This window comes from Dendrobates tinctorius, unplaced genomic scaffold, assembly GCF_039654945.1.
Source record: "Dendrobates tinctorius isolate UK_male_01 unplaced genomic scaffold, ASM3965494v1 ptg000067l, whole genome shotgun sequence".
Lineage (NCBI taxonomy): Eukaryota > Metazoa > Chordata > Amphibia > Anura > Dendrobatidae > Dendrobates > Dendrobates tinctorius.
The window spans coordinates 6,785,241-6,847,500 of record NW_027361735.1 but is presented as its reverse complement, the minus strand read 5'-3'; the positions used below and the strand labels follow the sequence as shown (position 1 = coordinate 6,847,500).

Here is a 62,260-nt window from a genome sequence, read left to right as displayed (position 1 = left end):
AGGAGACCGACCCGGAGGGCAAGCCGCAAACTACGCAGAACGTATGACGACCAGATCTCAGGTAAGCCCACCAACTCGGTCTTCAACATCTCATCCTACACCCTTAGCCCGTTAGAGCTGTCTGTTCTTCAAAAAGGCTTATCATTCTGTCCCACCCCTCCTTGGGATAAATTCCAGCTATCACAAGATCTACAGAACTTTTTTCGGAAGATTCGCCTTAAAACGCATTTTGGACTGGAACCAGTCACCCCAGGGAACAGGGCCCCTCCAATTGGGGGGAACCCCATTCCCGATTTATCCATCTCTTCCCTTGGTCTACGCAACCCCAGTAACGTCTCTCCACCACACACCTTTCATGCTGTTGAGGCTTTTATTGATGTAGTCCAGAAAGACATAGAATACATTTTAGCTGAACACGAAAAAGGTTTATTACCTACACATAGTAACATTACTCCTATAGAGAGACAAGCCATTGATTCCCTAAAGAATAATAAATCAATAATCATCAAACCGGCTGACAAGGGAGGAGCCATTGTCATCCAAAATTTCTCCGACTATATGGATGAAATTTCACGTCAACTTTCTGATTCCTCCACATACCAGAAAATTTCCCGTGATCCTACACCACGCATTAAGCTCCTAATTGACGAAGTCCTTGACAGGTATCTGACCCTACAAACCATTGATTCCAAAACCGTCACATTTCTCAAAAATTCTAACCCAGTCATCCCTGTATTCTACACATTACCCAAAATTCACAAGTCTCTACTTAAACCTCCTGGCCGCCCTATCGTTGCCTCTACTGATTCAATCTTCTCCCCAATCTCCACCTTTTTAGAAAAAATCTTGACCCCTCTTACCAAAACTACCAAGTCCTTTGTCCTAGATACAGGTCACTTTCTCTCCTTTATTCGACAAATTGACAATATCCCTCCGGAATATCTCCTAGTCACCCTGGATGTCAAAAGCTTATATACTTCTATAGATCACGACCTAGAGATTAGTGCTACCAAAACCCTCCTTGAGTCCTCTGACCTTTCCCACAACTCCATTCAGCTTTGTATTGATCTCCTGTTCATCATCTTGAAAGAAAATTTCTTTCTCTTTGGGGACCAATTTTATCTACAGTGCCGCGGGACCGCAATGGGCGCTAACGTAGCACCTGCTTACGCTAATGCCTACATGAATGATTTCGAATGTTCCTATGTCTACAATAATACCCTTTTCAAAACATACAGCCAATGTTGGCTACGATATATCGATGATATTTTTTGTCTATGGCTGGGTACCCTCGAGGACTTACTTTCCTTCACGGAACATCTTAATTCTATCAGACCTGAATTACAGTTCACCCTTAATTGCAATTCTTCACAGATCTCTTTCCTGGATACACTAGTAATCAAGTCCTGCACTGGTACACTCTCTACTGATCTATATGTTAAACCCACCGACTCCAACTTCCTTCTTCATTACACAAGCTGTCACCCTGCCTCTACCAAGGATAGTCTCCCCCGTTCTCAGTTCACACGCGTTACTAGAATTGTCATAGACCCTACTCTGGCTCCCATTCGCCTCAATGAAATGTCAGACAAATTCAAAGCAAGGCATTATCCCACCAAACTTCTTGAAAGTGAAACACGCCGTGCCCTGGAACCTTGCCCTCTGCAACTATCTCAACCCAAAGGCGAACGTGTCACCTTCGTACACACCCACCATCCTGTTATGCCCAAAATTTATCACATTATCCACAAACATTGGTCAATTCTACCTAGATCCTATCCCCACATTGAGGCATTTAAAACACCAGCACTTATGTGCAAACGCCGTCCTAGAAACATCCGAGATGAGCTGGTCAGAGCCGATATTGGTAGTCTAACTAGAACTCCTAGACAGACCTTTCTTGGAACTGAACGAAAGGGCACATTTCCCTGTCTTGGGTGCGCTTGTTGCTCCAATGTGATCAAGGGGAGCGACATAACACATCCACGTACTGGCAAACGCTATGGCATCAGGGGCTTTTTTACATGTGACACGAACTATGTGGTTTACCTAATTAAGTGCCCATGTGGCCTTTTATACGTTGGCGAAACTACTCAGCACGTACGCGACAGAATTTCGAGCCATAAATCAACTATCCGGTGCAAGAAGACTTGGCTTCCAATCCCTTATCACTTCATCAACGCCAACCACTCAGTATCTCAACTCAGGTTCCAGGTTATAGAAAAAGTTGAAAGACCGCGCAGGGGAGGTGACCACATCAAGCTCCTAAAATCAAGGGAATCCTTCTGGATATATAGGTTACAGACTTTGGCCCCTAAAGGCCTTAACCGTGAGTTGGACCTTAGCCCACATTAGTTCCTTGGATTTCTACCTATTTTATGCATCTTTGGTTTAAGCATGTATTCACATATATTATTAACCTAATATTATGTTGTCTTTTTATCCCTTAGGGTGGTGGAATGGCGGCTTTCCATCTCATTGTATCTCAATCCTTTTTATTTCTTTATCTTACAGATCCACTAATTTTTTTTCCCCCCTCCCCCGCATGGGTGAGTATTCCCGTATATAAATATATTTTTTCTATTTTCATTTTTTATTTTTCATCCGTTTTTCGTTTTTCTTTTTCTTTTTCTTCTTTCCCCTTTTTTATTATTATTATTATTATTATATTCCCTTTTTCCCCCTTTTTTTCACATTTTCTCTCAAATTCTATCATTAATTCATTTTTTTATTTTTTCATTTTTTTATTTTTTGTTCTTTATTTTCATCTTACTATTTATTTTTTATTTTTTTAATTTTTAAATTTTTCTACTTTTTATTTTTTCAATTTATTTTTCCCATTTCATTTATTTTTTTCCATGTTTTATTTTTTTCCCCTTTTTCCTCCTATATCCCTTCTTCTTATTTATTAACCCGCTTTTCTTATCTTTATTTTTCTTCCCCTCTACTTCTTTTTTATTTATTTACACATTTCCAACTTCATTCCTTCCTCTCTCTCATTTATCATAAACTGTTCTCTCCCCTTCTCGCCCCTCCCTCTACTACTGAGTCTCTCCTTCAACAGTGCAGGTACTGCTCTGAGCTACCGCATGCCTTCTTCCAAACACACACTGCCCTCAGCCTGACCTCCCTCTGCTCTCTCTCCCTCCCTATGCTGCAAACCCCATACAGACGCCAGGACGCTCTAGCCACGTTGGCTTTATGACGTCATCATCCTGCACCTTCTTAATACACATATATATACCGCGCTTTCTTCAGCACACACTTACAACACCGCAGGTCCAGGCTGCTCCCATGCCATCAGGTCAGCTCTGCAGCACCACCTGGTGCATAACATCTCCTTCTGATCCATTTTTTTCTTCTCCACATTCATTTCTCATGTTTTCTCCTACAGCCCCTGTTTGGGACTTCTGAAAATGCTCTAATTAATCTTTTCCTTGATACTACTTGAGGTTAGTACTCAGTATATCTGCCTTATTTGCCTGCCTTGTGTTTCCACCACCCCTGTTATTTCATCATGTACAGAGACAATACTATAATATGTCTCATCTAGGTCTGCTGCTTATCCCCATTGTTACTCCTGATGCCTAGAATGTTAAAATTGACTTGTGGCCAATAGTCTCTCTAGCACTTGCTTAATTTAATTTTTTTACTCTCTATATGACATTTTCCTAATTGCCTTAGGGACCTTTATGTTGTTGTGCTTAAATTTGTATAGATATATGTTTCGCCTTTAGGGGTTTTTTTGCACTACTTTTCTGTTGTGTTTTTTTTGTTAGTATTTTTTTTAAAAAAATATTTTTTTTTTTTATAATTTTTTTTCACATTTTTCTCATGTTTATTTTTTCTTTTCCAGCTTTCCGCGAGTTTGTCGTCCATATTCATGGTTGTAATTGCTTTTTATTTTATTTTGCAGTATGGTTTGAGAAAGGTCTCTTAGTAGGTCGAAACGTAACCATAGTATACTCATATCCTGGATTATGATATTATACCCACATTTTGGATACTTCTTTTGTCTGCGGTGTTACACTATTTGATGCATTTGAAATAAAATAAAAATCCAAAAATTTCACAAAATCTTCAAGATTTTTTGCAAGATTAATCCACACTTGAGTGCGACTGTTTATCTACTGACTACTGTTTGTGGACCCTCCACGTACAGTCAGCACCTATCTCCTCCACAGCAAGAGTGCGCGTCTTTCTTCTTTTGCTCAACTCACAGCACTACACATTGCCCGATATTCTCCGTATTGCAGCCGGGAACCATATTCTCCAGTTTGCAGTCAGTAAACATGCCAGTCCTCCTCCTTGAAATTGCCGTGGGCAACTACACCACTTTGTATGCTGTGGATGCCAAACCTCTCAGCTCCCTTGGCTGTTTGGCTCTCTTGCTTGTGTTGCCTTACACAGATGGAGCTCTGCAAAGTTGACTGCTCTGCACTCTAACAAGCACCAACTGACTCTGGCCCTGACCCACCCAAACCTTATACTGCAGGGTTTTTAACTAGAATCTGTGGCCTTCAGCCACATGGAAAACCCAGGCTGGGAATGAATCGGACTGCACGACTATCACCCTGTAGTCTGCTTCAAAACCCAAAAACCCAGAGCAGGTTTTCCCAACTCTGCCCTGGACACTAGCATGCCCAAGGCTAACACATATTTTTTTATTCTACATTGCAATCACAGCTATGCCTGTGATTGCAATGCACTCTCATGGCCTCAATATGCCTCCATGAGCATCCTGGGGGGAATACACGGCGAACCCTACATGTCACACGGGTCAATGCCTCACAATTGCAATCACAGCTGCACCTGTGACTGCAATGTACCCCCATGACATCAATATGCCTCTGTGCGTGTGCGCTTCCTGGGGGACCACACAGCGACCCACATATGTAACACCTGCCACTGCCTCACTATATATATATATATACTCTGTATCTATCTATCTCTATCTATCTATCTATATTAAACAGTATTATATTTTTTTCTAATCATTGCCTGATTTCTTTATAGCAAATACACCTGGTTTTATAGGTCTCACTTCACTTCCTCTGGCTGTGAAAAGAATCATTTGTGATTATAACAGCACATTTAGCACTAAGAGATTGATAGGGCCATAATTTCATCATAACCTTTGTGCCATGGTATTAAATATCAGACAGGCTTAGGTGAAGGCATTTCATTCTGCTGATATGCACTATTCTGACAGCTTAAATCTTCTGTCTGAAAACTACAGAGGGAATGACACAAGTTCTGAGACATTTGAGGCATTGAATGCTAATATTTGAGCTTGTGTTTGGTACAATTCCTATGTTTGGGAATTATAGCCATACCTTCATTTCTTTTCCAGATTGGAGGAAATGTATCACAAAACTAACAGACTAAGACTAAATTTCCTGCAGTAATGTGTGCTGGAGTTTTCTGTATGTTCTGTTTCAATAAGTTTTTCCATTACAGTAATCAGGGGATTTGATATTAGGACCCTCCCCTATCCACACAATGACAGTGGCATCAATTATGCTTCATGGCTACTTTACAGTTTGAGACCTAACTAGCCATATGCTGGGAATATAAACTGGTAAATACCATAGAGTAAATTAATATTCCTTACCTTTAGGTATTTTGTTGTCAACTCGATCTGCTGCCGTAATGATTGTTATTTTTAGGGCTCATACTCACATGCGAGAAACGCGGATGAGTCTTACACGTCAATACCCGACACTGCCGCCGGCACTCCGATCAGGGCTTTCGGCTCCATGTATTTCTATGCAGCGGAACGCTCCGATCCGAGTGCTGGCGGCAGTGCCGAGTATTGACGTGCAAGACTCGTCCGAGTTTCTCGCATGGGAGTATGAGCCCTTAGGCTGCATTCACACCTCCGTGTGACATGTCCGAGTGCTGTTGTTCTTTTTCTCAGACAGAACACAGACTCATAGAGTTTGATTGATACACGCACACATCCATTTTAAATGTTAAAAAAAAGTGATCAATGTGTCCTGTCCATGAGACAGAGCATGTCCTATTCTTATCTGTTTGCAGATCATTAAAGTCCATAAGGATTCATATAATACGGATAAACATACCGGTAATACATCTATTTTTCACTAGTCCATTTTTAAGAGCCAATAAATAAATAAAAGTTCCAACAGTCTACCTTTATCAGGTTTGACAAAAGGATGAAAAGCAAATGGATGCAACAAAGATGCAAAGTAGAGTCAAAAGGGATGACACAACAAATAAAACAATCTGTTTTACACAGATGTAATAATAGCACGGAATGTGTAAATGTAGCCTTATCAGAGGCATAGCTAAGAGTTCAGCTAAGGTGGAGTGGGGACGAAACCTCTGGGTGGGCCCCTAACCTGTAACCCTGAATATGTTGAGCAGCCTATCTATGGGTAGAGGGGAACCTCATCAGATGACCGGGCTGTTACTGAAAATAACTCACAATACAAAGACCAACAATGATATTACTGTCATATTGTGGCCATATAGCGGTAGATCAAATAAGAGATCACAGTACAGTTATAGATGGTGACTTACGACTGATGTTCTTTCTGATGGTCGTTCACTTTTCCCATCTTTTCCATTTGGCCCAGAACAACATGACAACTTCATCCAGTAAGAACTTGTCTGCAAAGATGACAACAAAGACACATTTGACTGCTCACATTTCCAGTTACCTCCCCTTCTATTTCCAACTTGCACAAACAACTCAACCCAATGCTGAGCTGCTGCTGCCATCTGTGTCCCTGTTACGGCATCTGCTATTTGGCACAATAGCAGTGCACTCCTGTGCCCCCACCATATAATTCCCACCCCTGTTCCCCACCTAATAATGCCGACCCCTGTGCCCCACCTAATAATGCCCACCCCTGTGCCTCCACCAAATAATGTTCATCATCTTACAATGTGCACCTTACAAAGCAAAATGCCTCTTTTGTGCCCTCTACATGGTAAAATTGACCATTAGAAAATATTAATGCCCTGTGTTAATGCCCTAGAAAACAGTGTCGACATTTTGCCCCTAGATATTAATTATGCCCATTGCGCACCTTTTCAGTTACAATCACCTTTGTTCCCCTATAGAACACATGGCAAACTCTGGCCAATTAACCAAATCTGGCTCTAGTGTGGTTATATCTTGCCCAGGACACCAGCACCACCCCTTCACTATACTATAAGGAGGACTAGGTGGGGCCCATTATACTGTATGGAGAACTATATCGGGTCCAGCATTCTGTATGGAGGACTATGTGGGGTCCATTATTCTGTGTAGAGGACTATGTGACACCCATTATACTATAAGGAGGACAATGTATAACACATTATACTGTATTAAGGACTATTTGCGGCCCATTTCATTGTATGGAGGGCTATGTGGAGCCCATTATACTGTATAGAAGACTATGTTGGGCCATTATACTGTATGGAGGACTCTGTGGGATCCATTATACTGTGTAGAGGGTTTTGTGGGGTTCACAGTTGGGGCATCTTACTGTGTTGATGATTATCATACTTTACTGGGTGAGTACAGTAGGGTCATCATACCGTGCATGTGGAAGAAATGGCCAGAGTAAGCCTCCCGGTCCCCATAGGAGGCGTAGGCGGAGGCCATCATGATGGGGGGCTTGAAGGGTTTAGTTGGGGGAGGGGTTAACAGGGAGTGGGAGCCAGGGGGTATTTAGGTGAGGGTCGAGGGTGTTCCCGCCCTCTGTTCCCGCTCTCCCAGCTCAAAAGCAGTACTACACACTCACCGGGATGGCTGGAGTGGAAGAGGCCCTGGATAGGCTGCGGGCTGCAGCGCTGGGGCAGCCTCTGGGATGGTTGGAGGCTCAAGTCACAGGCCTGCTGCCAGGCCGTTGGGAGGGAGCGGAGATCAAGGCGGGTGAGGCCTCCGGAACGGCTCTCACCCGACACCGCTCCCCGGTGTCTGGGCCTCCGCCTCGGTACAGAAGGGGGGAGGAGTCAGCACGCGCCCGGCTTCACGCTTTCCCTGCTCCTTCGGGGGATGCCGGCAGTGACGGGCACGCCGCGCGGCCTGCCTCCCCAGCTATGAGGACGTCGGCCGCCACCAGAGTGGCGGCCTGCCGGGTAGCAGGGCCAGGTTCATCATCCCCCAGCAGTGAGAGGGCATTGGTTTCGACAGGGGGGCACCGCTGCACAGGCCCCGCAGCTGCAACTGCCTTAGACACGGCGATTAGATCTTCAAGCTCTGGGGCTGCGGCAGGAGTGGCAGGCAGCATGGTGGGGTCGGCGCCTGCTGCAAGAAGAGTCAGAGGCCAGAGAATGATTTTGGGCTCCCAGCTATCGTGGGGGGCCCTGGATGCCCAGGTGCAACAGGACGGCACGCCGCCAGGAGCTCCCAGCGAGTGGAGCCAGGAGGCATCAGCTTTGGGGGTACCGCTGCCTGGTTCAATCCAGGAGTTCAGGCCTCCCACCCCGGTCCTCGCTGCGGGGATGTTCGGGGACCAACAACGCGGCAGCGAGTCCGCCAACGGGAGTCGCGAGGTCCGCGAGGCTTCGGGGGATCCAGGCTTTCCGGCTGGAAGGCACACAGCCCCCTCGCAGCCCGGTGAGTATGTGTCTATATCCCCTGTTTGTCACCCGCTTTTGTCTTCCTTAGTAGTGAAAAGGGGGCCCTTGGCTGAACCTGGTAGTGTTGGGGTGGGTGCTGGGTTGAGCGGTACGGAGGCGGCCAGGGGAGTGTGTGATATGCTTGCGGATGTGCGTAGTTTGCTGTCACGCTTGGAGCGTGGCTTTGTGGGGTCGTCGCCGGTAGCAGCGTGGGTTGGGTCGCAAGTTGGGGGGTCGTCTGGTCAGAGCGGTTTAGAGCCGAGCCCCTGCTCCGGCGAGTCAGTGTCCGTGTCTGTACAAACCGAAAAAGAGAGAGAGTGTCGTGTGCATTTAGATGATCGGGTGCATGGCGAGGTGTACGTTTGCTTTGAAGGTTCGTTGGGGGCTCACTTAAAAAAAGAGGTGAAAGAGCAGATTTGGAAGTATGAGTATGTGGAAATATTTTCGTTGCTGCCTCTTGAGAAGTTTAATTTAGAGAAAAGCAAGAAAGAGGATAGCAAAAAGGAGGAGGAGGAAAAGCTCAGGTGGCGTTTGATCCCTCAGACATTTGTAAATTGGCAGCAAGCTTTTGCCATTTTGGCTAGCGTTATTGGGGAAAAGGCCCCTGACAATTGCTCAGCTCTTTTTTGTTATCTGGACGCTATAGGGGAGGCTTACAGAGTGTATGGCGGTCAGGCGTGGCTGAGGTACAATGAGCAATTCCGTCTGAGGAAAGCTGTGCGTCCGGCTATTCGCTGGGACCAAAAAGATATTGGATTGTGGATGCGTGTGATAGCGCAAAATAAGTATGGGGGTCTGGAAGCACCAGCCAGAGTAGTGGCAACTCCAGCTCCACGGGTGGCGGAAGTCAAGGGCAGACAGGAACTCACAAGGCGGGGGTGTGCTGGCAGTTTAATGATGGCCAGTGTAAGTTCGGGGCCAATTGTAAATTCAAACACCTCTGCTCTAATTGTAATGGCGCCTCGCATGGAGCGTCAAAGTGTTTCAAAAAAGGGAAGTCGAGAGCTGGGGGTGGAAATTCACAAAGGGGAGACTCCAGTGAATCTGGAAAGGATGGTTCTCTATCTAAATAGGAACCAGGATAGGGAAAGAGCGTGGTTGTTGTATTCAGGTTTTAAAGAGGGTTTTTGCATTCCGGGTCCTCCGTTTGAAATCCCGTTAGTTTTGAAAAATTTGCGCTCAGCCTTGGAGCATTCCGCAGTTGTTTCTTAGAAACTCAGAAAGGAAGTTTCGTTAGGCCGCATGGCGGGCCCTTTCGTTTCCCCTCCTTTTCCAGATTTGGTGGTTTCCCCTTTGCGGTGGTTCCGAAGAAGGAGCCGAATAAGTTTCGTCTCATTCAACATTTGTCCTACCCACGTGGGAGGTCGGTTAATGATGGCATTGATCCGGAGCTTTGTTCGGTGGTATACTCTTCGTTTGACGAGGCGGCTCGGTGGGTGCGAAAATGTGGGCGCGGTGCCCTTATGGCAAAAACTGATGTCAAATCCGCTTTTCGTCTATTACCACTTCACCCCGAAAGCGTGAAGCTGCTGGGCTGTTTTTGGGAGGGCAGGTTTTTTGTGGATAGGTGCTTACCTGTGGGTTGTTCGTTGTCTTGTGCGTATTTCGAGGCGTTTAATTCCTTTCTTGAGTGGGTCGTGTGCGACGTCTCCGGTTTCAACTCGGTTATTCATTATTTGGACGACTTTTTGTGTGTTGTTCCGACGGATTCGTCGCGTTGTTTCAGGATTTTGAAAGCCATTGAGTGGGTGGCTGATCGTTTCAGTGTCCCGTTAGCACCCGGGAAAACAGAGTGCCCTAGCACGAGTTTGCGTTTATTGGGGATTGTCATTGATACAGTTGAATGGGAATTCAGGTTGCCTGAGGACAAGCTAGTGGATTTGAGGTCTGAAGTGGTCCAAGCACGTCGTTTGAGGAAAATATCGCTGCGCGATCTTCAGTCGCTGTTGGGGAAGCTCAACTTTGCTTGTCGGGTTATGCCGATGGGTCGAGTTTTTTCGCATAGGCTGGCTAGCGCTACTTCGGGGATTCGGGCTCCCCACCATTTTGTTAGGTTGTCGTCGGAGCTAAGGGCCGATTTGGCGGTCTGGGAGTCCTTTTTGGAGGAGTACAACGGTCGCTCTTTGGTAATGGCAGATGTGGCAGGTAACGATGCATTGGATTTGTTTACTGACGCGGCTGGCAGGATCGGTTTTGGTGCCTATTTCAGAGGGCAATGGTGCGCAGCTCAATGGCCTGACACGTGGGTTTCGGCCAGTCTGGTGCACAACATCATGTTGTTGGAGATTTTTCCAATACTGGTGGCGGTGCATTTGGGGGGCGGGATTTAAGGAACCGGCGTGTTCGTTTTAATTGCGACAATATGGGCGCTGTGAGCACGATTAATGGTCTTACCGCGTCGTCCCCTCCAGTTGTTCAAGTTTTACCGCAATTGGTGCTTTTGTGTTTGTCTTTGAATGCCCATGTGACAGCGACGCACGTGCCCGGCGTGAGGAATGAGATAGCTGACGCTCTCTCGTTCGCAGTGGGATCGTTTTCGTTCTTTGGCTCCGGAAGCAGAGTTCGAGGGTCTAACTTGTCCGGAGGAGCTGTGGAGGGTGGCTTACAGGCCGCAGAGTCACTGATTGAATCGTCATTGGCACCAAAAACTTGGGAGGCTTACCGGGCAGTGTGGCGGATGTGGGAAGAGGTTCTTACAGCCGGCCAAACCAGTTGAGCCGGGCTTGAGCAGGAGGGAATGTTGTTGTCCTAGTTGGGGCGAGGTGCGAACAAGGGTTGGTCCCGTGCAAAGGTAACGCGCTTGTTAGCGAGTTTGTCTTTTGGTTTTCGGTTGCGTGGGAGCAGGGATTTTACGAAAACATTTTTGGTCAAACAGGCGGCAAAAGGTTTCCGCCGTGTCAGAGGTGGGGGTGATTTAAGATGGCCTGTATCTTTTAATCTTCTGGAGCAATTGGGTCGGGTTCTGGAGTCGGTCTGTTCAGATCGATATGAGGTTTTGTTGTTTCGCCTGGCCTTCTTGTTTGCATTTTTTTGGGCTTTGCGGGTGGGGGAGCTTGTGTCTCCCAATAAAGAGTCGATGGGTGGCTTGTTAGCCAGGGATGTGGTGTTGACCTCACGGGGGGTTGAATTTTGGCTGCGAAGGTCCAAAACGGACCAGTCCGGAAAAGGACGCCGGGTGGTGTTGAGGGCATGTGTGGTTCGTTAATGTGCCCTGTTCAGTGCTTGCGGAGTTTTTGGGAGCTTTGTCCCAGTTTGAGTGGTTCCTTGTTGTGCCACGCAGACTGGGGTAGTTTGTCTCGGTATCAGTTTGGCGCGGTTTTTAAAAAATCCATTTGGGGTTTGGGGATAGATGACTCCTGCATTGCCTCTCATTCATTTATAATAGGAGCGGCGACTGAGGCGGCGGCATTTGGTTTAGGTCCCTCTTTAATACAGCGCATTGGCGAGTGGAGGTTTAATCGGTACCGCAGTTATGTTCGGCCTTAATTTGGAAACATAGGGGGGGTTTGGTTGGTTCCTGAACATGGGTATGCACAGGAGTTTGAGTGGGTTGGCATTAAATTTAAGCTGTAAGTATGTTTTTCTGTTAGTGTCATTTTGTGTTTCAGGTGCTGAGCCACTGCTGGTCTAGATTTTTGGGCACTCCTTCCTTTATTGGGGAGCATTGCGAGCCAATGTCAGGAACGAAGGCAGACAGCTGGGGGTTCCCAGGGCCGTGGCGGTGGTGCGGTGGCTCGGTTTCAGGGGCCTGGCGTGGCGAAGGGTGTTGCCGAAGATCCATGAATGCGCCTGGTTGGACCGTGCACCGGATATTCTCGTTATTCACGCTGGGGGTACCGATCTGGCGGTTCGGCCTTTTCGGGAGTTGGTCAAGGACATTAAGCAGGATTGCTTAAGGTTGTGGTTGATGTACCGGGGGGTCACTATTGTGTGGTCTGAAATTGTGCCACGCAGGCGTTGGCGGTCTATGAGATCATTGGAGAAGGTTAATCAGGCCAGGATAAAAGTTAATAGAGCGGTGTCTGCTTTTATTGTTCGAAATGGGGGAGTTGTCGTGCAGCATTTCGATTTGGAGAAGGGCGAGGGTGATTTTTTGGTTGGCGGACGGGATCCATTTAAATGCAGTGAGTTCCGATATTTGGGTCCTCGCCCTTCAGGACGGTATAGAAAAGGCCGTTGCATGGCAGGTTGAGGGGGTCTCGGGTCATTGAGGTTTTCAAGGCCCCCTCGTTGTGGCAGTTTTGGAGGAGGGGGGAGTCCTTGAAGTCGGTGGAAATTGGTTTTGGAGACTCGGTGTGTAGGGTCTCCTTCGTTAAAAGGTATGCTGGTTGTGATCTGGTGAAAGGTGGATGGGGAGTTTTCCGTCGGAAGAGGGCGGATCTCCAAGTAGTTCGTGGACAATATCTATTGGTGTGCTAGTGCTCCCGAGCCTGTGGGGTAACGGCTGGGAGCAAATGTACGGGGTTTGTTCACAGTATTTTTGGACTACTTCACCATGATCTTGTGGCTTCAAGGACTTCTCCTTCCAGTGTTCAAGTCATTGTACTTATGTTATTTATGATACAGTGTTTACTGTTTGTTTCGTTGGTATAATAAAAGGCTGCTGTGGCCATAAAAATTCCAAAGAAAATACTTGTGTCCGTGTATTAGTTGGCGCCGGTCAGGGGGTGGGGGGTTTTCATGGTCACGCAGGGGTAACGGGGGAAAGTCAAGATGCTTGGTCTCCCCCTGAGGTAAACCACTTGGCAATACCTACGTCATGTACTGTGGAGGAATTCACTGTAGGGATATCATACTGTGTTTGGTCGCATTTTTGTTGGCAACATACTTTAGCTGTATTAATTATTAATTGAAGGTTTTTTCCTTTGTTATTACATATTTAAATTAGGTCATTGGGCCATATGCTATTTACTGCTCTTTAATAACATATTATATTATTTCAATATGCCCCATTTGTGATTATATGTTTATTTTATTCTAAGAGCTTTTAATTAAAGTGTTCTTTGATTGTGGGGCAAACAAATTAAGTTTGGTGTTATATATGAAGAGTTTTACTGTTATATTTGATAATAAGTAAAAATGTCTTCAATTGTAGACATTTTTTTAAAACGTTATCAAGGTTGGACCTTTGTCTTTGTCCAAGTTTTTTATTTTGGCCCTCTATGTATTTGAGTTTGATATTAAGTGCCCACATAACATTTAAAAATGTCTCCAGAGTTCCCCATGTACAACTCCCCTATACACAGTATAATTGGCACACAGCTTCCCATACAAAGTATAATGAACCCACAGCTCCCCTATGCACAGTATGATAGGCCCACAGCTCCCCTATGCACATGTCCTTACTGACTTCATTAAAACACATACTGTAAAATGGCCCCAACATTAGCTCCCACACTGTATTATAGTCTTATATTATCTCTCACGCTGTATAAGGGCGCTGATTTTAGCTCCCGCACTTTATAATGGCCCCCATATTATCTCCCACTCTGTATAATGGCCCCAATGTTAGCTCCCTCGCTGTATTATGACCCCGCAGTAGCTCCCACTATATTTAAAGGATCAAACATTAGCTATTACACTGTATAGTGGCCCCAACATTAAACATTAGCTCCCATGCTGTACTGTTTTAATTTGGGATATTAGTGTATATGTATGCCATCTGTGGTCCTCTTAGCCCTGTGAATAATAGGGGTGTATTTCATCTATTGGTTCTATGAGCTTCGGTTTATCGTTTTTTTTTTAACCCTAATAATTACGGTAAAGTAACACGGGCGCTACCTATCCAAAAAACTCAGATGCAGCTGGTGAAGAGACAGGACTGTGTCGGCTCCTGTTATAAAGTCTGAGCGAACCGTATATTTGTGTGATTCACCGCGCTATGCTGAGCAGATGTATACAAAAAAAAAAGGGGGAAATAAATACTTAACAGCAGTTATACGTACTTACTTAAAAATGAAGTTGATGTAGAATATTCTGTGTAAGTTGAGATGTCTACGTGGTAAGTAGTTTGCAGGTTATCTGATGGTAGAGATCTCGTTTTTGATAGCTGCTGATGCTATTGGAACAATGATATATTAAGGTACCAATAAAACATACAAAAGGTCACACCACTCCTTGCATGTCCACCATACTCACTGGTTGTATCTTAACGTTTATATTCTCTTCGGGGTGTTCCCTTTATGGTGGATCAATTGATACAATACTAAATATGAAGAGAATTTCAATTACTAACAGTGACCACAACCTTGATATTCAGTCCCAGTTCCTGGGGTACATATGCACTTACTTGTGCTAGATTTGTAATGCTACCCAGGTGTAAATCCTGATAGACTCTCTATAATGGTCTTTGTTGGCTTTATTTAGAGCCAGTGCAGGGACGATATCCACTGTGGAAAAAAATGACAAAGTGCTGGGTAAGGAGGGATCCACTAAACCCACAAATCGTGCTAGCGTTCCAGTAGCCAGTTAGTCCTGGTAGGACTTCTATGCACTTCTGGTAATTGCTCTGTCACAGTCTGGCTGAGGCAGCGGCTGCTGATAGAGTGATAAGCGATGCAGTGTAAGGAGGGATCCACTAGACACCCTAATTATGCTAGCGTTCCAGTAATCAGTTAGTCCTAATAGGACTTCTATGCACTTACTTCTGGTGCTTGCTCTGGCGCAATCTGGCTGAGGCAGCGGCTCTGGCTGAGGCAGCGGCTGCTGATGGAGCGATAAGCTATGCAGAGTGTAGTAGGGGAGCGGGTAGACGCCAGCAGCTCGTGTACTCCGGCCGGAAGTATTGACGAGGACGCGGCGAGAGTGAGGGGGCGGAGCTACTGTGACGTCACAGGCAGGGAGGAGGACAGGTGCACGAGAGGCACAAACCAACCAACGCGTTTCGAGGGGGCTTCCCTCTTCGTCAGGGCTATGCTGAATGCCTGTTAGCCCGTCCTTATATAATAGCTCACCCAGCTGCAACCCATACCAATCATTAGTCTTGGGCAGAAATGTATGTTTTTTTTTTTTTTTTTTCTGTGTGTATTGTTGCCTCAAGATACGCCTTGCTGCTATAATTACAATATTAGATTTTTGATTTATTAAAATGGATAGTCCGCTTTGTCTCCTGAATAATAAAAGTATACCTAACTTGTGTGCATAATATACTAAACTAAAACATAACTTTTATTTATACCAATTTTAAGATAATTTCAAATAATTTTACTGGAACTAAATAAATAAAACATGAGTATGGAGGGTTACACAAGCAGATTGACCTTCCGCACGTTAATAAAATAGATACCTATATTTTCTAAAAAGTATATGTGTGCTACCAGCACTTTAGCAAAAAAAGAAAAAAAAAAAAAAATCTATCCTTTTCTCCGGTTTTTAGAAAATATAGGTATCTATTTTATTAACGTGCGGAAGGTCAATCTGCTTGTGTAACCCTCCATACTCATGTTTTATTTATTTAGTTCCAGTAAAATTATTTGAAATTATCTTAAAATTGGTATAAATAAAAGTTATGTTTTAGTTTAGTATATTATGCACACAAGTTAGGTATACTTTTATTATTCAGGAGACAAAGCGGACTATCCATTTTAATAAATCAACAATCTAATATTGTAATTATAGCAGCAAGGCGTATCTTGAGGCAACAATACACACAGAAAAAAAAACAAAAAAAAAAAACATACATTTCTGCCCAAGACTAATGATTGGTATGGGTTGCAGCTGGGTGAGCTATTATATAAGGACGGGCTAACAGGCATTCAGCATAGCCCTGACGAAGAGGGAAGCCCCCTCGAAACGCGTTGGTTGGTTTGTGCCTCTCGTGCACCCGTCCTCCTCCCTGCCTGTGACGTCACAGTAGCTCCGCCCCCTCACTCTCGCCGCGTCCTCGTCAATACTTCCGGCCGGAGTACACGAGCTGCTGGCGTCTACCCGCTCCCCTACTACACGCTGCATAGCTTATCGCTCCATCAGCAGCCGCTGCCTCAGCCAGAGCTGCTGCCAGATTGCGCCAGAGCAAGCACCAGAAGTAAGTGCATAGAAGTCCTATTAGGACTAACTGATTACTGGAACGCTAGCATAATTAGGGTGTCTAGTGGATCCCTCCTTACACTGCATCGCTTATCACTCTAACAGCAGCTGCTGCCTCAGCCAGACTGCGACAGAGCAATTACCAGAAGTAAGTGCATAGAAGTCCTACCAGGACTAACTGGCTACTGGAACGCTAGCACTATGTGGGTTTAGTGGATCCCTGCTTACCCAGCACTTTGTCATTTTTTTCAACAGTGGATATCGTCCCTGCACTGGCTCTAAATAAAGCCAACAAAGACCATTATAGAGAGTCAATCAGGATTTACACCTGGGTAGCATAACAAATCTAGCACAAGTAAGTGCATATGTACCCCAGGAACTGGGACTGAATATCAAGGTTGTGGTCACTGTTAGTAATTGAAATTCTCTTCATATTTAGTATTGTATCAATTGATCCACCATAAAGGGAACACCCCGAAGAGAATATAAACGTCAAGATACAACCAGTGAGTATGGTGGACATGCGAGGAGTGGTGTGACCTTTTGTATGTTTTATTGGTACCTTAATATATCATTGTTCCAATAGCATCAGCAGCTATCAAAAACGAGATCACTACCTTCAGATAACCTGCAAACTACTTACCATGTAGACATCTCAACTTACACAGAATATTCTGCATCAACTTTATTTTTAAGTAAGTACGTATAACTGCTGTTAAGTATTTATTTCCCCCTTTTTTCTTTTTTTTGAACCCTGATTGAATATATTATATGATTTGATAAGTTTGTCATTTTTTGTTAGTGGTGTTTGGTACTTACCTGCAGTAGTCCGGCATGTATTGTTTTCACAAGCATGTCAGCAATCACACATTTTTGTTGATTCGGACACTCCTTGGAACATACACTTAGATGTGTGCTTCATATCTTGGCTATATTTGTAGCCGATTGCTGCTGCTGTCCTCTAGTTTAGGGATATGGTATTGTGGATGCATGTGTTTGTGTCAGCATAATTCGCCTTAACATTATCTTTTTTTTTTTTTCTTTTTCCTTGGGATTATAACAACGCTGTGTGATGTTCGGCATCATTATTATTATTATTTCTGCCTTTTGGCGAAAATATATTATATACATGATCCTGAATGGGGACGGGGTTTTAAACTCTGTAAAATATTTTTCATTTTTGTATTTTATTAGCAGGTTTGGTACCCTTAGTTGGATATCACACAAGAGCGGGAGCCTGCGTGCGACCCCTACCACTTATTGCCTCAGCTATTTATTTAGCTATACTATATAGGTACGGCATCGATGAAGTTTGGGAGATCTTGCCTCTGTATTGAATGCCGGCCTCCTTCTTAATACAGCGGTCTCTGTGATAGTGTTTGTATACCAAGTATGTGTCCCAACACAAACTGTGGGAATCTGTGTGTGATGTTTTTCTATCGCCATGACTACCCGCTTATTTGGTCTGTGCATGTACGGGATTCGCAAGTCTCACGAGACTTTGCTCTGTCCTAAGCGCTCTTCCATTACCTTATTCTCTTAACACAGCATCGGCCGCGACAGCGCCTGCGTACTAAACCTATGCGCTGATACAGCCAGTGTTTCCGGGGCTCTGACCCCTCTGCGTCATCATTGTGCCTCTATGACTCTGCACGCCACAAACTGCCACCTGGTAATGATTTATTCATGATTTATTTGGTTTAAATAGCTGCACGGTTAAGCACCAGCAATACTCACCTTGAGAAAGACACTTTAGGTGTCGGAACGCGTGGGTCTCTGTATCCCGCTTTGGCTGCAGGCACTGCTCTCAGACGATGGGGCGACTTTGACTGGACCTCTGACTGATTGCTCCATGGTGAAGTATTGCACTCCCTATTGAGGTGCGCATTATTTTTGCACACTATTGGTTACCTTTCTGGAGCGTTAGCTGACCTTTGGGTCAGGATTTGAGTTGTGAGGGTTTATTACTGTTACCCTTGTCAGTGTATTCCTTTTACCAGGTATTTACCAAACACTGCAGGGCTTCTTCTTTACAGGGACTATTCATGTTTATTCCCTGTCTCTTTCTACTCACACATTGTATTTAATCATTGGAGGTTCCAGCAATATAGTTCAGTTATTTTATACTATCTTAACTGTATCTTAACAGCGGTTTACATTCTGTCTAGATTGTTTTAATTGTTTTTAATTTGTGGTGTCTTGTGGTGCTTTTGTGCAATTAATAAAGTTTATATAATTTTCCAATTAGATGTTTCAGGCGTGGTGATCCCACATATATGCATAGTCTTTTCTCTTTTGTCCACATGCTGTATTATGGCCCCACATTAGCTCCCACACTATTTAATGGCTCAAACATAAGCTACCATAATGCATCATGGCCCCAATATTAGCTCCCATGTTGTGTAATGGCCACACATTAGCTATCTCGATGTATAATGGCCCACATACAGTTGTGGCCAAAAGTATTGACACCCCTGCAATTCTGTCAGATAATACTCAGTTTCTTCCTGAAAATGATTGCAAACACAAATTCTTTGGTATTATTATCTTCATTAAATTTGTCTTAAATGAAAAAACACAAAAGAGAATGAAGCAAAAAGCAAAACATTGATCATTTCACACAAAACTCCAAAAATGGGCCAGACAAAAGTATTGGCACCCTCAGCCTAATACTTGGTTGCACAACCTTTAGCCAAAATAACTGCAACCAACCGCTTCCGGTAACCATCAATGAGTTTCGTACAATGCTCTGCTGGAATTTTAGACCATTCTTCTTTGGCAAACTGCTCCAGGTCCCTGATATTTGAAGGGTGCCTTCTCCAAACTGCCATTTTTAGATCTCTCCAAAGGTGTTCTATGGGATTCAGGTCTGGACTCATTGCTGGCCACCTTAGAAGTCTCCAGTGCTTTCTCTCAAACCATTTTCTAGTTCTTTTTGAAGTGTGTTTTGGGTCATTGTCCTGCTGGAAGACCCATGACCTCTGAGGGAGACCCATCTTTCTCACACTGGGCCCTACATTATGCTGAAAATTTGTTGGTAGTCTTCTGACTTCATATGCCATGCACACGGTCAAGCATTCCAGTGCCAGTGCACTGGACCACAGACCGCCGCAAACGACACGCGTTTCGCTCACTCTTTATCAAGGTGCGGACCTTGAAAAAGAGTGAGTGAAACGCGCGTCGGTTGCGGCGGTCTGTGGTCCTGTGCAGCTCTACTATGGGTAAGCACTTTGCTTGAGCACTTTTTCACACCTCTGATTATTTTCTATATATCTATATAATGACCTCTATTGTGAGGAGGTGTGAGCCTGTTATTCCCCATATGTTGTCTGCATTTTATGCAAATTTGCTCTAATCTTATTATTATCTGACCTCAGCCAGGATTGCCTGATCTTTGTACTGTATTGTAATTTGTGTACTCATTGCTATTGTCATTTTAAACTATTATAATAAATTTCAATAATTTTATAATCATGGACCTTTTACTCCTGTGTTATTCTCTTGGTTTTTAATCATATTTGGAAGTGTCCTGTAGGGAGCATTACTGATTTCCCACTATGATTGTATTTGTGGGTGGCTTCCCTCCTTATTCGCTTTTGCTTTTTTCTGTTTGCTTTCAAATGTATGAGGGTACCCATACTTTATGATGCACCCACAGTTACACTAAAAATTTTGATGAAAAGAAAAAAAAATCACATACCCTCCTAGTCCACAATCCTGACGGCAAAGCATGGGTCGACCAGTTTGTCAGTGTCAGCTCACACATGGGACATGATAAACAAATAAAGCTGCACTCTGTAATGCTATAGCATGCAAACATGAAATATATGAAATTCAAATTGCATTACTGCACTAGAAAGTAGGTTAAAATGAAGATATTAAGTGTGATGCTGAGTCATTTCTCATGGACAAACCGTGAGTCTGGATAGTCAAGGAGTCCATGGTCAAAAGGCAGGAGGGTACATCATAAAAAGAAGAAAAAGACAAACGCGTAGTCAGCTCACAGTCCGAGGTCATAATACCAGGAAGATAGTGGATCAGAGCAAAATTATTAAATCGACAAATGGTTGGAACGAGGTTCAAGGTAAGGCAACGATAGATCAATGAGCAAAATACAAGGCACAGAGTAACAAACCATACTTAGCTGAAGCTACAGCTGACAACTCTCTGGGACTGCCAGCTCAGTTAAATAGCTGAGAAATTATGGAAATTCAGACCACCTGACAAGAGCTCAGCAATTTCTAGTCTCAGATTGGACGGCCGAGCTGTCATGCCCCTGTACCAGACTGGACAACTGAGGTGTCAATCACTGCATAGGCAGCTCAGCACTGAGGGGTGGAATCAATACAGTACCCCCTCTTCTATGGGGGCCACGGGACCCCTAGGTATCCCAGGAAACTTCTGAAGGAAGTGTAAGGGGGTGAAGCACAAGAAGAATCAGAAGGGGGTTACCTCCTCTGCTCCGTGTCCTGAACCACATAGCTGGGCAGCAAGGTTGCAGGGGGGGAAGACTTTTAGACCTGGACTGAACAAATCAGGTGACTGTTAGAAGCAGTGGGGAAGGTGAAGGGGCGCTGTATAGGAAGCATTGCAGGCTAAGAGCACGAAAGCTGAGCACGTGTGGGTCAGAGCAGTGTGTGCAGCAGACAGAGCAGGTTGCAGCCTCGCGCACCAGAAGAGAGAGAACTCCCGGTCAGAGGGTTAAGACAGGAGGACGTGACTTAGATACTGCCATCTGTGAGTACGTGAACGCAGATTCCCCATTGACTAGAGGAGCACATCATCCAGACCGTGCAAAGACAGTGACCCGTGTACGCAGCCCCGTGGCCCATTGTGGCAGGACAGTGCCCCTGATCCTGGCTGAGAAACTTAACAAAGTGCGGAACATCACCAGCTTTGACCACTGAAGCCCCGGTTACTTGCTGACAGAGACTACAGAGTTAACAGAGACCACAGAGACTACAAGTGCCACTGTGGCAGGTGCCTACGTTGGAGAAGATGACCCAGACTGATAAGTTGCAAGAACACTTGTTAATTACTGCTGTTCTGCTTGACTGTTTGATAACTCTGTCTAGTTTTTGTTTAGCGTTAAATCATTAATACCTTGTCAGTTTAACCCCCACTATTTTCTCCCTGCGAGGAGAATCTGACCCCTGTAAATAAACCCTTTAACTTTTGGTCTGTCTCTGTTCCGTGGTGAAATACTCAGCACCTGCACGTTATTACAGAAGGCTCTGACTAACCACTCGGGTCTTCACATCTTGAGTTAGGATTCAGGATCTTTCCTCAGGTCCATATCCCCTCCAGTCAATTCGGTACTGGTGGGAATTTCTGATCCTACGAGAGTCAACAGTTCTCTGCACCTCATATTCTCAATTGCCAATAACAGCAACTCGAGGAGGCAGGGATAAGGGTGACACCACCGTGGGGACAAATTCCTTCAACAGGGATTTATGGTAGACATTAGGGATGCAGAGATGGATGAAGCTTCAACCTAATGGCCAACGGGTTGATCAGTTCCAGAATTTCATAGGGACCAATGAACTTTGGACCCAACTTCGCAGATGGTACCTTAAGTTTGTTGCTTTTGGATGACAGCCAAACCATATCCCCAAACTTAAAAACGGGACTCACTGAAAGTTTTCTATCAGCCTTCCATTTTTGGCAAATCTGAGCGGTCCCAACATTCTCTCTACCCCAGGAAATTCAGAATTAATCCTAGAAAACTCCCCAAAATGGGAATGAAAGCCATAATTACAGAAAAATGGCGAGGTTCCTGTAGACTGATTTACCCTATTGTTAAAGGCAAACTCAGTGAGCAGTAAAAATGAAGACTAGTCCTCCTGCCAAGCTGCCACAAAGCACCTTAAAATTTGTTGCAAAGACTGATTTGTCCTCTCAATCTGATTGTTGGTTTTAGGGTGGTAAACAGATGAAAATGACAAGTCAATTCCAAGTTTACTACAAAAAGCTCTCCAGAATTTAGAGACAAATTACACTCCCCAATCAGACATAATGTTAAGAGTAGGGATGAGCAAATCTTTCAGGGTGTGTGCACACACTGCGGATTTTTCCGTGTGGATTTTGCAAAATCCGCAGGTAAATCCGAAGGTCAAAAGACCTGCGGTTTATCAGTGGATTAACCTGCGGTTTTCCCCTGTGGTTTGACAATTCTACAATGGAGCAGGTGTGAAACCACTGCGGATTCCGCACAAAGAGGTGACATGCTGCGGTTCTGAAACCGTAGCAAATCCACGCGTAAAAATCTGCACCGTGTGCACTGCGGTTTTTGTTTTCCATAGAATATAAAGGTACTGTACACCGCAGCAAAAACTGCTGCAGATCCGCAAGGCCAAAACCACTGCAGATCCGCAGCAGAATCCGCAGCGTGTACACACACCCTCAAGGTTCGTCTGGATTGGCGAATGTCCCGATGTTTGCCAAATAGTTTGCCACATTTTAGAGTCTAAATAGTTTGTGCTAATGATGTGGTCCACTCAGCAGTATACATTTCAGCATCTAAATCCTTTGTGATAATTGTGTTGTTCATCCAGGAGTCGACATTTTAGGATCTATGTCTTTTGTGCTATTTCTGTAGTCCAGCCACACAATCTCAGCAAATAAATACAGATTGTTAATTTACTGACAAGTGACTGACAGATGTTGGCATAGGATTGTGAAACAGATGATTAAAACAGAGGAAAGGTACATCCCACATGATTGGGAAAAAGTGACGTCGTGGTGGAAGGAGGAATAGGTTTGGTGTTCGATGTGTACATAGGGTGAGTAGTAGAGTTGAGCGACTTTGGTCGGATCGGGTTTCTTGAAACAAAATTTGTTTCAGATGAAACTGGTCCGACTAGGGCAAAAAAAGTGTGAAGTCCGAAATCCGACCCCAATGCAAGTCAATGGGGAATAAAAGTCGGCATTGAGTGGATGAATGTCATCTGCTCAATGCCGACTTTTATTTCTCATTGACTTGCATTGGGGTCACGAAACTCCGACTTTTTTTGCCCTAGTCGGACCAGTTTCATCTGAAACAAATTTTGTTTCATGAAACCCGATCCGACCAAAGTCGCTCAACTCTAGTGAGTAGTAATGTTACTGAAAGCTCTACTGAGCAAACAATGGCTCATCCAAAGACAACTGACAAGATCTGCTACTGGACAGGCTACTTGACTTCCTTTCTTTGGCAGCAGCACAGCAGTACGCCAGTGAATGGAAAGCATAGTACCCCATGTAACCTTACAATGTGAGAAATAAACAACCTGGAGAGTGTCTTTAGGTTAGGTAATCCTGAGAAAGGAAGAAAATGAGCTTGTTTGCTGAATCGATCAACAACCACCCAAATAGTAGTTTTCCCACCAGACAGAGGCAAATCCATGATGAAATCCATGGACAGGTGAGTCCATGGTCATTTTGGAATTGACGATAGAGCCAATTCCCCGGCCGTGTGGCTACAACTGATTTTAGCACATGCATAGACTTCACAAGTAGATTCAAGATCTTAAGTATCATTATACATGGATGGCCACCAAAAAAGTCAAACAATAGCTTTCAGTGTAGCAGTAACCCCAAGATGACCACTCAAGACAGAATCATGAAATTTCTGTAACAGACACAATCTTGGGTATACAGGCACAAAAAATTTGGATCCTGGAGTAGCAGAAGGAGTCTGGACTGGACTGGATTTTATGGATCTCCTCTTCCAACTCTGAGGTTGCCATAGAAACCACAATACCCTGAGGAATAATGCAGGATGGAGGTTCAGGAGGAGAAAGTGAATCGAGACTGCATGATATCGCATCGGCTTTCACATTCTTAGAACCTAGTATAAATGTGATAGAGAACTTAAACCTAGAGAAAAATGATATGGCCTGTGTGGGGGCTAATCATTTAGCTGATTCTATGTAACCTAAATTTTTTTATCAGTGACCACAGAAACTTGATGAACCACCCTTCAAAAAATGTTTCCATTCCTCAAAGGCCAATTTAATACCAAGTAACTCATGATTTCCAATATCATTGTAACACTGCTGCTCATGCATGGTGTTCCCTTCCCCTCCATGCAGGGATGCTAGCCTACTCACCACCCCAATCCCTCAGAGTGGTTATTGACATTCTCCTGCTTCCTGGTCTGTGTGTGCGCCACAGTCAGGCGGTGCATCTAGTGTTCTCATGCCCATGCTTCCCTGTTCATAAAAGGGCTGCGCACGCATTATGCTAAATGCTCTCAGCTTGTTGCTGAGAGGCATTTAGCATAAATAGTACACCTGCAAGATGGCTCCCAGTCAATAGCTGCCAATGCCTGAACATCATCCCCTTGTCCTGGAGCTGCCAGGGACTGAACCTTGTCCCCTGGTCCTGGAGCGGCCAGTGCCTGAACCTTGTCCTTTGGTTCTGAAGCAGCCAGTGCCTGAACATTATTTTTGAGGAAGGTGCAGGCCATAATTGATTGGGTTCAACCTTGTGACCTTAATGCTTTGCAACAGTTCCTGAGCAGAAAAAACACATTTCTCTAATTTCGCTAACAAGGAGTTCTCGCTCACAACCTTTGTAATACCACACAGACATGTTCCTAGTGATAGTCAAAATCAAGAAAATTAGAATATCATCCAGGTAAATCACAACAAATCTTCCAATGCAATCAGAGAAAATATCATTTAAAAAATTTAAATTTAAATTTAAAAACAGCAGATGCATTGGATAAGTCAAATGGCATAATAAGATTTTTAAATAGCTCCTCAGACCTTAAGAACACTGTTTTCCAATCATCACCCTTCTGGATGTGTATCAAATTTTATGCCCCTCTAAGGCTGGTTTCACACATGCGTTTTTTTTCCTATTCTTAACATGGGTGCGCATACACATGCGTTTGTACGCGTATGCGTTTTTTTGTAGTGTGCGCTCAGGCGCACAAAATGCACTTTGCTTTTTGAGCGTCCGACTTGCCCACAAAAAACGCATACGCACGCAATGCGTTTTTTTTTCACCCAACCACCCATTATAGTCTATGGGTGCGCTGACATGCGCATGGTTTTTTGACAGCGCCGGATCGGTTTTTGGAACCGCGCATGCCCAGACACTGCGAGTTTAACCCTAGAAGTGGCGAATGAAGGGGAAAAAAAATCTCTCTCTCACTCTCTCTCTCTCGTCCCCCGGATCAGATCATACCTTTGTGCGAGTGTGTTGCTCCTTTAAATCTGAGGTACACCGTATCCAGCCACACAGAAGCATCCAGTGTCAGCGCTACATGACTGATCCGCTGCTACGGCTTTTCACCACACGACGCCGGAGTACAAAAGCCGGATGTGGGAAAGTAGCCTAAGACCCTTGGAGCAGAGCAATGTGCTCGCGCTGCTTCGAGGGTCTCCTCCGTGCAGGCCCCCGGATCCAATGTGGACGCGGGGGCCTTCGGGGTCGAGCAGGGAGGCGGCTTCCTCAGTGCCTGCTGAGAGCAGGAACTGAGAAAGCCTGTGCAGCGCCTGTCAGATTGCTGATCTGACACAGTGCTATGCAAAGTGTCAGATCAGCGATCTGACATTTTATAGTAATGTCAACCCCTGGGAGAATATAATAAAGTGATAAAAAAAATCATGTGTAAAAATAATAAAAAAACCCTAAATTAAAAAAATCCCTAAATCTTTTTTCTGTAATAAAAAATATATACTGTATATACATATTTAGTATCGCTGCGTCCATAACAACCCACCCTATAAGACTGTCCCACTAGTTAACCCCTTTAGTGAACCCCTAAAAAAAAAAATAAGGCAAAAAATAATGCTTTATCTTCATACCGCCAAGCAAAAAGTGCAATAACGAGGGATCAAAAAGACAGATATAAATAAACATGGTACCGCTGAAAATGTCATTTTGTTCCGCAAAAAATGAGCTGCCATACAGTGCTATCATCAAAAAACAAAAAAGTTATAGCTCGCAGAATAAAGTGATTCAAAAATAATTATTTTTTATATAAAATTGTTTTTATTGTATAAAAGTGCCAAAACATAAAAAAAGATATAAATGGGGTATCGATGTAATCGTACGGACCCGAATAATAAAACTGCTTTATCAATTTTACCACACGCGGAACGGTGTAAACATCCACCCCAAAAGAAATTCATGACTTGCTGTTTTTTGTTCATTCTGCCTCCCAAAAATCGGAATAAAAAGCAATCAAAAAATTTCACATGCTAGAAAATGGTACCAATAAAAACGTCAACTCGTCCCGCAAAAAATAAGTCATCACTTGACTCTGTGGGTCAAAATATGGAAAAATTATAGCTCTCAAAATGTGGTGATGCAAAAAACTATTTTTACAATAAAAAGCTTCTTTTAGCGTGTGACAGGTGACAAACATAAAAACCCGCTATACGTAAATAGTAAATCAAACCCCACTTTATCACCCCCTAAGTTAGGGAAAAATAACAAAATTTAAAAAAATGTATTTATTTTCATTTTCCCATTAGGGTTAGGGTTAGGGCTAGGGTTAGGGGTGTGTTAGGGTTAGGGCTAGGGTTAGGGTTGGGATTAGGGTTAGGGCTTGTGTTAGGGCTTGGGTTAGGGTTAAGGGTGTGTTGGGGTTTGGGTTAAGGCTAGGGTTAGCGCTAGGGTTAGGGTTGGGATTAGAGTTAGGGGTGTGTTAGGGTTAGGGCTAGGGTTAGGATTGGGATAAGGGTTAGGGGTGTGTTAGTGTTGGGGCTAGGGTTAGGGCTAGGGTTAAGGGTGTGTTCGGCTTAGGGTTGGAGTTAGAATTGTGGGGTTTCCACTGTTTAGGCACCTCAGGGGCTCTCCAAACGCGACATGGCATCTGATCTCATTTCCAGCCAATTCTGCATTGAAAAAGTCAAACAGTGCTCCTTCCTTTCCAAGCTCAGCCATGCACCCAAACAGTGGTTTACCCCCACATATAGGGTACCAGCCTACTCAGGACAAATTGCACAACAACTTTTCGACTTCAATTTCTCCTGTTACCCTTTGGAAAATAAAAAATTGAGGGCAAAAATAACATTTTTGTGTGAAAAAATATGATTTTTTTATTTTTTGGCTCTACGTTATGAACTTATGTGAAGCACTTGGTGATTCAAAATGCTAACCACACATCTAGATAAGTTCGTTGGGTGGTCTAGTTTCCAAAATGGAGTCACTTGTGAGGGTTTTCCTCTGTTTAGGCACATCAGGGGCTCTCCAAACACGACATGACACCTGCAGACCATTCCATCAAAGTCTGCATTCCAAAACATCACTACTTCCCTTCTCAGTGACAATGTGTGCCCAAACAGTAGTTTTCTCCCACATATGGGGTATAGCATACTCAGGACAAATGGGACAACAAGTATTAGGGTCCAATTTTTCTTGTTACCTTTGGGAAAATAAAAAAATTTGGGACTAAAAGATCATGTTTGTGTAAAAAATATGATTTTTTTATTTTCATGCCCAGGCGTTATAAACTTCTGTGAACCACTTGGGGGTTCAGAGTGCTCACCACACATCTAGATAAGTTCCATGTGGGGTCTAGTTTCCAAAATGGGTTTACATGTGGGGGATTTCTACTGTTCAGGCATATAAGGGGCTCTCCAAATGCGACATGGCGCGCAATCTCAATTCCAGCTAATTTTGCATTGAAAAAGTCAAACGTCGTTCCTTCTCTTCCGAGCTTTGCCATGCGCCCAAACAGTGGTTTATCCCCACATATGGGTTATCAGCGTACTCAGGTCAAATTGCACAATAACTTTTGGGGTCCTGTTTATCTTGGGAAAATGAAATTGGGGTGAGAAGATAATTTTTGTGGAAAAACTATGATTTTTTAATTGTATGGCTGAACGTTGTAAACTTCTGTGAAGCCCTTGAGGGTTCAAAGTTCTCATCACACATCTAGATAAATTCCTTGGGGATATAGTTTCCAAAATGGGGTCACTTGTGGGGAGTTTCCACTGTTTAGGCACATCAGGGGCTCTCCAAATGCGATATGGCGCTCCTTCCCTTCTGAGCTCTGCCATGTGCAGAAACAGTGGTTCCCCCCACATATCAGGTATCAGTGTACTCAGGACAAATTGCACAATAACTTTTGCAGTCCAATTTCTCCTGTTACCCTTGGTAAAATAAAAAAAAGTTGGACCTGAAGTAATTTTTTTGTGAAAAAAAGTTAAATGTTCATTTTTTTAAGCATTCAAAAAATTCCTGTGAAGCACCTGAAGGGTTAATAAACTTCTTCAATGTGGTTTTGAGCACCTTGAGGGGTGCAGTTGTTAGAATGGTGTCACTTTTGGGTATTTTCTATCATATAGACTCCTCCTAAGTGATTTCAATTGTGATGTGGTAAAAATGAGAAATCGCTGGTCAACTTTTAACCCTTATGAACTTCCTAACTAAAAAAAATTTGGGTTCCAAAATTGTACTGACGTAAAATAAACATGTGGGAAATGTTACTTATCAAGTTTTTTGTGCGACATATCTCTGTGATTTAAGGGCAAGAAATTCAAAGTTGGAAAATCGCAAAATTTTCAAAATTTTCACCAAATTTCCATTTTCTTTCACAAATAAACATAAGTTATATGAATGAAATTTTTCCACTAACATGAAGTACAATATGTCACGAGAAAACATTGTTAGAATCACCGGGATCCAGAGTTATTACCTCATAAAGGGACAGTAGTCAGAATTGTAAAATTTGGCCGGGTCATTAACATGCAAATCACCCTTGGGGGCTAAGGCCTCTTTCACACTTCCGTTTTTGACAATCATTCAAGATCCGCCAATTTTGAAAAAAAACGGATCAGCCATTTTTCTTTGCGGATCCGTTTTTTTCCCCATTGACTTTCATTATTGGCGGATCCTGACTGATTGCCGTCCGTTGCATCCGTTTTTTTGAGGATCCAAATGTTAGTGTCCGTCAACATCCTCAAAGATTTCCAAACGGAGCTTGCAACGTTTTTTTGGCCGGCGGATCCTCCAGACACTGAATTAACCCCAAAATCTCTCTCTCTCTCTCTCTCCCCCCCCTCCTTCCCGGTGTGAAAGAGGCCTAAGGGGGCAGCGTGGAATCAGATTTGGTGAAGTTCGCAAAATATGCACCTCTTAAAGAATCAGGAACATTTGACAAGTGACGTGCGCCTCCGTGTACCTCACCAAAAATCTTTCTCCAGTTGGTGATTGGAGTAGTTTTTCTGGTAAAAAGAATGTCAGCACTCGAGAAGAATTAGACAAGTTGTGGCATTGCACCCCATGACATGCACCAGTCCTGGTCCAGCTGCAGTTATTTTGATTCAGCTGGGTAAAACTGGAGAGAAAACATCAAAAGTCACTATATTTTTGCTCAACTGGGTGATGCACAAAACGTGATTTTTTTCAAGTTTTTTACGCCAATTTTCTGGCATGAAAACTTTTATGAATCAGGACCACCTTCTATAATTAATGCATTTCAAAAAAACATATAACACGGGCCCTAGCGGCTTCTATGTTTCTGCATGTAGGTTTCATAGCTCACAGTCATGAGTAAAATTATAAAGAAATATGTTTTAAGCGAATGAAGGTTTTTTTTTTCACTCTGTTACAAAATTTCAATCATTAGTATCGTCAGTGGAAGCCAACCAATACTTGACACATCCAAAATAGAATGAGATGTGGCTATTTTTGACTTATAACATTACCAGGTATAATAAATCATGAAAATTAATGTTTGTCAAAAAAGCATGACAGAACCATGTTCTTGTTCAAACCCTTGGGACACCAGGAGAAGTAGGATGATAAATCCATTTTGCATCCCTGTATGAAAGTGGGAACATATGATCGATGGTTCCAAAACCTAAAATAGATCATCTTAACACAAAAGACCACCACTGCCTTCTTCCTTTATCTATTATGATAAGCACTTATTATAGAGAAACAATTTACCACCCCAAGTATGAAAATTAACTTTTTCCAACTAATTACCAAACCACATTACATTTTTCAAAAATAATAAAAATGTGTTAAAATTAAAACTATAATGAAATTATGTTACCCTATAAGAGATAGGCTAACCAAATGTAGCTGTTTTCGCAAATACTAGTGAAGACCTATATATTTTCATTCATCCATCAACATAATTTTATCCTACTTGATTACACCACAGTCCAAATTATTATGCAAATGCTATTTTTCTCTAATTTTCCTAAATGGTCAATGCAAATGAGTCAGTATAATGCTCAAATCATCAACTGTTAGAGGATAAATCAATGTTTTTTGGACAAACCTCCCAACAATATCAGTATTTCTTTTTTCAAATCTAAAAAAAAAAATCTAAATGCAGTGTTCCAAATTATTGTATTCAACAGAGTTTCCAAACATTTTATAGGTTGTAAAGAACTCAAAATGGTCTTTTGCTGAATTTGCAGCATTAAGAGGTTACAGTCACTGAAATCAAAAGCTTTTTTCAATCAAAAACATCTTAATAGGGCAAGTTACACGTTAAGGAGAACCTGTCACCAGGTTTGGCCTATATGAGATGCGGCCACCGCCTTTCAGGGCTGATATACACCGCAGCTTCTGCCGCCGCTGCCACAGCTCCCCCGGGTTGGGCTCCTGCCACCGCCGATCCATCCGCCTCTGCCACGGCTCCTCTTCTTGCAGCACCTTCGGCCTCCACGCCGCCTGGGGCTCTCCGGCACATCCGGTCCTCTCAGCCCGCCCCCACTGCTGGCGCCTGTCCATCAACTGTCCTGCGGCCGACCTCTGCTCCCTCACAGGTACGCAGGCGCACATCTGGGTATTCCCCCTAGGCTAGGCTCCCTATCCTGACCCCATGACACCGCTGCACTCTGACCCGGAAGTTTTGCAGCGTGCCCTATATCAGGCAGCCTCACCCTATGCTCTCTGCCTGACTATCATTTGTGGTTCACGTTTGATATCGGGTTCGTGCACTCCTGCATTCCTCCTGTCTCTGTGCTGTGTACCTTTCCTGCTCCTCCGCTAGTTTCCCTACTTGTGACCTTCCTGTGTTCCCTTCCAGGTCCAGTCCGTTCCTGTCCTCTCCTACCTGTTCCTGTGTCACTCCTAGTACCTGTTCCTGCCGTCCTCCGTTGCTGTCCACCTCCATCCCCATGGCTCCAGCAGTCGTCCCTGCGGTTGGCGCCATCTTCCATCTAGTCGCCAGTACGTTCCCTGCCTGCACCTCCTCCCTGCTGTTCCCAGGTATCAGTTTCCATGGCGTTAGTCTCCCCTTGGTCTTCCCCTAACGCTCCCAGTATAGGGGTGGTACACCTGGCCAGCTCGCCCAAGGGAGGTTCGTCATCGCAGTCCTGAGGGTTCAACTTCCGGAGGTCTCCAATCTCACACAGGCGCTGGGAAAGGTCACAGAGGCTCAGTGCCTGTGCACTGTAGGACTTTGCTCTGCCCTCAACAGGGCAGATAAGTACGCCTGTGCAGGAGCATAATGCTGAGCAGACTGTGTGGATGATGCATGGATGAGTCATCCACATGAACCAAGAAGGAGGATGGTGATTGTATGAAGATGGGAGGCGCAGGGTCAATAAGAGCGACACCCTTCAGACCGGACCACTCCGCAGGTGAGAATAATAAAAGTTATTTCTCAGTTCTTCTAGGTTCAGTTGGGGGCAGGTTCCCTTTAACATATGACCCCTTCTTTGATATCCCCTTCACAATTTATGCATCCATTGAACCTGTGAGCTTTTTTGTTGGATAGTTTTTGCTTGAATTTATTAGCAAGATGTCAGAATAGCCTCTCAGACCTGCTGGTTTGAGGTGAACTGCCTCCCTCCCTCATAAATAGTTTGATTGAGGATACCTCAAAGGTTCTCGATAGGGTTGAAGTCAAGGGAGGTTGGTGACTACACCATAAATTTCTCACCTGCTGTATCAGCAGCAGCCAATGGCTCAGAGGTATTCTTTGCATCATGAGATGGTGCATTATCATGCATGAAGATGATGTTTCTACAGATAGTATGTTTCTACTTTTTGTACAATGGAAGAAAGAGATGAGAGTCCAAAACTCTAAATTCTTCCATTTCACTCCTTCAGGGATCTCTTTGCTGATGTTGCAGCATGGTTGAGATAGGACATGGTGGACGTTTGCCAAACATCCACAACTCCATCCATCTGAATCATCCAGGGTTGCACAGTTCTCATCTGTAAACAGGACTGTATTAAAATTAGTTTCCATGCATGTTTGGATCTATTGCAACCATTTCTGATTGTAATCACTGTATATGGGTCGCAGAATAGTAGGTGTATGCACAACTGCAAGACTCTGGAGGATTATACACTTTGAGGTTTTCAGGACTTCAGAGGCAGCTGCTCTCCTAATCTAATGAATTTGTCTGGCAGAAACCATCCTCATTATGCTTCTATCTACACAAACCCATCCATTCTTTCTCTGCCACAAATCTCTTCACAGTGAGAGGCGGTGGTAGGTTAGCTGAAGACGATGAGTCAACAAGGGAATTGCATGATATTGTTTGTTATTTTATATATATTTATGTGTAATAAAAGTTGATGTTTTATTCCTATTTTTGTTTCAGTTCTCCCTTAGGCTTTGCCTGAAGGCCGTCCCTGGGAATGCAGTAGGTCTGTCCACTTTGGGAACCATACTAGGAATATGAATATATCTTTCACTACACAGATTATTAGATCGTTAACAGTGTAGGTGTCACGGGGTCCTTCTCCGATACCACACAATCAACAGAGCGAGGGAAGTGTGAACAATCGCAAGACCTTTATTATAGGCAAAACTAAAAGGTCCATAAACAATTCACCACACTGAGGATACAATAGTCCAGAACACGAATGCAGTTCAGTAACAGGATGAATGTCCAAGGAGATGAGAGTCCAATAATCCAGCAGACAGAGGATAAAATGGGTCCCTATGCTTCCCCTTCTCTCTGACGTGCTGTCTTCACACGATCATCACCTCACATGGTCTGACTTGTACAGCTCCTGTCCTCCCCAGCCCCCTCCTTATGTTCAGGGGTAGTCAGACAGGTTGGGGTGGTTTTCAGGCCTCCCCGACCTGACAAAGGTGCCTTGGAGATTAAGGCACTACAGGAGGTTCATCAAGATGCATAGATACAGTCAGGCTGCAGACAGTAAGTAAGCTAATTCAATTATCAGACTTTTGGAAGGCGATTGAGTCTCTAGACAATAAGGGGAATACACGGAATGATACAGGGCAACAAGAAAACACTATGGAAACCCGTAAAATATAAATATACACAAAATGATACCCACATAACATATCACATCATCACAGTTTGGATTAAACCCATTTTGTGAGGGGTTAGAGCAGTTTTCTTTTATAAGAAAAAGTTTTGAGGCTAAGAGAAAGTTTAAGTTTGAAGTCTACTCAAGTTCAGAGTCAGGTGTGTGAGTGGAGTTCAAAGGAAGGCTACATACTACTGTGTTAGCAAGTTCTAAGTCAGTGGATGCAGCAAAGGCGAAAAGGTCCTGCCAGTGCCAAGTCACTCAACAGTGTGAGGACACATCAGAAGGTTTGTGAGCAGCCATGGCCCTAGAGCCTGGAAGAAGTATTTAGTGCCTTATCTCTGCCTCCCTTGAGATAAATAATGCAGCTGGGTCTCAGTGAAAGGGAAATATGGTGGCCCTTAGGAAAGCTGTACTGCTGGATAGGAAATCCCTGGTACCAACAATAAAGGTTGTGGCAGGAGCAGATATGGCAGAATGGAGTCAAGGACTGATAGCACACACAACCAATGGAACATCCCCAAGAAGGGACTCCGTCTCAATATGTATGCCAAAACTACTTGTATCCAAGAAGTATCATTTCTCCTTGCGGAGAATGACATGCTAGGCATGTCGAGGTGAGGACACTTAAAGCCGCAATGCTCCTCTGGGAAATATGCTAATTATGCAAATTGTCTCTTCAGAGAGGAAGAGAACTAGAACTCTTGTGCCACCTATTGGAGGTAGCAATCCTAAAAGTCAATGTTGACCCTTTAACGAGCCTAGTTACATGACTTAGGATAAAAGCCAAGCCAGAATCTCCATTTGCAGACACTGTGTTTCGGGGTACTGCCCCTCATCAGTGCAAAGTGGGAGATCTGGTTTGGCTGTGAGAGAGTCATCTGACCGATATCCAAGAAGTATCATTTCTCCTTGCGGAGAATGACATGCTAAGCATATCGAGGTGAGGAGACTTAAAGCCGCAATGCTCCTCTGGGAAATATGCTAATTATGCAAATTGTCTCTTCAGAGAGGAAGAGGACTAGAACTCTAGTGCCACCTATCGGAGGTAGCAATCCTAAAAGTCAATGTTGACCCTTTAACGAGCCTAGTTACATGACTTAGGATAAAAGCCTACTTGTATTCGTATTACTCAGTAAAGTCAAACCTGTTGAAAATTACCTATGAACTCCTGTCATAACTGTAGCTGCAGCCGAATCTGGGCCCATGGATTGGGAGGTAACAAGAACTGTTCATGACCTACAAATGAATAAAGACTGAACTCACAATCACCACACACACATGTCTGATTCCTGTTGAGAACATGGGTTTCAGGGCATAGTGAACTCTGTTTCGGCCCACAGTAAGCCGACCCTGTAAACCCCTGTAACAGTACGATAATCAGTGTGATGGCACAGCGTCTCCCTGGTCACTGGGGTGGGGGTGAATTATTCTTAAGTAAGCCAGACATATTGTTTCTGGTAGGAACGGCGGAACGCACTAAATAAAAATAAATAATAAAGTGCGTTCGCCGCTCGGGGTCCACCGTGCAGTAGGTGTTACACCGCTGCTAGGTAATGACAGAGGAGCAATATGGCGGTATAATGCGCACTGGTTCAACTTCACCCGAAATGCGCAGAGTGGGCTCTGTTCACACACAGAGGTGCCGCAACACAAACATACAAAAACGCTGAGCCTGTTAGTGTCACAGGCTGCAGGAAAATGCACACACAGTATCTGGTCACAGGAGCAGGACCTAAGACAGAGGAGCTGCATCCATCTAGACCTACCGTGTGTGCGGCATCGCTGCTGCGAGCATCAAGAAGGGCTGCAACTGCAGCGTGGCGTAGGACACTGCCACTCAACGGCAAAGCTAGAAAGCACGCGCAATGTCGGACGCTAGCGTAGAGGTGCGGTGTCCACAGTGGCCTAAGGCTTGCCACTGACTGGCGCTGACTGCTAAACTAGTTCCCTATCCACATACGTAATATCAGAGGGAAGGGGTTTTATAATGAGTCAATCACCAGAATCATTCATCCGTCACCTTTCACACATAGCAAGTATAGTCTATACTAGCGCATGGCGGAACGGCCATGCGCACTTTTTATAGCCGTGCGGGACCTTCCAGATCTCCGAGATGGATCAATGAGATCTGGAACAGGACCTGGGAACATGACTCCCGATCTCCAATGGCAGATCGTCTCGTGAGCATGCCCAGTAGGAGCACAGAAGGACTTCGTCTCTGGAGCGGTCTGCTGCAAAGTAATCTCCTCTGCAGTAGAAAGACAGCAGGAGACCACATAATGTGAGGCTCTGGATTCCTGCAGAGCAGACACAGAAACCTGATGCCTAACATTACACCCCCTCCTAGGGCCCCCTCCTCTCTGAGCCTTCCAATCCACCACCCTGTGCCCATTAGAGGCGTAGGCCTCAGACTCATCCGAAGGCAAGTCTGGTGTCCCGGTAGGTGACACGGAAAACCGGAATACGTGGAAGGTATCAGAGGCAGCAAGATTGTCAGGTTTAAGAAGGGACACGTGGGAGACCACGGGAGTGGAAAAACCGCCCAGAGCATAAGTTGAAGTGGGACGCCGCGGTGTGTCGGCGGACGTCTCCACTCTCTGTTTAAGGAAGCTTACCCGAGCACACGAGGCACATGCCTGAATATATTTTTTAATGTCACGAGCCCTGTGCGGCCACCAATACGACCCTGCCAGGAGTTTTGTGGTCTGCATGTAGCCACAGTGACCACCCGCCCTGGACGCGTGTGCCCATGCGAGAACCTTCGGCCGAAGGCGAGGGGGGACAAAGGTCTTGCCCGACGGCACTGAGTTTGGCCATTGCGGGGCCCTGTTATCCTGGTAAACAGAGTGTTGACAGTGGCAGCCGCAAGTGGAGCTTAGTGCCGGACGCGCCTCGAGACTGGCACGAGACACCCCCATAGGCTCTGGGAGTGAACACTCTTGCTCGGGTGATTCCAGAGGTTCAAAGAGGTTGGGAGCCAGAGTAACCTTATGTCTAGATTGACCATGCTCCAGCCTGCGCTCCGAAAAGCGGAGATCAATACGGGTGGCAATGGCAATCAGCTCCTCCAGACTTGCAGGAACCTCTCTGGTAGAAAGAGCACCTTAACATGCTCAGCTAAACCACTCCAAAACACAGGGATGAGGGCTTTGTCAGACCACTTCAGCTCGGAAGCCAGTGTCCAAAAACAAACGGCATACTGACTAACCGAGAGGGATCTCTGAGTCAAAGCAAGTAGCTGTAGAGAGGTGTCGTGCGTGACCCGTGGTCCCAGGAAGACCTGCTTAATAGCTGTTAAAAACTGAGCAGTGGTCCGAACCTCTGGGTCACCACGCTCCCATAGTGGCGTAGCCCACTCCAGCACCTTGCCCGACATAAGGGAAACAATAAACCCCACCTTGGCCCATTCCGTAGGGAATCACGCAGCCAGTAACTCCAGGTGGATAGAACACTGGCTGACGAAACCCCTACAGGAGGCGCCATCGCCAGAAAATTTATCGGGCAACGGGAGGCGGGTAACTGTCGGGGCGTGGGAGGACGAGGACATACGTGTAACCGCCTCTGCGATCGCCTGTACAGCAGCCTCCGAAGACTTCGCTGCTGAGATAACACTCTCAAGAGTAGCCAACCGGCCCTCTAGATGGCGAATGCACTGTAGGAGTTGCTGCTGATCTGCCATCACTAGCCTGACGCTGGCGCTAGTATAATGTTAGGAAAGGCGGAACGCACTAAATAAAAATAAATAATAAAGTGCGTTCGCAGCTCGGGATCCACCGTGCAGTAAGTGTTACACCGCTGCTAGGTAATGACAGAGGAGCAATATGGCGGTATAATGCACACGGGTTCAACTTCACCCGAAATGCGCAGAGCGGGCTCTGTTCACACACAGAGGTGCCGCTACATAAACATACAAAAACGCTGAGCCTGTTAGTGTCACAGGCCTCAGGAAAATGCCCAGTAGGAGCACAGAAGGACTTAGTCTCTGGAGCGGTCTGCTGCAAAGTAATCTCCTCTGCAGTAGAAAGACAGCAGGATACCGCAGAATGTGAGGCTCTGGATTCCTGCAGAGCAGACGCAGAAACCTGACGCCTAACAGTTTCTTTGCTTGTTAAATCCAAGGACATGAACCATTGTTACATATGAGCCTTTACGTTTGTGCCTGTTGTATGTTAATCTACTTACATATTTTATCATCCTTCTGTGGTTTGTTAGTCTTGGAGGACAAATATGCAGGTTAATTCAACAATGAGGGATTATATCCCCAACCTTCCTAAAATTCTGTGGGAGATTGTCCTTAATGACAGCTGTGGAATATAAAAGGGGGCTGTCTCTGTTCCCAGAGATACTTTACAGGACATAAGCCCAAGAGACCATGGCTCCAGCTGGGGGAATACAGATCTTCTCCACTGCCCATCACTTAACCCACAAAGACGTTTGAAGAACCCAGGTTGGGACTATCAGATCACTTGGTTACATACCTTACTGTCCTCGGTCAGCTTCCTAAGCTTGCTATACCTTCTCTCTGTAGATGCCCGCCAAATGCAGGGTGCTGCTGGTTGGGGTAGTTGACTCCAGATACAACAAATTTGTAGAGTTTCTAAACCCTGGCAAGCCAGTGGAAGGGTGAGACTCTGTCATTCCCACCATCTTGTGTACCTGCTGGGAATGTACTATATGTTGTTGACTGTTAGTGATCCAATAAAATATTATCGGAGTGTGTTACTCTCATCCTTTATTGTCTGAGTAGCATTCTGCCCATGAGGAAGGTGAACAGGCATTCAATGGGATGAGCCCTGCCCATGCAATCTTTCTAAAGACAGCCAGGCCAGCATACAAGATCACCCACTGAATCTCATGTCTCCACAATCAGGCTTAAGTTTTTGTGAAATATCTAAAGTTTTTATACCTTAGTCAAGGTATTGCACTATTTGACACTTTTCAGCAGCACTTTCCCATATTTCTTGAAACCTGTTGCTTGCGTAATAATATGGAACATTCTTCTTAAAGTAGTTCTTTCATTGGGCTCACCTGGCAAACTAATTATCGTAGGTGTTTGAGATTGATTTCATGGATCCAAAAGGCACTGAGAAAACAATGTCATCCAAGGGTTGATTTGAAAATAAAAAAAGTCTTTATTAAGCCCCCGTTACACACTGCGATATCGCTAGCAATATCGCTGTAAAGTCACCGATTTTGTGACGTTGCAGCGATATTGCTAGCGATATCGCTGCATGTGATACTTACCTCTGACCGGCTCCCCCGCTGATTATCGTTGGTCGCGCGAGAACGTCCTGGATCATTTCTCGTCGGCCACTTCCTGCTGGGCTTCCTGTGGCGCCGACGAGCGACACGTGGACGGGGGAGGGAGGACGCCAGGATCGCCGCGTGTGACAAGTAAGTAACGATCCCCGACCCCCGCTATGTCGCTGGTGAGATCTGCCTGTGTGGCAGCTCACTAGCGACCACTTAGCGATGTACCAGAGATCCTGACCGCGTCATATCATTGTGGGGATCGCTGGTGCATCGCTAAGTGTAACGGTACCCTTACACTTAAATCCAATTTGCATAATTATGTGGAACGAGGTGTAGTTATCCACCGTGAACAAACATTGACACCTTTTGTTTTAAGGATCAGTGGGAGTCCCAGCACTCAGATCCACAGCAACAATCCAAGAGATCATCTTAAAACCTCTGTAGAGGAGTTGCTCATTTATTAGATGTTAGACCAATACATTGCTATTAGAGCTGAGCTAATTGAATTCCCTGTATGTTTGACAAAAAATATGGATTTACCAAAATCAGATTGATTGCGATGTAACTCCTTCAAATCCAGCAAAATGCCAAGTGGACGCTTATTACGGTCGTAAAAAATATAATGTCATGTGATATTCACTTTGACCATCATCTCTTCTTCTGCTTAGTTAAACTCAACGATCCTCTGTTGCTCCCTCCAGTCTCCTAAGACTCATGCAAGACTAAGGGATGTTCCTGAGGCCAAGGAGTCAGCACCAGAAGATTGGAGCGACTGAGTGAAACCATAGGTGGAGAACTGCGGTGTCAGAAGATGCGTAAATCAAGTTGAATATAATATTTTATTGTTTAAAACCCATTATCTGGCCTCTGTTTATTATGCTTTGAAGTCTGAGAGACCTTAAAATATAATAGACATATTTGAATAGCAATAGGAGAATTTGGATTTGCATTGAATTTCCTGGCAAAATTTGAGTGAATCTCCCAAATTCTAACTTTTGGAGAAAAATATTTAAAATTGAGCATCCTCAGTGGTTGATACCTTTTAATGGCTACCTGAAAAGATGGTAACAAATTGCAAGCTTTCGAGACTACTCAGGTCTCTTCATCAGGCAAAGACTAATACAGCATCTGAAGAATCACATATTTATGCACGAAACAGCACAAAAATAATGCAATAGATAAGACAAGTGACATGAAGCAGAATTTTTATTAGGGGAGAGGGATAAACATAAATATTGGAACAGTTAATAGTTAAGGAATATTTATGTCTATCACTCTCCCATAATGACAATTCTGCTTCAAGTCACTTGTCTTATCTATTGCGTTATTTCTGTGCTGTCTTGTGTATAAATATGTGATTCTTCAGATGTTGTATTAGTCTTTGCCTGATGAAGTGACCTGAGCAGTCTTAAAAGCTTGCAATGTGTTACAATCTTTCCAGTTAGCCATTAAAAGGTATCAACCACTGAGGACTCTCAGTTCTGAATATTTTTCTATCTACTGGCTAACCCGGTACAAAGATATATATCTTTCCTGTAACTTCTGGAGAATCACTCATGTCCAGTTGTTTGTCGCTCACTTTCACTTAGTTTTAATATAGTTGATGAGATTTGGCTTTCCTACCCACGCATAAAACATGTTAGTATTATTAATTTTTATTAAATTGACCACTATGTGAGTGAAACAGTAAAGAATTTAGGCCCCCAGTAAGAAAGGACAGAAACTAGTCTATATTCAAATAAAATACAGGGTGGGTCATTTATATGGATACACCTAAATAAAATGGGAATGGTTGGTGACCCAGATCGGCACGCTGAATTTGCAGAATGGGAAAAGCAAAAATTGGAACAGGACCCTCAGTTTACACAGAGCATAATGTTCAGTGATGAGGCAGACTTTTTTGGGTGGGCCATTTATATGGATACATCTAAATAAAATTAGAATGGTGACAGTTTTCTTGCGTAGGGGGTCTTGCATTGAAATTTGCTGCAATGACATGGGTATTGCATTCACCAGACATCAACACAATTTTTATCTGCTCCTCATGTGTTAACCTCTGCGACATGTCAACGGCTGTAAACAAAGAGAAACTAAAAAAATAAAGTTGGATCCAAAATGGCCGACTTCAAAATGGCCACCATGGTCGCCACCTATCTTGAAAAGTTTTTCCCCTCCCATATACTAATGTGCCACAAACAGGAAGTTGATATCACCAACCATTCCCATTTTATTTAGGTGTATTCATATAAATGGCCCACCCTGTAGAAATATATGACAGCTTTAAGATGATCGGGACACAATGATGTCCATGGTAAAGAAATATTAGAATACGGGTTGCAACTGAAATTATTGAATATTTTTTTCCCATTCCAGTTCATAAAAAGTGACTGCACATGTAACCCTAAATCATAGCATAGTGTTGTGAAGAATAGAAGGTAGTATAATATTTCTGATTTATCTTGTTGTTTTCATGATTAGATAATGATATATATTGCACCACTTTACAAAAAAATATCAATTCATGTTAATTTCAGCCAAGTGGAATTTATACTGATTTCTATACCAAAAACATAAAACATGCCCATGGCAGTTTCATGTGAAGCCAATTAACCTGCCAGTAGGTTTTTGGAACAAGAAGGGAAACCAAAGTGCCTGGAGGAAATTAAAGAAAGGACCAACACATAATCTCAGCTGCAGATGGTAACTTAGCAGGAATCGAACCTATAACCAACATGCTGCAAGACAATATGGAAATTTTTTGTTGTTGTCATCTTGTCAGGTAAATGCTTTCCTGGACATTATTTTGTGCATCGTAAATAGAACTATGAATTAAATTAGTCTACATTGGGGTCAGAATTATGCATACCGCTTTCTATTTCCTTGTAGAAGACAACCTCTGTGTTATGATTGTATAACAACTCACATGAGAAAATAGGTAAAACACTTAAAAAACTGCAACTGACCAAGCCAGTTCCTGTACAGACAAGAGATTCTGACCCCGTGTTCCCTAGCGGTTCCTGCGTTGTCTGGAATAGCCCTAACAACAGACTAAAAGATGCCAGTTCAGACCTATGCTGCCTGAAATGCCATCAAGCGCGTCACATTTCTCCTAAGGAACCGGATAGCATAGCAGAGTGCCATTTTCCTACAGAAGGGAAAGAGTGCTGAGAAAAAACGAGATCCCATAGTGAGTTAAAACCATAAAATACAAAATTAAAAGATAAGGTACATACTGCAAGAGATTAGGGATGGGTGAATTAAATGGTAAATTTCAGGGTCCCCCCATTTTGGATAACAAGCCAAGCTTAAGCAAACAGCCTTGATGCAATGGCAAGTGGGATAATAGTTTTGGGATTGATGTAAGCTGTTTTATGTCAGATGATACCAAGCCCAGTTGGTAGTAATTTAGGTTTGTCTATCAGACACCCTCATTACTAACACTGTTGTCAAGTTTAATAAAGACACACACAGAAAAGTCCTTTAATTGAAATAAACACCCCTAAACCCTCTTTTATCAATTTATTAATGTAAAAACAAAAAATCAAAGTTATACTAACCTGTTCATCAATAATCTATATGCCCCACGATGAGCTCCAGCTCAACTACATCTGGATGCATTGCTGAATGGTGACATAACTAATTTGACTGCTTAGCCCAGCATACAGGACACACTGAGCTGTGCGTGAGAACATGGCAGAGTGTAATCGAAAGTAACCTTAATGACGCCACAGCCAGTCATACACAGGAGATTCTCACGCTCAACTAAGTGTGAGCTGGTTGTCGGGCTGAGCAGTAACATGTAGTAGTTGAGAATCATCGTGAGACATCAGCATTATCAATTATCGCCGGACAGGTGAACATAACTTTGACTTGATTAAGCAAACACAAGACTTCCAAGGGGATAAGGTCATCTCCAAAGACCTTGGTATCCCAGTTTCAACAGTGTGCTATGCTATCAAGAAGTTTGCCAAGAATGGAACCTTCCTGGACATGGGGAAAGAAGAAAATTCACAAGAGGTGTCTTCAAAGGTTGGTGAGAATGGTGGTAAAAACACCATGTCAAGCATTTAAATACCTGAAGACACGTACCATATGCCGCATGCTAAACCAAGCAAAGTTTTCTAGGCAAAGGCCGAGGAAGAAACCATTGCAGAAGAAAAGACATAAAAAGGAAAGACTAATCTTTGCCAAAGAGTATCTTGACAAGCCACAGTCCTTCTTGGAAAATATTCTGTGGATAGATGAAGCAAAATTAAAGCTTTTTGGCAATGCAAAACAACAGTTTGTTTACAGATAGCGCATTGAAGCTTATAAGTAAAAGAACACCAACAGTTAAGCATGATGGAGGATCCATCATGCTGTGGGGTTGCTTTGCTGCATCTGGTACTGGAGGCCTTGACTATAGCACAGGAATGATAAAATCAGAGAATTATCAATATATTTTAGAGCTAAATGTCCTACTTAGTGGTTTGAGTCAAAGATCATGGGTCCTCTTGCAAGACAATGACCCAAAGCAAACATCCAAATGTACACAGAGAATGTTGAAAAAGAAAAAATGGACTGTTTTAAAATAGCCAGCAATGAATCCTGACCTTAATCCAATTGAAAATCTTTGTGGTGAGCTGAAATCTGCCTTTGGGAAGAAGAACCCTGCAAACATTCAAGAGCTTAAACAAACTGCTAAGGAAGAGTGGGAGAAAATGCCAGCTGAGAAGTGCAAGAAGCTTAGAGATCGCTACAAGAAATGCTTGGAGGGTGTCATCAATGCCAAAGCATGTGCAACCAAGCCGTAATTAGGGGTGCCTTTATTGTTGCACATGCTGTTTATTCTGTTTCTTCTTTGAAATTCCAACATGTAAGTTGAAAAACAATGTTTTATTGTTGTATTACTTTAGACCACTAATTAAGAAATCCTGAGGATATAACTTTGGTACATTTCCATTTATTTCTGAAAATACTGTACAGTTTATGAAAAAAATGAAGAGGTACCAATAATAGTGACCAGCACTTTTCCATTTTACAAATTAAGATGATTATACAAAACCTTTATTTAAACACCTCTGGCACCTATTAAACATAGGAAGAAAGATTAAGATGGGAAAAACGATCAGTAAACGATCACTGTAAATTTAGGTTCCAAAACACAGTGTAACACAACATCTGTAAAGGAGTGTGCACATAATATTCTAGTGTAAGGGTTTTAAAAAATATTATGGCGCACCTATTATACTGTAGCTGCTAAACATAGGTTGTGCCTGTCAGTCATCAGAGAAAGGTTCCTAGTCTATCCTAGACAGGAGACTAATATCCTTTCTGTTACTGTACACTGGAAGCTCCATTCACATTCTGCAATGTCTCTACCGTTCTTAGTGCCAAATAGGATTGTCCAAATAGGTATAGTAATAGCCCCCTTTTTAAGTCTTGCTTAGTGTTAGAGCAGCCTTAATTCCAATACACAATATCACCCACTTTATGCCCTTCATAATGCAATAGTAATATTATAATGTCCTCCTCAGACCCCTATTGTAATCCCTTAGTGTTACATTTATTGATGTATGTACCTTAGGATCCTTACACATTAAAAGCTTCCTTTAGAAAAATAGCAAAATAAAAACTCAGCTAACCCTTTTCCCAGAAATTCTGGAAATTAATTTAGGTTTCTAGGAGAGCACTGCCATTGTCGGATAAATGATAAATTCAAAAGTAGTGGTAAGTCCACGTACAGTTCTTTATCAAAGAAGAAGACGTCATGGATAACATTTATTGATGTGTGCGCCTTAAGATCCTTACACATTAAAAGATTCCACTAGAAAAATAACAAAATAAAAACGCAGCTATCTCTTTTCCCAGAATTGCTGGAATTTAATTTAGTTTTCTAGGAGAACACTGTCATTTTTGGAGAAAGGATAAAGGCTAAAGTAGTGGTAAATCCAGATACAGTTCTTTATCAAAGAAAAAGACAGTATGAGTAATATAAACTGTTTTTTAACCTCCAGACAAAAGCCTTCCTCAAGTAACGAAGACACACCTAGTGAAGGTTCTTGTCTGGAGAAAAAAAACAATGTGTGCTGTCTAGTTATGGGTGAGAGTGCTTGCCACTGCTCAGTAGTCAATTGAGCATTGGGGTTCCCGATACACTCGTTACTCAATCAAGTATCGCGGGTGATCGAGCGCCGTGTTTCACGGTAGTAAGACAGCCATTAAACATAAAGTGGAAGAAAAGGGGGGCAAAGCCAGCTCACCGACAACCACCGCAGGTGCATGGAACTCCGGCTTGATGAGACGCAAGGTATATGCCAAAGAAAGGATTGTGTTCCAGTTCCTTAAAAAATTCTTCAATCCTTATTCATCCATAATTAAAAAGGTAAAAGTGGTGGATACTTCTCAAACAGTGTGAACAAAAGGGAAATAAGCGACAGGTTTCGATCTGAATAACGATCTTTGTCAAAGCTACAGACATTTTATAGCACGTATTTACCAATCTTTCTTTGGTGTCACCTGACATTTTGACAGGTCCTGAGCGATCAATCATGCATACTATGGTGAAACATAAGATTGCAAAACTTTACAAACAATAAATAAAATATTAATATACACACAATATGCATTGACTCTAAAAGTGGAACATTATTTTGTTATGCTTATTGAGGCCATTAGGAAGTGTCTAAATTGTAGATCCAAAATGGCTCACGTGTGAGGAGACGCCACCTGACATCCCCTCCACGTAGGGGTCTGCTGACAAGCTCTATACCCCATACTTGAAAAGACACAGTACTGCGTGCATGGTGAGTTATAAAAAAATGCTTAGATGCAGTTGATATGTCGTGATTAGAGTTATTGGTATTTGCTGTGTCACACCCCTACAACACTAAACCAAAATTCACATACAGATCATGACAGTTTCACCATAGTATGTACGATTGATTTTTCAGGATCGGTCAAAATGTCAGGTGATACCGAAGAATTGGGTGACTGGTTAATACATGCTATAAAATGTCTCTGTTGCCATGAGGGATCTAGCTTTAACAAAGATCGTTATTCAGATCGAAACTCGTCGCTTATTTCCCTTTTGTTCACACTGTTTGAGAAGTATCCACCACTGTTACCTTCTTTATTATGGATGAATAAAGATTGAAGAATTTTTTAAGGAGCTGGAACACAATCCTTTCTTTAGCCAATAAACATGCTGGGATTGCCTGCCGCATGTGGTAATGCCGTAGCCTTGTTGGCTACAGGCATTACTGTGATTGGCCTGCCACATCGCGTCATTGGGTCTTATATAAAACCAGGTGATGCGATGCTCCGCACACTCTTCTCTGGAAGCAGTTTAGAGATAGTTGATCTAGCAGGGAGAGCATAGATTAGAGTAGGCATATAGGTTTATTTACTACTGCAGTACTTGTATACCGCTGCTGCACCATTCAAACAAAAGTCATTTTCAGAGCTATGTACTGTCCTTTCTCTAGTAAAACCGCTGTTACCTGTATGAAGTGTAGGATTAGCTGATGAAGAAGGGATAGATTTTTATAAGAGGCATATAGGCAGGATTTATTGCCTTACAGTCCTTCTTTAGGTATACTGCTGCTGCATCGAATAAACAAAAGTCTTGTGTAGGGCTACATATTTTTTTCCCTATTAGTACTGGAAAGTTTGCAGGCATATAGTATATGTCTAATTTAAAATGCGCAAAGCATGTAGCTGTAATGGGTGTACCGGGCCCACCCCTTTACCACATGTATATATGTTGTCTTTTATATATATATATACTACTGTGTAGTGTTGTATTTATTACTGTACTTTATATAGTGCTTTTAATTGTAGAGTTTTCATAGGGAAAGCGTAGTATCTTGGTTAGGACACTAGATGGGAGTACATTGTATAGTAGGAATAGGAAATTAGTATAGCAGATAGTTAATATAGGAGGGGTCACTGTGGATAAGTCAGGAACAGTTTCCTGGTTAGTTAAGTGGGGGAGAGAACGCCCAGGCAGCTCGTGTGGGATTAGAGCTCAGGCTTTACAGGTACCATACAATGTTAAGTGTGAATCCCAGCCATCCGGAGTCTGGATGGACAGAAGTACAATGCTAGCAGAAGTGCAACCGGATTGTGGAGCAGAAGCTTGAGAAGTGGTCCTAAGCAGTACAGGGACGTAGGTCGTTCATCATGTGGTTGATCATCGCATGGGTTAATGACCTTAGATCAGGGGCGAAACGGCTGAGGGAACCCCAAACCGCAGAGAGTCTGAACAGGGAGGACACTGCATTACCAAAAGAGGCGGTACGACCCTGTAATGTACTGAAGGATGTAGAAAGGAGCGCAGGGAAAGTAGAGAATGTGGACTGTATGGAACTCTATGCTGATGTTGTTACTGACATGGATGCGCTGCGAAACGAAGAAAGTAAAGTGTTACATTTTGAGTTTGAACTGGACTCTGTCTCTTTACATGCAACAGCGATCACAGCAGAACTTCAGCGACCCCGATGGGTCTATATCGGTGCAGAGGGTGAAGCAGAAGGTATGCTATAAAGGGGACAGTATTTTCATGTGACAGGAGGCCAGGGCACGCTAAAGCAAACACTCTCGTAGCGTAGAGTGCCGGATAAATATAATCCAAAAAGTTATGTAAAATGTTCCCAATAAAAGCTTCAATTCAAACCACAAAAAAAAACAAGTCCACACTCAGGTCCGTAATCTGTCAATGGATATATAGGGGGCTTCCACATTACTTGTAGTATAAAGACTCTGGAAAAGACACATGGCTCATCGCCCCCCCCCAAACCAAATTCAGAAAATTCTGTGCTCCCAAATCTAAATGCCCTCCTCCATTCTGAGCACCACAGTGCACCAACATCGCAGTTAGCATCCACATGTTTGGCATTTCTGTAGCAATGAGAGCCCTCCTAATTCACAGGTATATGAGCTGGGCACAATGTACAGGCACTACAACGTACTGGGCACTACAACATACTTGTCATGACTCTGTACAGGATGGTTTCACCTCCATCCTGGTCAGGGTTAATTCTAGTTTGCCTCTCTTTGGTTCTGGGGCAGCTATTTAATGTTGGTAGTACCTGGGTTTGGTGTCGGCGATACTTCCGCATACTCGGTTTGTGGTTGTCGACCCAGGTTACTCGTCCATAATCATTGTGCCTCTGTGCATGTGAAATTTGCTGTGCATGACCCAGTTTGTCACCTGACCTTTTATCTCTGCATCCTGCATTGTACTGCCCTGTCCTTTCTGGTTATCTGACCCCTTGTTTCTCCTTGGTTTACTCTCTGTCTCATCCTTAGGTACCACGCTCTCGTCTGGCTTTTGACCCTTGGCTACACTTTGACTACTTTAACATTCTGTGTCCTGTACTCTGTGCTCTCAGCTGCCTTCCCTGCCCTCACTCGCAGTGATTCCACCCCCCCCCGTTATCTTGTGACTGCTTAGTTCCAGGTCCTGTGCTCACTGCTTAGTCTCAGGTCCTTGCACACTGCGTGCCTTGTCCCTCCACTCCCTGCGCTCGTTCCCGTGCCCACTGATAGCACCCTCTAGGCTGCCTCAGTGACACCATCGGTGTCATTACATTATCACCGACCCTTACATTTTTTCAGGGGGTTTTGTGTGTTTGTGTGTTATGGACCCGCTGCGTTCTCTATCAGATTAGGTATCTATCCTGACCAAAATGATGCAGAACAAAGCAGAGCAAAGAGCGTTGGTTGCTTCTCACCAACAGGTACAGAGGGAGTTGGCAGATACAGATAATACTGCTTGGGGTGCCTCTTCTTTGTCTGGCAATGTGGAGGGTACTGTGTCTAATGTTTCCTTATCCTCTCCTGAACCCTCTGTCAAACTTCTGGATACCTTTTCTGGAGATAAGAGAAAATTCCGGGTGTTTAGGGAGAGTTGTAAATTACTTTTTTCCTGCGTCCTCGGGTTATGAGAGTCAAAGAGTGGGGAGAGTTATTTCCCTGTTACGCGAAGGGCCGCAATCCTGGGCTTTCTCCCTATCCCCTACCTCCCCTGAGAGAATGTCTGTTGATCGGTTCTTCAAGGCCTTGGGTCTAATTTACGATAAACCTGATTGAGTGAGATTGGCAGAGGACACGATTATGAGTCTTACCCAAGGGAAGCTCTCTGCTGAGTGGTACTGTTCCGAGTACAGGCAATGGGCACCAGAAGTATCCTGTAATGAATCAGCACTCAAGGGGCTATTCTGATGGGGTCTCACCGAGCATTTAAAGGATGCTGTGGCCTTGTGCCCACCGCCCAATTCTCTGGAGGAGGCCATGACCCAGGCCCTCTGTATGAACCACAGGCTAAGAGAGAGAGGAGTCGTGCAATGTGAAGCTCCTCTGTTGCCAATGAAACCAGAGCCTTCGCCGTCGGTTGAGCCCATGGAGGTGGGAGCTGTCTCCATGAAGGAAAAGGAGAGGAGACGTCACAGAGAGAAAAAACTCTGCTTCTATTGTGAAGCGCCGGGTCATTGGACAAAGGACTGTCCCTCCTGTTCTCCGGATTACAAGGTCTCGTGAAATGACTAGGTCTGGGTAACTGCCGAGGAGGTTACCCAGACCCACAGGTACTTTTTTCCTCAGTCTTCAAACTATTGTTAAAAGTGGAAGTTGGTGTGAACAATTGTTTTTTTTCCTCTTCTGCTTTTGTGGATTGTGGGTCTTCAGTAAACTTGATTGACTCGAGGTTGGTGGCCCATTGTGAGATAGGGACAGTCAGGCTGGACAAACCCATGAGAGTGGTTACTATTGACTCAACCCCTTTCACCAAGGCTGGGATCCGTTCCGTTACTAAAGAATTCTTCCTTAAGGTGGGGTCTGTTTGTTTGCCCGGGGGAAGATTTAGCTGTACAGAAGTTGGGGAATTTATGGCGGGAGGTCCAAAAGAATATTGGGGAGGCTCAGAAGAAGTTTAAGATTTTTGTGAACAGGAGACGGACGGTGGGACCCACCCTTCGGGTTGGGGATAAAATGTGGCTGTCTACTTGGAACATTAAGCTTAAGGTTCCTTTGGCAAAAATGGGGCCTAAGTTTATTGGCCCTTATGAGATCACAGTGTTGGTTAACCCAGTGGCATAAAGTTTGCGCCTCCCAGTGTCTTTGAAGATTCCCAATGTATTCCATAGGGCCCTGCTGAAACCATTGGAGGCTGTGGAAGAAGCATCATTGGGTCTGTTGTAGCTGTTTTCGTTCTGACCCAGAGTCAGATATGCTAGATCACCAGTGAGGCCAAATTAGGAGTTTATGCCCTCCTTAATTTACAAGCGCTTGGAGACAAAGGAGACTGCACACAGGTCGTGGGCAAATCACTTTATCTAACGTAATGAAACACAAGGCAATCTTTTATACCATTTACAACAAATATGTAACTCTATGGAGCTCATGTAGCCCCAACCATCATCTCAGGGTCATACTTTGTTTACAATGTACCCAAAACACATTGTGGCTGACTATTGAGAACATATATGATAAGAAGCATAGTTTCCTTGAAGAGGAGACTGCTGCGTCATGAGAATAAATTCTAGCAGTTAAAGGCAAACCATTAACCCTTCTATATCAATTTCCCCTTTTGTAAATAGTATAACCTTTGCCACAGGGTCAGCTGATGTCCACAAAGGATCTACTGTCACATGGGTCTAGTACCCATAAGGGGGCTTCCTACCTGCTTCGCCCATCCACCCTCAGTGTAGACACTCACTTTCCCCGTCAGCAATACACTACAGAAGGTTCAGCCTTAGATTCTTTTTTCACACATACATTATTCAGTAACTTAAGTAATACATATATTAGCGCTTTTACGGCTACATAAAACAATAAGCAAAACAACAAAATTTGCATACAAGTCTGTACAATGCCAAAAATCCATCCTGCTAGGCCATTAAACCAATTTGCTGGATTTAAAAAAAAGAGAATGTGTTACCCCACCTGGAGTCTCTGCTTGCACTGTGTTGTTTTAACCATTGGTCTCTAAGTTCACCTATTTTGTCCATACTTGCTCTGATCTGGAGATTGCCAGCAGGGTCAATATAATTACAACAGGTGGGACCAATTATTTGACACATTCCTCCTTCTTTTGCTGTCAGGTAATCTAGTACTATAGTATGTTGGTTAGTAACTATGATTAATTGTCTCTGTATTGTATTAGTTTCATTAAGAACTTCAAGAATCTGGAAAATCTGATCATCCAGGTATTCGGTAGCTTCCACTAATTTATCCCACATTTGTGTTATGAAGGGGTATATTAGCATACTACTGAATATTTTATTTGTTATCCCCATTTATACTAGATGCGGCTTACCGTTTGGATGGGTCTTATTGTCTGCAGCCCTTCTATACAAAGCATGAATTGGAACTGCTGCTGTGTCTATTTTACTATGAGGAACTATGAAATTGGCTGGTGTTAGTTTGGCAAGAATGCAAACTCCTCTTATGTCTGGGCTCACCCACCTGTAGGCACGATGTCCGCACACTAAGAATACTCCTTCTGGGAGAACACAAACGTGACCAGGGGTCTGTATACATTGGCATAAACGCAAAGGTCCTGACACAGGTTTATGGGCACATCAAGTATTATTCATTTGTTTTCCGTTTATACCAAATGTACATTTACCCCCTTCTTTCCTTATTATTTTACCCATAGATGCTTTGCAGCCTTCAACACCATCTTGGTACACCGTCTCATTAACCTATGTTTGATCAAGAGTGTATATACGGAAGCAATTATTGTCCTCACCACAGGTATTTGTTCCAGTGTGTTGAAGACTGAACCACAGTCCATCATTGGGAATGGCGTCTGAGTGTGGGATTTCAGTCCTCCTCCTGGCGGCCATATTTCCGAAGTTTGAATCATATTCCCGCCACCACATTTGTACCTTAGACTGCGTTATATTAAACTGAAATGAGGGATTAGCGGCCCATCCGATTATAGCTAATGAGGCAGATATATCACGAGGCACATCTTTTCCCCAAAGCCTAGATTGAGTTCAAGTCTCATTGTGTATGCAGTGCGGGGTTAATACTTTCCATGGCTCCAGAGGTAAGGCTAAGTACGACATAGTCCTTGCAGATACTGGGCTGGGTGTACAGATCCAACAGTCTTTCGGTTTCTGGCCTTCCTTGTCCTTTATAAGAAGAGCATGACGTCGAATAAGTTTGTTGTCCCAGTCAGCATTTAAGAGTTTATCTTGTGTCACTGTAGAGTGCAGTAATCCTGTCACTGCCAGCAAGGTGATTAGGAGAACAATCATTCTGCTGTTGAAAAGACCTTCTTGCAGTGACTGGTGTGGATCCAGGTGGGCTTTCCCTCAAGTTTTACTGAGGTTACCATGTGGACAGCTGGACTTGGAAGGGGCCGTCAAATCGTGGGTCTAGACTCCTTCTCACGTGTCTGCGTATGACCACCCAAACACCTGGATTCAGCTGGTGCATGGTCTGCACTGGCATTAGGATCTGGAATGGATGAGAACACATGTTTATGAACCACATTAAGTCTTTTCTGTAAGGCCTGGACATAGGTTGTCATAGCACTGTGTTGCATTTGTAGCACCTGTGGGAAGTACAGACCAGTCCTTGGTGCACTACCAAACAGGACTTCAAAGGGAGACAAGCCTCTGTTTCTATTTGGATTGCGTCTGACTGAAAAGAGTGCAAGAGGCAAGCACCCTACCCAGCTCTTTCCTTTATCTGCCATAGCCTTTTGAATTCTCAGTTTAAGTGTCCCATTTAGTCTTTCCACCTTCCCACTACTTTGTGGCCTATATGGTGTATGAAATGCTTGCTGTACACCCAGGGCCTGCATGACTTCCCTCATTATTTCTCCCGTGAAGTGTGTACCCCTATCGTTTTCTATGGTTTCTTGGACACCATACCTGCAGATCAGTTCTTTCATCAGTTTGTCTGCAGTCGTTTTAGCATTTACACATTTTCCCGGATAGGCTTCCGGCCAACCAGAGAATAGATCTACACATACTAGGATATTTGCATACACTCCTACCTTGGTAGCTGTAGGTAGTCAATCTGCAGTCTCTGAAACGGGTAGAGAGGCCTAGGTGTTGCTTTCTTAGGGACTTTTACTGTTTTACCTGGGTTGTGCTGTGCACAGATGAGGCATGATTGTACAAATTCGTGGCTGCGTAACTGAAACCAGGAGTGATCCAGACGGCATCTACCGTGGCACACATGTGACTTTTTGAGGCGTGAGTGGGGCCATGTGTTGCTTGCACCATAATTGGGAACAGGGACTTCGGTAGGCACAATTTATCCTTATTCTCCCATACTCCATTTGAGATCAGCTCAGCTCACAGTCTCCCCCATTGTTCCTTCTCTGTTTGGGCAGCCTGTTGCTGGAGGGATTTCAGGACATCTAGGCTCAGTGTGGCTGGAATACGCTGACTCCCTGCTACCGTCCACTGCTCCCTAGGCCGCCATGCTGCTACTTTAGCAGCCTCGTCCGCTCTTCTGTTGCCCTCTACCTCCACGGAGTCACCTTTTGTGTGTGCTTTTTCCTTGACAACGCCAACCAGGACTGGTAACATCAATGCCTCCATCAATTGTTTCACCAGCTCTGCATTCTTAATGGGATTACCAGCTGATGTAAGAAACGCTCTGCTTCTCCAGATAGGGCCATAATCATGGGCTATTCTCCATGAATAATTTGAATCTGTGTTAATATTAGCGACTTTACCTGCAGCGGCTCTGCACGCCTCAGTGAGTGCCTTCAACTCTGCCTCCTGTGCCGACATAGGAGGAGGGAGTGGTTCAGCTCGGATTACCTCATGTGATTACCTCATGTGAGGATACTACTGCAGATCCAGTGAAGAAACGTCCATCCTGGTGGTATTTGGAGCCATTTACAAAAAACTCAAAATCTGCATTAGGAACAGGTTTTTCATGAATGTGTGTGCAAAACCCACTGTCTCCTGACTTATCAGTTCTATGCAGTCATGTTCATATGTCATGTCAAAGTATTCTTCCTCACTTGCTAAGCTGTCACCAATTCCCCCTTTTCTGAATCCACAGGCAGGAGGGTGGCTGGATTCAGAAAGTTACATCTTTTGAGGGTGACATACTCAGGAATTAGTAGAGTGCATTCAAGTCGGAGCTGTCTGGCCATAGACAGATGTTTTGGTTGAACTTGTACGAGTATGGAATGGATGTCATGTGGGGAATAAATTGTCAAAGGAAAAGTCAGTGTGATTTCATATGCCTTTCCTAGTAGTAGTGCAGCTGCTCCTACCGCACGGACACATGTAGGTGAACCTCTGATCACTGGGTCTAATTGTGCTGAGTAGTAAGCTATTGATCTCTGTTTCCCTCCATGTTTTTGTGTCTGTACTGCGGTAGCATGTCCTCCCTGCTCTGTGCAAAACAAGAAAAATGGCTAGTCATAGTTTGGAATGCCTAAGGCCGGGGCTGACACAAGCAGTCATAGAGTGGTTGCATCATTTGTGAAGCAGACCTTATCCAAGGCCTGCAGTAAGTCACCAAGCCTAAGAAAGTGCGTAGATGCTGATGTGACCTGGGTAGAGGGAGATTTTGAATTGCCTGTTTTCTGTCTTCAGTCAGATGTCTTGTACCTTCGGCAATACAATGTCACCTTTTTTTTGCAATACTGTAATTTGTCACATGATACCTTGCAACCCTTTTCTGCCAAAATACATAGCAAGAAACCTGTAGCTTCCCTGCAGGACATCGGGTCCAGGCAGAACAGCAAGAGGTCATCCACGTACTGTAATAGTACAATCTGCGGATGAGGTGATTGCCACTACTCAAGGATCCCTTCCATCGCTACTGAATAGATGGCAGGGGATTTCTTTCCTCCTTGTGGGAGGACTGTCCGACAATATTGTTTACCTTTATGAGTAAAGGAAAAAAGATACTGACAGTCAGGGTGCAGGGGTACAGAGAAAAAATGCATTCGCCAAATCAATGACTCTGAAACATGTTGATGTTGCTGGGATCAGTGACAGATGTGTGGATCAGGGACAATTGAGGTCACACTTTCTGTAACATCATTAATAGCCCTTAAGTCATGAACCATCCGGTAAGTGTCAGGGGAACCCTTCGGTCCTTTTTTCTCAATGGGATACAAAGGGGAGTTGCAGGGGAAAGATCTTTGCACCAGAGCCCCTGCCTTAACATACTCTTTAATATCTCTGCTCAGGGCCATTGATTTGGCTAGGCTCAAGGGGTATTGCTTTAAACAAGGAAGAGTGGTTCCTTTTTTCAATTTAATCATGACAGGGGGAATGGGCAGCCGACCCACATCAGTTTTTCCCCTTGCCCAAACAGTGTCTGGCACCTGTCCCATTTCCCTATCCTTAGGCATTTTGGTGTCAGGTGTTAGTTTCACTGCTTTTGTCATATACACCATTGCTGCAATCTTACACAAATGTTTATCTGAGAGGGGACTTGTGACTGTAGTACCCTCAGGGGATTACTGTATAGTGGCCTGGATAGCACTCAACACATCTGCTCCTAGTAAATTCATAGAGGTATTGTCACTAACAATGAGTTTTGTAAGCACCACTTGGCTATCTCATAATTTTAGTCTTGTTTAGTCATAGGGGCTTCTGTCACTTGTCCCTCTACCCCCACACATTCCACAATCTCATTAGTAATCATGTCTGGCATTATCAAGTCTTTGTGTACCACAGTCCCGGCTGCCCCAGTGTCAATCAAAAATTCTGCCTATTTCCCTCCCGGCATTGTTATGGTGGTTATTAAGGTAGGACCAGGTCCGGAGGGGACAAGAACAGGGCACACATTTGCCACTGCGTTGCCAGTTTCCTAGTCTGGATGTGGAGGAGGTGGAAGATTGGTCTGCTTAGGCCTCTTTCACACTTCCGTTTTTGACAATCAGTCAAGATCCGCCAATTTTGAAAAAAAAACGAATCTGCCATTTTTCTTTGTGGATCCGTTTTTTTCCCCATTGATTTTCATTATTGGCGGATCCTGACTGATTACTGTCCGTTGCATCCGTTTTTTTGAGGATCCGCCACAATGTTAGTGTCCGTCAACATCCTCAAAGATTTCTAAACGGAGCTTGCAACTTTTTTTTGCCGGCGGATCCTCCAGACACTGAATTAACCCCAAAATCTGTGTGTGTGCCGGACAAAAAAAAATTCTCTCTCTCTCTTTCCCGGCCAGCGGTTCCTTTAAATTTCCTCATTTTCAGGATCCGTCTAAAAACGGATCCTTTGCCATCCGTTCACATCAGTTGAGAACGGATCCGCTTGTCTGCCTTTTTGGCGGATTGTAACTGATGCAAATAACTGAAGTGTGAAAGAGGCCTTACTCTCCTTTATAGGGTTTTTGCAATGGTTGTTGTAGTGCCCATTCTCACCACAATTCCAGCACTTTACTGTTTCTAGGTCCCTAGGTCCCTTACTACGTCTCTACTGTTTTCCTTATGTTCCAGCATACATGACAGATTGTCTTATCGTCCATGTTTGCTCAACTACTTTAGCTACCTTAAGGAGGTATTTCGGATCTACATGTCTCCATTCAGGTCTGGCTGGCTGTACTGCATCTCGTAAGTCTTTGTTCATACCGTCAATGAATGCATTCACTAGTATTTTAACATCAAGTGGGTTTATGGGACTGTACCCCATGTCTGCCCATTTCAGCTGTAACCGTCCAAAATACATCTCTACGCTCTCTCCTTTTTGTTGTGTCACGTCAGTCAGGCGTACAGACTGCTCTGATTGTTCCACTGTAGCCCACTGTTTTAATGACTCACAGTACGTCTCCCCAGACAGTGCAAATTTATCATCCATGCCCCAAGCTTGATTCTTTGCCACATCTGTGTGTGTCTTAATTATGTGTCCTAGTACGTCACCTGCCTTTAAACTCACCAACCTCTCTAGGTCTGCCCAGGTACACTTATATGTCCACTGTATTTCCTTTATGTGTCTGTAAAACGGGAATGGTTGGTTTTCAGGGTCAGGCAACTGCTTCAGCATAGCTAGCTGGTCAGAGGGGCTCCAGGGATAACACTCCTGCATCTTTCTTACTCTAGTCACCCTTCTACATCCTGATGTGGTTGGTCGTCTGGTGTCTACTGTCAGCTTACTCCTCAAAGGTCAACTATCCACTAACCACACTATTAGGTCAGCTTCTTATGTCACTACATATGATCTTGTCTGGACAGGATTTAGCGCAACTCGCTTAGGTCGGTAGCACAGGTCACACAAGTAGCTATTCAGTCTGGGTTTGTCTGAGTCTGACCACAGTGTTTACAAGTCCATCTGTTTTGTCTGGGTCTCTGGTTAAACTTTGTCAATCAAAACTTTCATAATACATCTTACTTCCATACTGCTGCACATTCTCAAACATCATTTATTCATTTGCTATTTTCTTCCCTTGTCTTTGCCTTTTTATGTACATCCAAACATTCACACTCTAGCATTTTTGCCTTTTTTCAATAATGGTCCCACCTATTTTACTGCTTCCTTTCTTCTCTGTCTTTTACCATCTGCATAGCGGTGGAATCCCATTGGGGAGCCCTGACTACACACACAGAATAAGTTGCCATGGCTTTAACTTATTCATGAGACAGCTCACCTTTATTCTGAAATGCCCTTCTAGTGTGCCTGAACCTTGTCTTACAGGCCACACGTAGCAAGTCAGAGCGAGCCTGCCAAGGTGTAGCAGGAAGGCTCCTTGCCTCTCACATGGTAGACCTACAGGATGTAACGGGAAGGCTCTTTACCTCTCACCCATTAGATCAGCTGACTAGAATAGGAATAGGCCTTTTACCTACTAGTCCAGCTCCATGGAATGTGGGAAGGCTGCTTCAACTTAGACAGCTCACCTTTATTCTGAAATGCCCTCTCAGTGTGCCTGGACCTTATCTTACAGGCCTCACATAACAAGTCAGAACAAGCCTGCCAAGGTGTAGCCAGAAGGCTCCTTGCCCTTGCCTCTCACCCACAACAAAAAGCCTGCTGACTAAAGTAAGAAGACCCAGATGTGATAGGCCTCTAACCTACTTTATCAGCAGTGCTGTTGGCTACCTCCTTCTGCTGATCCTCAATTTGCTATATGTCAATCAAACAACTAGAAGCAGGTACAAACACATTAATGACCAAACAATCACTTACAAGTGTCCTTCTAAATTAGGCACCATATTTTACGTTCAACTTCCAACTTCAACTTACAAAATTTCATTCCACTTCAATTAAGTACTGATGCTTTAAAATGCACAAATCTACTAGCGAGCATTACACCAAGGACAGAAATACAGAGAATTTTGAGTGCACCTCCGTTCCCCTTCCCATTAGACACTCTGCATAGATAAGAGAGGAGAAACACAAGCAATTGTGCAGCCCTTTCATTCATCCCTCCCATCAGAATTTTAGAAATTTAGTGTCCTTCACACAGTAACAGAATGTAGAAGCTCTTTAGACAAAATCAATTTCTACAAAACCCTCAAAACCACAGGATTTCACTGTAAGAGCAGATAACTGTATAATGTGAGTAACCGAGCCTTGCCCTTTTCTGGCCAAATGCATCCAGGAAACTTTACAATGTAAAGCCACATATAACACGAGCTATATCATTACTCAGTTCATTCAGTCTCAGATGTAGATTTGAAATATCTATAACACATCTGTCCAGGATCTCCCACAAGAACTAGAAAGGTAACAGTCTCTTGACACAAAATGATGTGTGATGATTCATTCATACATGCTCATTCAGGGATTTTTTTTCTTTCACTTTTCAGTGGTCAGTTGATTTTACAAAAAGAAGAGAACAAAAATCCCTTATCTCAATCACTCCGCCTAATTCAGCTCATTCAGAGGTTCTCATAGACATACATACAAGGATTCACACAGCCTGCCTATTTTGCACTTTGAAATAATTAAACACAACTTATGAAACTACAGCAGTGGCCACTGACACTCTGAGAACACCAGGTCCCTCGCCGCCTGGATCGGTGGATAGTCAGGAGGAATTCGAGGTGGAGCACATCATGGATTTACGTTTGGTCCATTGTTCCCTCCAGTATCTTGTGCACTGGAAAGGGTATGGGCCTGAGGACCGATCCTGGGTTCCTGTCCGATCAGTTCATGCCAATCGTCTGGTGCGCTCCTTTCATGCCCGGTTTCCTGGGAAACCTGGGGTCCGGTGGCTCCTCATTGAGAGGGGGTACTGTCATGACTCTGGACAAGATGGTTCCACTTCCATCTTGGTCAGGTCAGAGTTAATTCTAGTTTACCTCTCTTTGGTTCTGGTGCAGCTATTTAATGCTGGTAGTTCCTGGGTTTGGTGTCGGTGATACTTCCGTATACTCGGTTTGTGGTTGCTGACCCAGGTTACTTGTCTGTAATCATTGTGCCTCTGTGTGAGTTAGCTTTACTGTGTATGACCCGGTTTGTCCCCTGACTTTTGCCTCTGTATCCTGCATTGTACAGCCCTATCCTTCCTGGTTATCTGACCCCTTGGCTCGTCTTGGTTTACTCTCTGTCTCATCCCTAGGTACCACGCTCTCATCTGGCTTTTGACCCTCAGCTCCACTTTGACTACATTAACGTTCTGTGTCCTGTTCTCTGTGCTCTCAGCTGCCTTCCTTGTCCTCACGCTCGGTGACTCCACCCCCTGTTATCACGTGACTACTTAGTTCCAGGTTCTGTGCTCACTGCTTAGTCTCAGGTCCTTGCGCACTGCATGCCTTGTTCCTCCACTTCCTGTGCTCATTCCCGTGCCCCCTGATAGCACCCCCAAGCCGCCTCAGTGACACCATCAGTGTCATTACAATACTGGACACTACAATGTACTGTTCACAATGGCAATTTGTAATTTTCACTCAGAAGCATTCACTGCTGCTTGTTTCTAGAAAAACACCCATGGAGTCAAAATCATCACTGTACCTGGCGATAAATTACCAAAGGGGTATAATTTCCAAAATGTGGTCACTTGAGGGGGGATTCTGGTGTTCTAGCACCTAGGGACTCTGTATGGAGTCTGCAAACTATTTTAGGAAAATCTGTGCTCCAGGAGGCAAATAGCGCTTTCTCCATCCCGAGTCTCACCATATGGCTAAGCAGCACTGTACAGCCACATATGGGGTATTTCTACAATCAGCAGAAATTGTGAGAGAAATTTTGGTGCCATTTTTACCCATTTTCCAGTGTGAAATGTAAAATCTGGGGCTAAAACAAAATAAAACAAAATTTGGTGGTAAAAATGTATATATATTTTCTTTATTGCCCATTGGTATAAAATTCTGTGACCCACTTATGGTGTCAATATGATCAGTGCACCCCTAGTTGAATTTATTGAGAGATGTAGTTTGTAAAACGGGGTCACATATGGAGGGTTCTGTTGTTTTGGCACCTTAGGGGCTCTACCAATGTGACATAGCACCCTCAAACTAGTCCAGAAAAATTTGAACTCCAATATGGTGCCCTTTCCCTTATGAGCCTTGTACTGTGTCTCAAAAGTAGTTTTTGACCCCATATGGGATATCAGTGTACTCACGAGAAATTGCACAACAAATTTTGGGGTTATTTTTCTCCTTTCCTTGTGGAAATGGAAAAAATTGGGACAAAAACAACATATTTGTGGGAAAAAATATATATATATTTTATTTTCACAGATCAATGTTGTAAAATTCAGTGACGCATCGGTGGGTTCATAGTGTTCACCACATGTCTAGATAAATTAATTGAGAGATCTTTGTCTAGATACATTCCTTGAGGGGTCTAGTTTTCAAAATGGGGTCACTTGTGGGGGTTTCCACTGCGTGGGCACATCACAGGCTTCCAACAAAGTCCGCATTCCATAATGTTGGTCCTTCTTTTATGAGCACTGTTGTGCCCCCAAACAGTAGTTTTCACTCACATATGGGACATTTGCGTACTCAGGTGAAATTCCCCAACCAATTTTGGGGTCCATTTTCTCCAGTTACCCTTATGAAAATGTAAAATTTGGATTTGGGGCTAAAAAATCATTTTTGTGGGAAAAATGCGATTTTTTTTTTTTTTTACTTTTACAGCTCAATGTTATAAACTTCTATGAAGCATCCGTGGTTTCAAGGTGCTCAACACAAATCTAGATAAGTTCCCTGAGGGGTCTAGTTACCAAAATGGTGTGACTTGTGGGGGGTTCCCACTGTTTAAGCACATCAAGAGCTCTCCAAACACGACATGGAGTCTGATAATTAGTCAATCAAATTTTATATTCAAATTGTCAAATGGTGCTACTTCCATTTCGAGCCCTGCCGTGTGCCCAAACAGTAGTTTTTCTCTACATGTTGTGCATTAGCGTACTCAAGAGAAATTGCTAAACAAATTGGAAGGTGCAATTTCTCCTGTTACCCTTATGAAAATGCTAAATTTGGGGCTAAAAAATCATTTTTGTGGTAAAAATTTGATTTTTTAATTTTCATGGCTCAATTATCTGTGAAGCATTTGGGGGTTCAAGGTACGCAACACATATTTAGATAAGTTCTCTGATGGGTCTAGCTTCCAAAATGGTGTCTCTTGTGTGGGGTTTCCTCCAGTAAGACACATCAGGAGCTCTCCAAATGAGACATGGTGTTCGCTAACTATTCAAGCCAATTTTGCATTCAAAAAGTCAAATGGTGCTCCTTCCCTTCCAAGCACTGCTGTGCTCACAAACAGTAGTTTGTGTCCACATATTGGGCATCTGTGTACTCAGCAGAAATTGCACAACAAACTGTATGGAGCAATTTTTCCTGTTATCCTTGTGAAAATGTAAAATTTGGGGCTAAAAAAACATTTTTGTTTAAAAATGTGATTTCTTTCTCATTGTTATAAACTTCTGTAAAGCACATGGGGGTTCAAGGTGCTCAACACACATCTAGATAAGTTCCCTGGGGGGTCTAGTTACCAAATTGGTGTCATTTGGGGGGTTCCCACTGTTTAAGCACATCAAGGGCTCTCCAAACACGACATGGAGTCTGATAATTATTCAATCAAATTTTACATTCAAAATGTCAAATGGTGATACTTCCCTTTCAAGCCCTGCCGTGTGCCCAAACAGCAATTTTTCTCTACCTTGCTGTGCATTAGCATACTCAGGAGAAATTGCTAAACAAATTGGAAGGTACAATTTCTCCTGTTACCCTTATGAAAATGCTAAATTTGGGGCTAAGGCTAGTTTCACACTAGCTTATCTTCCACGCAGCGCTCGGCGCCGCTAAGCCCCGCCCCTTGACGGCTCCCTGCCCGCCCCA

General features: G+C 43.8%; 1 long non-coding RNA gene across 1 annotated transcript; it reads left to right on the top strand.

The window, feature by feature from the left end:
* Positions 1-2,832: 2,832 nt before the first annotated feature.
* LOC141095141 (uncharacterized) lies at positions 2,833-33,110 on the top strand. Its single transcript, XR_012233319.1, has 4 exons — positions 2,833-3,304; positions 3,395-3,452; positions 31,595-32,150; positions 32,623-33,110. It is a non-coding gene; the product is annotated as an uncharacterized lncRNA (long non-coding RNA).
* The last annotated feature ends 29,150 nt before the right edge of the window (positions 33,111-62,260 follow it).